The 68,631-nt window shown below is 45.6% G+C and overlaps 9 protein-coding genes across 15 annotated transcripts; 4 read left to right on the top strand and 5 right to left on the bottom strand.

Moving 5' to 3' along the window:
* Positions 1–23,480: 23,480 nt before the first annotated feature.
* Positions 23,481–48,604, bottom strand: LOC117900947 (transmembrane protein KIAA1109 homolog). Of its 4 annotated transcripts, none has more exons than XM_034811515.1 (23): positions 47,970–48,604; positions 44,527–44,806; positions 41,328–44,466; positions 41,069–41,272; positions 40,453–41,008; positions 40,112–40,389; positions 39,912–40,035; positions 39,098–39,196; positions 38,130–38,710; positions 35,650–35,986; positions 34,370–35,590; positions 34,144–34,308; positions 33,829–34,081; positions 32,518–32,629; positions 32,284–32,399; positions 31,438–32,223; positions 30,512–31,370; positions 29,830–30,451; positions 28,841–29,770; positions 25,060–28,780; positions 24,793–24,993; positions 24,597–24,727; positions 23,481–24,529 (listed from the first exon to the last, which is right to left on the bottom strand). In XM_034811515.1, exons 1-23 carry the CDS (start codon positions 48,081–48,083, stop codon positions 23,768–23,770), a joined length of 15,591 nt encoding a protein of 5,196 aa, XP_034667406.1. In that variant the 5' UTR covers positions 48,084–48,604; the 3' UTR covers positions 23,481–23,767. The 4 variants fall into 4 exon arrangements, with proteins under 4 accessions (XP_034667406.1, XP_034667407.1, XP_034667408.1 ...); XM_034811516.1 differs by having other exon boundaries at positions 33,880–34,081; XM_034811517.1 differs by lacking the exon at positions 39,098–39,196 and having other exon boundaries at positions 47,970–48,603.
* On the bottom strand, positions 32,084–65,198 carry LOC117900953 (very-long-chain (3R)-3-hydroxyacyl-CoA dehydratase hpo-8). 2 transcript variants are annotated; one of them, XM_034811527.1, is made up of 3 exons: positions 64,373–65,198; positions 60,646–60,660; positions 32,084–32,110 (listed from the first exon to the last, which is right to left on the bottom strand). In XM_034811527.1, coding segments are annotated over exons 1-3 (729 nt in total). In that variant the 5' UTR covers positions 65,085–65,198; the 3' UTR covers positions 32,084–32,108. The 2 variants fall into 2 exon arrangements, with proteins under 2 accessions (XP_034667418.1, XP_034667417.1); XM_034811526.1 differs by lacking the exons at positions 32,084–32,110; positions 60,646–60,660 and having other exon boundaries at positions 64,137–65,197.
* Positions 36,304–38,038, top strand: LOC117900949. 3 transcript variants are annotated; one of them, XR_004649302.1, is made up of 5 exons: positions 36,304–36,438; positions 36,502–36,667; positions 36,714–37,453; positions 37,545–37,755; positions 37,812–37,940. XR_004649302.1 is itself a non-coding variant. In XM_034811521.1 (5 exons), the coding sequence occupies exons 1-5, from the start codon at positions 36,367–36,369 to the stop codon at positions 37,935–37,937; spliced, it is 1,344 nt and encodes a 447-aa protein (XP_034667412.1). In that variant the 5' UTR covers positions 36,307–36,366; the 3' UTR covers positions 37,938–38,038. The 3 variants fall into 3 exon arrangements, 2 of the variants coding, with proteins under 2 accessions (XP_034667412.1, XP_034667413.1); XM_034811521.1 differs by having other exon boundaries at positions 36,307–36,438; positions 36,714–37,482; positions 37,812–38,038; XM_034811522.1 differs by having other exon boundaries at positions 36,308–36,438; positions 36,729–37,482; positions 37,812–38,038.
* On the bottom strand, positions 49,401–50,721 carry LOC117900952 (zinc finger and BTB domain-containing protein 17-like). The gene is made up of 2 exons (XM_034811525.1): positions 50,641–50,721; positions 49,401–50,583 (listed from the first exon to the last, which is right to left on the bottom strand). Exon 2 carries the CDS (start codon positions 50,577–50,579, stop codon positions 49,659–49,661), a length of 921 nt encoding a protein of 306 aa, XP_034667416.1. The 5' UTR covers positions 50,580–50,583; positions 50,641–50,721; the 3' UTR covers positions 49,401–49,658.
* LOC117900955 (electron transfer flavoprotein regulatory factor 1) lies at positions 51,217–52,081 on the top strand. The gene is made up of 2 exons (XM_034811528.1): positions 51,217–51,375; positions 51,507–52,081. The coding sequence occupies exons 1-2, from the start codon at positions 51,334–51,336 to the stop codon at positions 51,720–51,722; spliced, it is 258 nt and encodes an 85-aa protein (XP_034667419.1). The 5' UTR covers positions 51,217–51,333; the 3' UTR covers positions 51,723–52,081.
* Positions 53,641–59,877, bottom strand: LOC117900951 (carbohydrate sulfotransferase 11). The gene is made up of 3 exons (XM_034811524.1): positions 59,468–59,877; positions 54,326–54,797; positions 53,641–54,261 (listed from the first exon to the last, which is right to left on the bottom strand). Exons 1-3 carry the CDS (start codon positions 59,741–59,743, stop codon positions 54,032–54,034), a joined length of 978 nt encoding a protein of 325 aa, XP_034667415.1. The 5' UTR covers positions 59,744–59,877; the 3' UTR covers positions 53,641–54,031.
* Positions 59,813–62,207, bottom strand: LOC117900950 (protein SON). The gene is made up of 3 exons (XM_034811523.1): positions 61,356–62,207; positions 61,081–61,152; positions 59,813–60,268 (listed from the first exon to the last, which is right to left on the bottom strand). The coding sequence occupies exons 1-3, from the start codon at positions 62,154–62,156 to the stop codon at positions 59,843–59,845; spliced, it is 1,299 nt and encodes a 432-aa protein (XP_034667414.1). The 5' UTR covers positions 62,157–62,207; the 3' UTR covers positions 59,813–59,842.
* On the top strand, positions 62,484–64,144 carry LOC117900948 (cysteine desulfurase, mitochondrial). The gene is made up of 2 exons (XM_034811520.1): positions 62,484–62,711; positions 62,777–64,144. Exons 1-2 carry the CDS (start codon positions 62,573–62,575, stop codon positions 64,033–64,035), a joined length of 1,398 nt encoding a protein of 465 aa, XP_034667411.1. The 5' UTR covers positions 62,484–62,572; the 3' UTR covers positions 64,036–64,144.
* A 223-nt stretch (positions 65,199–65,421) lies between the features above and the next one.
* Positions 65,422–66,941, top strand: LOC117901918 (zinc finger protein 37-like). The gene is made up of 2 exons (XM_034812887.1): positions 65,422–65,555; positions 65,609–66,941. Coding segments are annotated over exons 1-2 (933 nt in total). The 5' UTR covers positions 65,422–65,553; the 3' UTR covers positions 66,540–66,941.
* The last annotated feature ends 1,690 nt before the right edge of the window (positions 66,942–68,631 follow it).

Here is a 68,631-nt window from a genome sequence, read left to right as displayed (position 1 = left end):
TTAGGGAAGGGGAATCAGCGGGTTGACGGGTTTCAGGGTAAAATAACCGCGGCAATCATGAACATTCAGGTGCACCGCAGCAGCAGCAGCAGCAGCAACAGCAGCGGAGGTTACAAAAAAAGCAACAGCTGCAAAAACAATGTAAAGTAATAATAACAACAATGCCCCCCAAAAAAACGAAAGAAAAACAAATGAGAGCAGGAAAAAAAATCGGATATGAAACGAATATTTATACATAGAGAAAAGTGCAAATGGAAAATGGAAAACGGGATACTGAATTGTTTATTGCCACGCTGGGGCACCACCATTTTTTGTAGGTCTGAATTTTGTTGTTGTAGTTATTGGTGTTGGGGATGTGTGGCGTTTTTATGTATGTTTGCACAAATCGATTCATTCAGCCATAAGTAAAATTTTAACTGGAGTTGAAGTAGCCAAATTAATAACAATTATATGGTTTCATTGAAGCGATCAACCATGGGAAAACAATTCGAGTTTACAGGGCAGTTTCTGCAACAGAATTCATCATAATTGCACGACTCTTGACTCTTGACTGAGTAAAATGCCTGCGAAAATCCTGACCCAGATTCAGATAATTTCATTCAAAAAAAACCCATTCAATAGAAGAAATCATTAGTCAAAGTCAATACTAACAAGCTTCGGATACAAGCAAAACCTTTATTAGAACTAAACCATTCATTGCACCATTCACAAATACTTTTATTCAACTTCGATTTTTCCACAGCTGCAACATATTTCGTTCAATTATTTTCTGTTTTAGATATTCCCCTTTTACTTTTCAACCATCGCCATAAGTTTTTGGCCAAAAAAAGTGTAATTAATCCCTAAATATTCCATGAAAATCTTGTTCAAGCAAAAACAAATACTTCACAAAGGCAGTCAATTCATTATATTTCATTTCATTTCATTTCATTTCAATTGTTCCCTCGAAAACCTATACACACATGGCGTATGCGTAGGTTGGCTGGCTAGCGCTAGCTGGCAAAAAGCAAACACAAATGCTACTTGAAAATTAATTAACAGCCAGGGGAGCACACTTACCCGCCCGCCCAATGGGGGAATAGTTTTTAAGCCACAAACGGGAAGGCATTACCCAAAAAAAGAAAAGGAAAACAGTACCCCTGGGAAAGGAAATCAAACCGGAGCATGGACTCAAGTAGATGGCAAAGCAAGTACCCAAAAATTGCATTCAAATGCTGCAGATTGGATTGGATTAACCAGGCGGGCTGAGGTAGGAAAGCTGTGGCAAAACTTTGCTGGAAAACACACACACACACACACGCGCGCACACACCGTTAGAGTTTGGGGTAGTAAATCAGTTTTAATTGATATTTACCAAAGTTCTCGTGTAAGCAAACACTTTCCATTTGGCGTCTCTCTCTCTCTCTCTCTCTGTGTCGGGGAAGTGTTCCACGCTTTTCCCTGTACCGCTTTCCGGGCCAAAAGAATAAAGGGGCAGCTGGAGCGGAAAAAGTATAAAATGATGCAAAAATAATTATTCGTTACTTTGAGTATTGTTATGCGAGGGGATTGCGCTGGCTAAAGGTTTTATTTTATTAGTTCTGTTCAAATACTGTTTAGTGGGCAGAGTCGGAGGGCGTATTAGTTGAGCGTGGAGGAATTTAACAACTATTGGGCTGCTTTATTCTCTTTTCAGCCTTTTCTAAAAGTCAGAAGATTTAAATGGCAGCTACAACTTGGGGAATGTAGCCATACAATTTACCAAAATCATTGATAGATTATTTCTTTCTAGATCAACCAACTTTAAGTACGAATCGGTTGTACATTCAGTTCGTTCTCTTGTCCTAGCTGTCCACATTCTCTTCCACAACTATTCAAGCGCATATTTTAAGCTACATCCAATTACAGGCCATCTTCTAGTCGTTACACCTCTAAGATTGTATGGTCATTGCTCGTTTTCATTGTTGGAATTGGCAAACCAAAGTTGGACGCACTTGGCCAGATTCTGTTGACAAACTGCTGAAAAGTGGTCGCTGGGAAATTAACGTTTCACCGCAAAAATGTTGGCCCGCGTGCCATACCTGCCGGCAGCATCAGTTCGGGTCCACTCCAGCTTCGGCCACAGTTGTCCTGGTCGAGCTCCAGCTGCAGCTTCCAACGAGCTGCAGCGTTCGAGCTGCAATTTCAATTGCAATTGCACTGCACTTCACGCACACACACACACACACACACACACAAGTTGTTAACCGAAAAACTGCAGGCAGTTGAGTGGTTGTCAGTGGTTGTCACCGCCACATGGTTGTGTCTGTGTGTGTGTGTGTGTGTGTGTATGAGTGTGGCTTTTGCGGTATTGCCTTTGCACACACATTCAACGTTAATTGATCCAACAGCAAGCGGCAATAAAGGATTTGATTTTCAGCATCACAAAAGGCATTGCTCCTCGGACTCTATCATTTGCTGGCTCATTCGCAATACCATCCATCCAGCTCTCTCTCTCTCTCTCTCTCTCTTTCGCACTCTTTTTCGCCGTCTCCCTCTTACTCTTTCTCTTTGCATTTTGCTGTCTTTTGCTCTCTCGCTCTCTGTAGCTGGCGGCAATCAACTTGTGAGCCATTGGCTTGTAATTGAATTTTAAACTTTATTTACTGTTTGCTTTTTCTCTCGCTGGGGAAGCATTTGCGTGCCTAAAACTGTAAGAGACAGTAACGCCTACCCGCCGAAATGGGGGAGGACTGTGAAAAAGGAAGAAGATGCGGAGGCAGTAACATAAGGAGAGTGGCAGGAGAGTTGAATCACAATCAGGCAGAACGTAGAAGGAGAATAGATACCCTCAGATATCAATAGTACCAGAAATATGATAAAATATTCACTTTGAATATTAATTTCAACCAATGAGGAACAACTTTAAGCTAAAGTTAATTCATTTGATTAAAAATTTGACTCTGCAAAACTTCTTATTAAAATCAAAGTCCCTCTTCCAAGTGTACAAACAGAATTGGCAGTGCAGAAGTGACGATGCCCGAAGAAATCCGTGCTGCAAATGTACTTACAGTTCAATTACCCAGTGAAAGGAAACACCAGCATGCAGAAGTATGCACCCCTCTTAAGACCTACGCCCCTGTCCAACAGCCGCGTCGCCCTCTTTATCTTAGAAAAATACAAAACTCGGCAATTTTCGACGATTTGGCGCTGTTCAGCCTGTCAATCAGAAGAGCGCGCAGCCAGACAACAGATGAAGGCTCAACGAAACTTCAAGCTCTCGAATGGAGTGTGGGATCCAGGGAGAGCTCTGCTGGATATGCATAGAGGGAAATGGGTGCCATGGGGAGTGCTGGTGGGCAAGGCAGTGCTGGAAACGGAGGCAGTTGGCAGCTGTTGGTCGTGAGTGAGTTATGGCTGTCTACTGATAGAGCTGGGGTGGGGTTCTTCTGCAGCGAAGTTGCTTATCCCTGAAACCCGAATAAAGAAGAGCTGCCCTGAAAGCGCACAGTGGAATAATAAAACAAATCCTTGGTTTAAATATAAAATAAAGCGACAGATTTGTTTCTGTATTCCTTGAATATTTTATATTCGAATTTTGATGATTTATATTCAACTTACTTCTTGCCAACTACTCGTACTATCTATCAAGAATCTGAATCTGCTGCAAACCTACTGGCACATTTGACTACTTTGGTTTGTAACTGTCTCATTTCACAGACTTGATTCGAGACATTTGTTCAACAATGCAGGCAGCCCGAATACAATTGACAGACACTGTAAGCTCTTTTTGACATTATGCCAAAAAAGTAGAAATACACAGAGAGAGCGATACATGGATATTGTGGGAGATGCTCATAAATGTTTCGCCCTCTTTCGACATCGACATCCACGTCGACATAACATCATAATTTTGTGCTGACTTCTTGTTGAAATTTGTAAATTTACGCTGAGCCAGGCCGAAGCTCCATGGAACATGTGTCAGCCAATCAGACAGAATCAGACATTGTCGATAATCGCACAGCCATTGACAGCTCCGATTCAGATTCCGCAACGAACAATAATAATACTCGTAACAATAATGGGGGCAGGGAATGGGAATGGGAATGGGAGTGGCAACGAGCAGACATGGACAAAATTTCATCATACAAAGAATATTTGAATGCTTGTCTGGCCGATTAGAGCACCAAACTAATGCTAAATGGGAAATTATGGGGCATGGGACTTGGGAATGGGAATGGGAGAGTGTGGTTTCCGTTGGTTGGTAGCAAAATGTTTGGCCAAGCGGAGTCAGCGGGAATAATGCATTATTAATAAGTTGTTAAATTTGCCGAGTAAACAGAACATGGCAAATAAATAATTCACCAGGACAGCGGTAGATGGAAAGAGAGAGAGAGAGAGAGAGAGAGAGAGAGCTGGGGGAGAGAGAGAGCAGCAGCAGCAGCAGAATGCACCGAACTGAACCAAAACTGAACTGCAAATTATGCACCATCGACGATGTCGGGACGATGAAAGAGCAACTTGCCTTGGGTTCGGGACTTCAACGGGAGTCGAAAGCACTACGCGCCGCATATCTGCGATTACAATATTTTGAATATTTTATGCCGCTCCGGGGATGTGCCCCTCCGGCAGGGAAGCGCAGGGAGCTCAGTGGAGCGCCTCGGATGGACGACGGCTGGGCGGGACGACGGTCGGGTAACCAAATGTTCGATGGCAATGCTGTGTTCCCCATTTCGTTTTTTAGCTGTCATATCGCTGTGGATGTGCAGGCGGCTGACTCTAATGCAATTTGCCCGGCATACGATGTGTTGCTTGATGTCAACGTGTTGTCCTCCCCTTTCTGGGTATCCTTTTTGGGTACCCTGTAAGCTGCGAAGATTGTGGGGTACATGTACTAGAATTCTTAATCTAATCTAAGACCACTTTTCATATATGTTTCTCCCTGTTTCTATCGTTATTGTGTCTGCAAATTGAATATTACTGAGGAATAATACTACCAGAATACAGAATTACTTCAAGTAGAGCTGCAGGCGGAATCCCCCTTTTAAGCTGCTACCATTCTCTTGTTGGGCTTTGATTTTATCTGTTGTAAATCTTATTATCGGGTATCCTTCAGTCGTACTTCCCCACTTTAGCCGCCTTACATGCATCTTCTCGGAGCGGGGGAGGAGTCGCCGCATCAGGATTCAATGCGCACAGCTGGCGATGGAATAATATCAAACTGTGTTTATGCATTTGCAATGCAGCAGGAAGGAGTGGGCGTGGAACATTCGGATGGCAGGCAGGAAGAACAGCTCTGGCAGCTCCGTGATGTATGCAACTTGCCTCACTGCATGACAAAATCCCCTCTGCAGATCCCGTACTCGAGCACATGGCTGTGCCACGTAACTCTTTATTTCCTCAGGTCTTTATTATCAATTCCCTTTTTTCCTGCGAGCTGTTTTCATATACACATAGGTGACATTTCGTTGGCTAGAATCGTAGAATCTTCTTAGTTTTCGCAACTAATTTTGTGTTGCTCTTAACGAAAGATTTACTTGGCCGCCTGCTAACTTGAACCCCTTGATCTCGGACTGAACAGCTTTCAATAAACCCCCTTAATTTTGATGGCAACTTCCGAAGGAAAACCCGCAGCAGGACAAAGCGAAGAAGCAAGTGTCAATTACGCCTTAATGGTTCCGGGATGACCGAAAAGGCCGCAGCAAAGTGGGGAAAGTGGTCAAAGCTGCTTCTGCCTCCCACTTCTGCTGCAGCGTCATCCGCTTTCTAGTTCGCTTTTCCTCCTCGATATTTTTTTGTGTTGCCACTGCAGCTATCCTCAGGAGTAGAAAGAGTGAAAGTGTTGAGGAGCGTGGGACAATCAACGCTCTGGCCAGACGACGATATTATGTAGCTTTGAAGTGGCCACAGCACCAGCTCACGATGTCGATTCTGACGACGACGACGACGACGATGATGAGGATGAGGATGATGATGACAATGGTGGCAGTGGTTTGGTCTGGTTTGGCTTCTCGATGGAAGTGGCACAAATGAGAGAAGCAACAGAAACAGCGACGGGAGCAAGTGCGAAACGGAAGCCGACAAAAAGCAGGAAACAGGAAATGTCGCAAACACTAAATCAGTGAAGTGCATTAGAACATGCTCATGCACACAGCAGAGGGAATATAAATAGTGTCGGTCGAAAGCAATATAAATCGAGGAACACATAAACGAATACTTCCCAGAGGAATATAAAGAAAGACCCGAGGAAGCCTCGCTTCCATTGATTTAGATTCCCGAAAATTCTGAAGGAGCACCCAGGAGTTGGAGACTGTTTCCTCATTGGTTGACCACAACTGTAACTGTTTCGATGTGTAACAGCATGTGTGTCGGAGAGTGTTGGTCAGGAAGTGCCTTGGGTTTGACTCCTTGGTGACTCTGTTGTGGCTGCTGCTGCAGCTGCTGGCAAATATTGATTCCATTATAACAAATGAAATGAAAAGATCCCGAACGCTTGTCTGACAATTGACATTTTATGGTGACAAGCGATGGTCATAAATCAGACAGAGGGATAGAATGGGTTGCCATTGCCATTGCCACTGCTCTCCAGTGTGTTTCAATTAACTTTCTCATTGTCTTTGAAGTTGAAATTAGCTGCGGTAGAGGGAGTGGCACGAGGATATGCATATGTAGATGCTGCATTGTGCTATGGGAACAAAGCGATGTGTGGGAGTGTATGCAAAATGTCTGATTACGTGCGACCAGCAACTCGTTCGTGCATCAATGCCAGAAGGATGTACCCAGCCAGTCATCCAGCACCATCATCATCATGCGAGGCTCCACGCTCCTCCTCCTCATTCCTCATCAGCCTTGTCTGCGTCGTCACCCAATGTCAAATTACCCGCAGACAACGCGGTTTGCTATTGTTGACAATTTCCTGTCGCCGTTGTCTTCGCTGTTGTTTCTGTTGTTTCTTTTGCCTTCTTCTTGGCATGTGTGTGTTGCCAAAACTGCTCCAGGGTGTGGCAGTTGCTCATTGTCATGCCCCATGCCTCATCAGCGAGTGGCAGAAAACGAACAACGTGGCAAAAATACAGCGAAATCCAACCAACAAAAAAAAAGTTAAAGCAAAACCGCATGCGGCATGCTGCCAAAACAAAGCTGCACTTGACTGTGCGGTTGAGCTGTGTTCGAGGGCAGAATAGAGGCCTGAGTATGTGTAGATAGGCGTCTCTAAAAACTTCTTAACGTTATTCGAAGACTAAAGAATTTTCTCACGAAACTTTGCAAAAATTCCCCGTCTAATAGTGGTGTCTGTTTGTTCAAGTTACAGCAATCCTTCCAAGATTAATCAATGCACTGTACCCCAGAAATAGTTTGTGAATAGCTTGTCAATAAACACACTTTCGACCATTGAATGCATTTCAATTAATTAAGGGCATTTAATTGCTGCTGTCCTTCGGACACAACTGCTCTTTGGCTCCTTCCCAAATTTATCCAAAGCTGATCCAGAATAAAACTGTCAGCGAATAGGCTTATAATTAAGACATAGACAAGCTAAACAGGGGCTTTAAAAAAACCTTACAAAAAGTGAAGGCTCCAACGAAAAATGCACAAAAAATAGAAGGGACAAAAAGTGGGTTGGCGCTGCTGCACTTTCAGTCTGAGATGGAGGCTGCCAAAGCCCACATACACCACTCAGAAGCTTTGGGAGAATGAGAGACGAAAAAATGGAAAGCAAATGACAAAAAAAGAGTAGAGATGGCCACGGTCTGGGCTCTAAGGGCAACAGGATGTGATTTCAAAAGCCAACACGAAAAAATTTAGCCAAATCACCGCCATAAAATTAGGAGAAATCGTATGAAAATTAAGTGTGCGGTCTGAGGGTTTTTCTATGAGCTTGTGTATTTTGGTCACACTTTTTTTGAGTTTATCAGCATCTACAAAACACGCAAAATACAAAATTAAGGTCTGCGGCACGGTCTCATCTCCAGTAGGAAACTGGCAACTTGATTCCCCTTTGTTCTGTGCGCTTCTCTTTGAGTTCAACTGCTGCAGCAGCACGTCCCTTGGGCTCCATGTCTTTTGACACGTTTAATGGACTGCGCCTGCTGTGCTGTGTTGTTGGGTGATGGACCCCCCCTGCTTCTGCTTCTGCTTCTGATCCTGCTTTTGGTCGGTCATTCCTTGTCCTGCCCGTGGTTCTGCTTCTGGTGCTTGTCCTGCTTCTGCTTCTGGTCCTGCCCCCGAGCGCTTCTCGTGTTGCGGCCGCACTGCGGCTTGCAGCGGACAGCTTACAGCTCAGAGCCGAGCCCGGCAGCACCAGCAGCCAGGTAGCTCCATCACACTTTGATTTTGCATTCCCTTTTACCTGCTGCTGCTGCTGCTGACTCTTCTCTTCTCTCTGACTCTAGTTTTTTGTGCTCTGCGTTTTTTAATGGCATTCCCTGCATTCGTCCGAAAATTGCTCAAAGATTCCATCTCCTCTCCTGCTCGAACTTGCTTTTGGTTTTCTGCGTAAGCAAGTGATTACTTAGCGGTTTCTCACGCGGTCAAGAGAGAATGACAAACTAGTCCTAGACGGCTTAAACGGAAGCATACCAGGGATAAAAGCGTCAGAAGGAAACATCAGCGGTTGGAGCTGAAATTTTTGTTAAACACTCAGTGAAAAAGTCTTTCTAGTCGTTCAGGCGAGAAGTAAGATTCATGTAGAATAATTTTATACCTTAACATATGGCCTTTGCCCATGAAAATTTCAACTATTCCTAGCATGAAATAATATATCAATGAGCAGCACTTGGAGGACGCTCACTTCCCCATGTGCTGAGATATTTAATCCCTAGCTGGTCCACAGTCTGTCGGCATCTTACGTGCAGTTGGTTCCGCCTTCGCCAGACACATGGAATGGCCAACAACAGCTAGGACGAGGACGTGGACTACCTTGGACTACCTGCCAAGCGAAATGGGAGTGGGGAGTAGAACCCAGCACAGAACCCAACTAATAATGGCAAACTAGCCGAGCAAATGGCCTGACACATAAAATTCAAGTGTGTGCTGGCATTGGCCGTTTGTTCGTTTATCCGTTTATCCGTTGCTTTGTTGCTTTGTTGGTTACCGTTGTTCCACTGCTACTCCCTTCCATTGTACAGTCGACACATAAAATCAAATAAATGAGCGGCAGTTTAGTAAAGGGCTCCATTTTTATTTTGAACTCTCTGCTCGCTCTCCTGCATAATTGCATTATTCTGTGTGCCCTGGAGTGAGCGGCAGAGCGCGGGAGTGTGTGTGATGATATTGTTTGGTGATTTTTAGTGTTATGCCAACAGTGATTGCCCCACCGACCAGGCCATATGTGTGTGGGCGGTGGCTGTACAGCAAGTTTATTGAGCAACAAAGCAAAAACGACAGAGATGGACATGGCACAACAAAAAGAGATGAATATACACATGTATTCTGTGGACACACTCGTATGTTCTTGCATAGAACAAGCGGACTTGTAGTGTAATGATGTGCGCAAAGAACACGATGGGAAATACAACATTTGAGTATGTTTGTGTGTCAGTTAGGCTGAGTTGATTAGACACAGTGGTACCCATTGAGATGTCTACGCAACTACTGACAAACTCAAATCACTAATCTCAAAATCCTTGCACTCTCGCGATCTCTTTCACCTACTAATTTGAGTAACAGAGTGTCAGTGCTAACGTGCATTTAAATGTGCAACTAAAACTATCTGAAAATAACTTTTCTGTAATGAATTTCATTCCACTAAAATAAACTAAGCCAAACGCTAAAAAACTTTTGTCGTACTTTTCGTAGCTGAAATAAATACCATTACAAATAATCTGAGCTTTATTTATTTAATCTTTTTTTGTACGGTACTTCATTGCAAGTATTAAACAACTATTTAATTCGCGATTATAGCAAACTATATTTATATGATTTAAGCTGCAATTATGTTGTTTAAACTGCACTCCACTTGGCATAATCAAATGTAATCCGAAGAGTTGATTTGCCACTGTCGCTACTGACTTCTGCTATTTTTACCACAGACATTTTCCACGGAGGCAAACTCAACTCAGTAATGTTCAGAATTCACTTCTATCTGCACCAAAACTCTTCACACAGCGGGACAAACCTCACTATTTGCATCATTTGATGGCAAATGGCAGCGAATGTAACAATTGCTACATATGGAGGAGGTGGAAAACAATGTGGAGCAAATGCATAACTAAGATTTCCTATTTCAGTTAACAATTTGATGGCAGCAACTGGCTTTTGTGTCAGCAGAGCGACAAACGACCGTTTTCTCTACATTTTCCAGTGTGTGTGTTCATGTACGAGAATGCCTTCTGAAGCATATAGCGGTCCTTCTCCCTCTCCTGCTCGGCTGCACTCGGGCATGCACTCAGGCATGACGAACAATGGCCCAGCAATATGCCGTAAAAATGAATGAAGAAACAGACGAAACTCCATCCTAACTGTACATTGTTTTTTCGTTTTGCCTTTCTTTGTTTTTGTCTCTGTTTCTGTTTTGTGTGTCGTGCTTTTGCCTTCTGCTCATTCGCCCGGCAAACGATGACAAAAATCAAAGCCCTGAAACGTATTCATTTGAGAAATGGATATTAGCAAGCAATTAGTAGACTTCAACGGGTGTCTGGGAGTTCCACAATTGTCCTACGTGCTGGATATGTATGTGTGAATGTTTATGCCCTTTCCCTGTTCCTACATGCAAATGCAATTAACGCCTGGATGCGAAAATTGATGTGCAAAGTAAATGAAGGATGAGACGCTTGATAAAGTACATCGAAAGTTGAATACTCTTTTTATGTGTAAGTGGACTTGTAGTTACGTTTCCACTGCTTAAGGATGATATAGTATTTATAAATTAACAACAAATATAAAGGTGAATATGAATAAAGGAATATTCAGAGTTATGTTGAATGTATATAATGCTCCTACCGAACACATCCCTCCCGAAAGCTAGCATACCCTCAGACAGTTCCTTAAATGGTGGCACAGGATAGGGTGGAGACCCCGAACTCGTTAAGGTTTAAATTCATTTCCGTACACGCAGTTTACTTCTCTGATTCCCGATGTTGTTCTTTCGACTCCTTCCCCTTTGGTTTCATTTTTTACTTTTCTTCTCTTTGGTTCTTTTTTTTGGCGTACACGCAATTGTCATTTATCACTTTTTATTGATTGCCGTGAATTTATCAATATCCGCTTTTGCCAAGTACAACGACAAGGGCCGCCCGCGGTGACTGGCTTGCTGGCAGTAGGGTTTCCCTTGAAGCCCTCTCAGATACCAGGCTGCAGACCACGACCCCCAGCCATCAGCCACATACCATTGGAATATACCCACGTAACAATTTTTAATGCCTTTCAGTGGGGTTTTTTCTGTATTTTTCTGTGGCTTGGCTGTTTGTTCCTGCTCTTATTCAAGGCATGAAATTGATGCGCTCTATAGTCCGCGTGTGTGGCGGCGCAAAGGAGAGAGAGCGGAGGTAATACTTAATGTGATTATTTGGAACATTTTTATTGGTTAAGCGTAAGCCGGATATCGGTCATGATATGAAGAAATGCCAAATGACATGAACAGGTGCATTTATTTACCTTGACTGGGCCACAGAAATTACGGTCCCTTACGGTTATTTATAGCTCTCTCCTTTTGGCTGTAAAGGAAATTCCAATGTCAGCGAAAAGTGCTAAAAAATGTTTACCAACCTTCCTTCAATGGGAATGAGTGATAGGAGCACCAAGACTAAGGAAAGAAACAAACAAAAAACATGTTGAAAGCGGTTTCAATTATTTATGGCGAGTCTTTTGTAATTTCTATTGGAAAAAACACTTCGATAGCTCTTAAATATTCTGCTTGAATCGGAGAAAAAACATGAATATCCAATTAATTTAAGGTGTACCTAGCAATAGATATCAACCAATATATTTGATGCTTTTTCCAGTACATTTAATAAGCACAGCTAAAGAAAAATCATAGGCTCACTCGTATCCCCACTTTAATCAGTAAATACAAGAAAATCAGCTACCTGTAAAGGCAACCGATACAAAGGGTTCTGCCATTAACCGATTCAACGATCGCCGCTTACAGCTGATGTAGTGGGTGAGGGTACAGCAGTAAAGAGCATTATCGTAATGCCGATTAGCATTATGTACTCGCACATAAGCTTTTTAGCAGGGCGGGGGCTGCTGCTCGTAAAAAACCCAAGCCCAAGCACTGGAAATGGCCACAACATAATCATAAGTATCAACGCTGCTTGTGTTACCCCGTTGACCTTTTTGGGGGTCCAAAAACCCAACACGAACAATCGGGGAATCAGAAAAGAGTCACCATGCTCCCCATCCTTGCGAGCGATGGCAGCTTAAGTCAGTTGGAATCCCAAGGAATTTACGCTAAGACCCGACTCGCATGCAATTTGGGCAAATGTATTACATTCAATTTGAATACTAAGCCGCTTACCAACACTAAAAGTTTGATGTGCACACAATAAACAGGATTTTTGGTTACAATTAGCATGTAAGCTCACCCAGATAGAGCCACGGCCTCGGCCTCCCAGCCCTTCTGCTGCACACAAAGGGTTTTATTTTTGTTGGTGAAAAGGTCAAGTCGGGGTTGACTTGGGCACTGACTTTCCCACTTCGATGCTCGGCTAACCAGCGCAATTAACACAAAGAGAATTTCAAATATACTCGCAAATATATATGTAAATACTCGTATATATGTATGTATATACATTCTCGTATACATATGTATGTAGCTATGTATATACTTAGAGTTCACGGAGGCGTAAAGAGCGGCGAAAAGAAACGAAACGGATACTTATTTAAAATTTATGTAGCGTAATTACAAGCGATTTAACCCGTTGCCAAAGGGCTCCCGGAACTTTTCTCCTTCTCGTGGGTCTCTCCTGCTCTTTTTTCCTGGAGTCGCATCAAATTAAAAAGTGAAAATAAAATAGAAAAAAACTCAGGCATTGGGGCATGAAGTGGATTGTAGGGGACAATTGCGGTCGAACAACTTTCGAGTTGTGTATAATTTTTATCGAAAACAATCTCACACGGAGTGACCCTTAGAGGTAGCTTTAATTAGTTGGATGTGGTCGGCAGGTCCCCTGGGCTAAATGGCGATGAAACAGCTTGACATTTAGGGGGTGTAGCAGTGGGAGATGAAATAGGACAATCCAGAGGACCCACTGATTGCCGCTCTTAACTATTTTGCAAGTTAAGCTTTGCTTAACTTAAATTAGCTGAAATTATATACAAAGAAGTGAACAAATTGTGCGTTGCAGGAGCAAAATGCCTCTTTAATTTGTTAACTAATTAATTTTGAATTAAGATTTGAACAAACTCTTCCATTTGAAAGGTATTTGTGATCCACAATTTCTGCACTTGTGAGTTAATTTCATTCGACAAATGAAAGACCAAGGCTTGCCGTTCATTTGCAAACTCCTTGACCAAATTACCATTGTGAAACGCACTGTATGCGTATGAGCGCAGAGACCAAAGGCAAGTAAATTTATGGCAATAGAAGCTCTTTAATTACACCTGCGGTCGGAACAAGACTAAATCTGTGTTGCCCCTCGGCCTCAACCAGGGAACTGATTGGTGGTGATGGCGGAGCCAGTGGTGCTGTGCCTCTGGTGTCTGTCTGTCTGTTATGTATATAATTTAATTAGTGACACCCACGGATGCAGAAGCAGACCGAGTGGAGCCCTGCTAGAACGGTTTGTCTTCGGCCTAATGATTTTCATGTCTTGGCATACTAATTTCACTCAGGTAGCTCCGCCCTTTCCTTCTCCCAGTTACGAGTTCGAGCACCCACTCCACATCCTTATCGTGGGCTCTGGCTAAGTTATGGTGGCACATTAAACCAGCAACATAAAGAAATTACTCACCATTTGATGCTCGAATTTATTGCGTGCGGTTGTCAAGGGAGGAGGGAGTGGGAGTGGACCGTGGCCCCCAAACAGAATGACTGCTGTAAGACTGGTTGCTGGTTGTTGGATGGATGGAGGAGGACACTGTGTAGCATAGCCAGATAACGAGATTCAAATCGAATGCTGATTAATGCGTCATGCAAATTGAAACTGAAATGGTATCGTATTACCCCAGGACCGAGATGCTTGTTAATGTGGCCTGTCAAATGGTTGACAATTTGCCACATTTTCTGCCACCTTCCATAGAACGTGGTGGGTGGAAGACAATGGAATATGCAAGATGAATGTCCCCCATGGGGCAGGGACTGGGAAATGAACTGATTTGAGCGACACCTACAGACACTCTGGACAACCTTAACTCGTTCAGGCAGTTAGCTAAAGAAGCAGGCTTAGGACTTCTTACCAGCAAAGTCTCGCCCATAAACATTTCGAATATATTTTGTTAGTAATTCTGTAACACAAAATATCTTTGCCATAAAACTCTTAAATGTTTATTATCATCTTGAAGTCCAGAGTTGGGTCCAGCCCTATCGTGTCAATTCCTGGCAGTGCTGCGGCATAAATACTTTTGATTTAATAATTACGCAGCGCATAAATTAATCTGCGAGAGGTCGCGCCCCGACATAAACCATCCCGTAAGCCGAGAGCCGAGAGCCGAGAATTCTCTGGACCGGGTCATGAATAAATTCCTGCGGCCGCCTACAGTTCGCCTTCGGTTATCAGTCACCCGGAGTCGTAAAACCCGTGCGTCCCCAGCCGCAGTCTCAGATTCTTAAACCAAAAAGCTTGTAATCTTAATTATATATTACAAAGTGTTGGGGTCTGTGTGGAGGAGGGGGATTGGGCAGGGAGCCAGGGTTCGTTTTGTCGTGAAAAATAAGCAGGAAATTAATGAATTTTTCAGTGGCATAATCCCGAAATGTGCCAATGTGTTGCCACGCCTCCTCCCCGCCGCGTCGTAACCGCAGCCAACACCACAGCGCCCCATCCTGAAAGCTAAAGTCGCACCAACGCCTCTTAGGACGCACCGCCCCTGCTCCCAGCACTTGTCATAAAATATTGTCTGGTTGGGAAAAGAAAAACTTTTCAATGCCCAGCCCCAAGACGACAAAGAGCTATACCGCCGCCCCCTATAACCGCCCCCTGCACCACCTCCTGCTGTTCGGCAGCAGCCCCACCCCAGGCCCTTCTAGTTCCAAGACATTGAAGTGTATAAGAATAAGTGTTGGGATTAGGCGCTTGACTTGAAAATTTTATAAAACAAAATTTTTGCATAAGCTCTGCTGGCGCTGCTGCTCTCACCAAGAGGTTGTGGGTTTGGCAGGGGGGCGGTGCTTGGGGTTTGGGGTTTGGGGTTTGTCGGTTAGGAGAGTTAAGCGCGTTAGCTGTTCAAGGATTTAATGGAAAATCGCGTTGCCGCTCGCCCGCTGAGGAGCGCGGAGCGAGGAGAGCCAGAGAGAGAGCAGAGAGCACAGCAGAGAAAGCCACTTGGGATGAAGTTGGTAAAAGAAGGACCAGTAGCAAGTGGAGCTGAATGAACAGCACAGAAGCCATAGGAACAAGCGGAGCAGAGCCTGAAGGGCAAATGGAGCCGAGGGAGTCAGCGCCAGCAACGGGGTAAATCACGCATTTAATTCCAAAACATTTAACAGTTTTTTTTTTGTCCCGTTCATGGCTCTTATCTAATATTTTACAAACCATTTATATGATGATTAGCGCTAAGCGTTTTTTGCACAGCAGAATCTGGTCGAGAAATGAGCGGGAAAAAATGCAACAAAACATTTCGAGGAAAATGTAATTTGAAGCATGTACAAAAAGTAAAGAAATAAACTCAATGAGCAAATAGCAAAGAGCATAAAAACAGCAGAAACTGTTTTTTGAAAATAAAAGGAAACAATGCCATAAATGTTTAATGATTCCATGATTTAATTTTAACTTGAAAAGTTCCAAGCAAAAATGATTTAAGGTGCAAGCTAATGCATTCTCTTCATTTTATTAGTTGGGGTAAACCAATGATTAGATTAAAGCGTTTTCTGTGATGAGTTGAAGGTCACGTGATAAGCATGGATAATGTGCAAGAAAATGCTGAAAAGTACCTTCTAATGGGAATTTTTGCAGTGTTAAGTAAATGCATAACTTTCCTTTCCTTTTGCTTGGAAAAGATGAAAAATAATTGCACACTTTTGGAGCAGCAGAAAACGGATGTCACGCCCCGGACCATGGAAATTAAGTGAAAAATTACAAGGCAACAAATAATTATACACTTCTTTCCCCCACTGCACTCGAGGCTGTCCCCACGTATATATAGTCAGAGTATATACTATATGTATGTATGTGTGTATGTGGTGGTGGAGAGGTCAAACAATGGCATTTGTGCCTGCATAATTATGAAATTACTCTGCCACAGCCGAGTGGCGAAACTGTTCTCTCTGTGTGTGCACTTCCTCAGCCATTCCTGCATTCTGTGCTGTTCTTTCCTCCTCCTTGTCCTTTCTTTTGTGCTCTGCTTTGTGCAATTTTATATAATTCAAGACGAGCTTCGAGGTTATGGCTAGATGTACAGAAATAGGATTTTGGTAAACGACATTGGAGGGAGAATGAAAGTGCTTAAATTTCTACATGAAAATGGCAACGCTCATCGCTACTGCATAAATCGGTATATCGATTGAAGTTCATACCATCCATACATACCAACACTTTTTCCCTCACTCTAAACTGCAGTACTAAATCTTTGCCAAAACTTTATGCATCTTTAATCTACGCGAAGAAGTTGCCTTTCCTTTTTGGGACACCATTCCAGTCCATTCTGTTGCCTTGCATAGAATTCCGGCGGCAAGTTAATGCTCACTTTTAATTCCCCCCGTTTCGCCCCGAACCACTCATTAGTCTTACAAACTATGCACATGCGAGAGAGTTGCCCTGCCATTGTCCTGCCTTAGTTCTCAGCCGCCCCTTCGGGATTCCACGCCGTGCAAACTCCCATCGTGATCGCCATGAATGGCCGCCACATCCTGTTGCCAGAGCCCAGACGACGACATTCAAGGACTGCGCTACGCTATGGAAAAATCCCTTTTTATGAATGAGTCGCGGTGCCATTTGCATATTAACGGCTTGTAGCCCTAATATGTGCACACTCCCAGTCCACACCTCTCCACCATCCACCATCCTCCTCCGTACTGCTCTGTGTATTTGCATAATAATTTTATGGTCCGCTGCAGTGGAATGGGACTAGGAAAAGCCAAGACCAAGAGCCATTGTTGCCGGCCAAGGACCCAGGGAACATATAAATGGAAGGACTTGAACCTCTCGCATTCCTCCAAATGGTTCTTGGATGGCACGGGATACTGCTGCACTCTCCAAATTGCCCCAAAACGGAGCAGAGAGTTGTTTATGGTAGTAGGATATTACTTTCGAATGGTTTAGGACATTACATTAGATGGCTAAAGGATATTACTTGTTATTCTTTTATTACCGATGAAGTACGGCATTGAATCCATGCTGTTTTGGTGTATCCGAAGGCCTACCCTTTACATGTCCAACCTACTGCAGGCATCCAGCTAGCCATCATAGTAAGAAGTAATTACACAAAATTCTTAAATCGAAATCAAATGAAATCAAATGTATTCCAATTTAATATACTTCAACGGCAGACACTTTTCCAAGCTATTCCCAATGGATTGACGCCAGGAACCTCATTATATTTGACAATTTTTCCCGACTGCTCGGACATCAGTCTTTCTTCATGCACATCCCCATAGAAAATTCTGCTAACAGGAAATGCTGCGACGGACAATGGATGGACCCAGTCGCGACAGAAGCTGAGTGTGGGAGGCAGCAGCAGCAGGGCCACTGGTACATGCCACAAAAGTGCCGCATCAAGTGACAGACATTTACATAATTATTAGAAACAGTTAAATGTCCACAAATTGTACTTCAGCCCCGGACACGGGGGAGTCATTACTTACTGGGCCATGGCTTAAAAGAGGGTGTTGGTAATGGGAGTGGGAATGGGAATGGGAATGTGAATGGAGGAGGATGTGCCCACGCTATCTGGTAACCAAATATCTTGGCTGTAATTTAGAGACTCCCGGCAGGCGGATCCGAAAAGGACCTCGGAGACTCAGGGCCAAGCCGCCTGGTCCTCCGGTCCTCCTGTTGACGTGCGTGCCTTTGACTATTTAAAATTGTTGCAGGACAAACACTGGGAGGCAGGAAATAAAATAAAATGTAATTTTTATTAGGCTTCGTGGTTTTAATTGTCTGCTTTATCGTTCTTACAAGTTCTTCGCCTTGCGCCTTGCGCCTCTCCCTTGTCTTGTCTTGTCTTGCCTTGTCTTGTCTGATATTTGTCTATGGCATGTCCTGGTCGTGCCACAAGTCACAGATACACGCACACACACACACACACACACACACACACACACATAGATAAATAGACTTGGCCACAGGACAAGGCCCTTTGTGAAATTTTCGGTTCGGCTTTCGGTTCTATTTTTTTATGACTTTTTTATTGACTTGATTATTATGTTGTTTGTTGTTCTCGGCCCGACGCAAGCCGAAAGTTTCCTCAGGCCTAGGACTAGGACTGGGGGCTGGCAGAAATTAAAAAATAATTTAGAGCCCCTGGTTCAAGGGTTGCCGCATAAATTGTTGGCCTGTGTCTGGCCCGCGCAGCCTGTGTCGGATTGCCTTGCCTTCTTCTGCGCTCATAGATATCACAGGAGGAATGCACCTCACACACTGGAGGGTAACGAATTTTTGATACCTTAAACGGCAGTGAAAAGTACAGATGGAAGTTGGATTTTATTGTATAAATAATGAATAGATTTTTAATCTTTTCTCAGTATGATTTATTTACAACAACTTTTACACAATTTGTGACTGTCCATACCCATTATTGAGGTACATCTATCGAGTCCCTACCGCTCCAGAATCAATATACCCACGCCAAAACAAAGATACCCATCATCTAGCAACTGCCACTGCCAATGCCACATCAAATACAAGCCCATATGCTTGTGTACAATATATTTCTGTGTGATTGTTATGACAGCTCGACTCATATTTCACTGGACAGAACCCCGGACGCGAGAGCAGATCACAAATTTGCCAAAGAGTGTAATTCGAACCTGTGCTGCCCAATAAATTGTCAACTGAAAAAGTAAATAAGAACAAAAAGAAAATGGGAATTTCAAGTTTTAGCCATTTAATTGGAAAATGTGTCCAAGACACCTTGACAACAGGCGTTGACAATTTATGGAATCCATTCCCAAAGTGAAAACTTTCAGGGGAAAAACTAATAATGAAAAGTGTATCGAATGTCCATACTTAGGTGGACATACCGAGAAAGAGAGATCAACTTATTTGGGATTATCTTTCCTTAAAGCTAATGTTTAAGACCCCATTTTAAGAGGCCATTATGCTGACGGCGGTTTAAAAGAAATGCGCGCAAAGCGTCAAGGGCGAAGCGACCCACAAAAATGGAAAGGAATTCAAAACAAACTGAACCCAAAGCCAAAGACAAAGACACAGAGGATGGGGAGAGCAGCGAAGAGAGGAAACCACAAAAGAAGAGCAAGTCTCATAATTAAAAATTAAGCCATTCGCCTATTAGTTTTAACCCTCATTAACTTTAGATAAACTAATCTCCAAAGTAAACCACTCGCATTCAGAAAAGACCCGAACGGAGCTAAACTGACACGACCCTTGCCACAGGGCCTCATCCACAGCATCCCCCATCAGGCGCTGAGTCTTTATTCCGCGCGCGCCTACAATGCGTGAAAAGCTCATCAACTTTCGTGGCAACTGTTTCGGGGATGTGCAGCGGAGAGGGCCACACAAAATGATGTAGAAACAGAAAGAGCCTGAACCTAATATGCTAAAAAAAAGAAAAGAAAAGAGAGAAGCCGAAGGAACCCATCACATCGAGAGCAACCAGAGAAAGAAAAGATAATTAAAAACGCAACCTTGATGGAAAATGAAATGTTTACAAAGAGACACAGGCCCAGCCTCAGTCGCAGTCTCAGTCTCAGCTCAGGCTCAGCCTCAGCCTCCGAAAAAAATGCAAAGCACAGTGACAAGAGAAAAAGAAAATGTTGAAAGGCCCCAAGAAAGGACGAGAGCAGAGCGAGGCGAAGCGAAGCGAAGCGAGGAAAACATTTGCACTGCCGCTCAGGCAGCATCAGAGAAGGAAAACAAAAAACGGATACACGCAGCGGATCCAAAGTTTACTCAAGCAACACACAAAAACATCACAAAAACGGAGCAAAGTAGTGGGCGTGGAAGGGTCTAAGGAGCAGGATCCGGCGAGGCCAGAAAGGAAGCGGATTGGTGGAGCACTGAAGCAGTCAAAGTCAAGCGAAAATTAACTGGAACATTTTTTTGTTCCTATGTACATATGTACATACATACATATACATATCTGCTGCACAAGGGCATGGTGTACTCGTGGAATAATTAGGCAGTGACTAGTTCCGTTCCTCAGAAGTTCAGGAGTAGTTATGGAGTATACAAAAACGTAGAGGTTATTGCTTGGACTGTTGCACAGCGATCGTTTATTAGATGACATCGTTCATTGGTCTTTATATGTAGAATTTAAATACTTGCAGAGAGATAATTTCCGCATCATTGATCTGTATTCCCTTTGTAGCTTTTAATGTTCAATCAAGGGAGGAACGCCATCATTATGAATAATAATGAATAATTGGAATAATACGATTACAGTCTGCGAATCAACAGTTAACTGGCCATGAATCCAAGTTCTTTCTTAAGTTCCAGAAAACAATGAACTTTTTAAAGCATTTAAAGTAAAGCTGAATTGCCAACTGAAATAAACTGGGAAACCAATACCAAATATTGCAAATATCTTTATTTTTCCTCACATAGACTCTTTGTTCTAGCGATTATTGATATGGACGCTAAGACATGACTTTGTTATCCCGTATTTCTATCCTGAGGGAAGATTGGTAAAGGGATAATAGGCGGAGGGTACGGAAGTATTAAGGCTTGGTTTAACCCGAACAAAGCGAGGAAGAGCAGCTGCAACAGTACCAACTTCATGATCGAGCGATTGATGAATGATCAATTCTGTACATGCCACAACTATAAGTGAGCTAAATGCTGACAGAAAAAACTGGATTTTGCTTAAAGTAAAAGCAGAACGAGTAGGAACGTGTGATACGCTTAGCTTAGATACGCTTAGCTAACGCTTATACCCCCTCCCCTAGGTACGCAGAGTGTGGAATGAGAGAATGTGCAAACAATAAAAAAGCTGCAAATTATTTTTTTCATTCTGGCTATAATAATGATTCAATCTGATCCCAATTCGGTGATCTGATAGATATGGTCATTACCTACGGAATGGCATTTTAAGTTTTCTCTTATCCTCAAAATTGTGGACACAGCAGATTTCCGTCTTTGGTAATTTTGAAATACACTTGTAGCAGTGTGAGCATACTGAAGTTTGGATGCAAAACTTGGTTGCCCTTTTTCTTATGGTCTCGGAGACCTAGGCGCTCATAAGGACGGACAGACGGACAGTCGTACAGACGAACGGACAGACACGCATGGCTATATCGACACGGCTATTGATGCTGATCAAGAATATATGTGTGTATATACAATATGGGGCCGGAAACGATTCCTTCTGTGCGTTACATATGTACATCCACTTTTCCCCACTCCCACTTTTCCAAAGCATGAAAGAGCAACTGAAACAAGACCAACTTTATGTTCGTTCACCAAATATTTCACATATCTTTATTTTTCCTCACATAGACTCTTTGTTCTAGCGATTATTGATATGGACGCTAAAACATGACTTTGTTATCCCGTATTTCTATCCTGAGGGAAGATTGGTAAGGGGATAATAGGCGGAGGGTACGGAAGTATTAAGGCTTGGTTTAACCCGAACAAAGCGAGGAAGAGCAGCTGCAACAGTACCAACTTCATGATCGAGCGATTGATGAATGATCAATTCTGTACATACCACAACTATAAGTAAGCTAAATGCTGCCAGAAAAAAATGTATTTTGCTTAAAGTAAAAGCAGAACGAGTAGGAACGTGTGATACGCTTAGCTTAGATACGCTTCTCTTAGAAACGCTTATATAACGCTTATGCCCCCTCCCCTAGGTACGCAGAGTGTGGAATGAGAGAATGTGCAAACAATAAAAAAGCTGCAAATTATTTTTTTCATTCTGGCTATAATAATGATTCAATCTGATCCCAATTCGGTGATCTGATAGATATGGTCATTACCTACGGAATGGCATTTTAAGTTTTCTCTTATCCTCAAAATTGTGGACACAGCAGATTTCCGTCTTTGGTAATTTTGAAATACACTTGTAGCAGTGTGAGCATACTGAAGTTTGGATGCAAAACTTGGTTGCCCTTTTTCTTATGGTCTCGGAGACCTAGGCGCTCATAAGGACGGACAGACGGACAGTCGTACAGACGAACGGACAGACACGCATGGCTATATCGACACGGCTATTGATGCTGATCAAGAATATATGTGTGTATATACAATATGGGGCCGGAAACGATTCCTTCTGTGCGTTACATATGTACATCCACTTTTCCCCACTCCCACTTTTCCAAAGCATGAAAGAGCAACTGAAACAAGACCAACTTTATGTTCGTTCACCAAATATTTCACATATCTTTATTTTTCCTCACATAGACTCTTTGTTCTAGCGATTATTGATATGGACGCTAAAACATGACTTTGTTATCCCGTATTTCTATCCTGAGGGAAGATTGGTAAGGGGATAATAGGCGGAGGGTACGGAAGTATTAAGGCTTGGTTTAACCCGAACAAAGCGAGGAAGAGCAGCTGCAACAGTACCAACTTCATGATCGAGCGATTGATGAATGATCAATTCTGTACATACCACAACTTTAAGTAAGCTAAATGCTGCCAGAAAAAAATGTATTTTGCTTAAAGTAAAAGCAGAACGAGTAGGAACGTGTGATACGCTTAGCTTAGATACGCTTCTCTTAGAAACGCTTATATAACGCTTATGCCCCCTCCCCTAGGTACGCAGAGTGTGGAATGAGAGAATGTGCAAACAATAAAAAAGCTGCTGGACGGGGTGGGGGTAGCCACTGCAAATTAATTTCTTCATTCTGGCTATAATAATGATCCGATCTGATCCCAATTCGGTAATCTAATAGATGTGGTCATTCCCTATGGAATGGCATTTTTAGTTTCCTCTTATCCTAAAAATTGTGGACACAGCAGACTTGGGTTTTGCTTCAAAATATATCCTTTCAGATAACGAATTGGCATTCTCAATAGGAAAACTAAGACACATCGCCCCCCTATCGTTACATAAATCACTTGGATCTGGTTGATGCATCATCCAAATAAAAACCATCAGTTTTTTGTTCGCATTGTATATTTCTGTATAATCAATTAGAGCTACTTATAGTTTAAACACAATTGCTTTGCTCATTGTTGCATGATATATGTATCTGTATGTATTTATGTACGAGTATCTATGTAGGTAAATCCTAAAAACAACAAAAAGCCTGTAATGATAATTACAAAGCGCAAAGATTGAGCAAATTACACAAAGCACTTGACTTTACACATCTATAAAATGATTATATTAGTACGCTTAAAAAAAAGAGAGTTGGGGAAACGAGAGCAAACCATTTACAATACAAGGAAGGATATACATGTGTAGGAAGTAGTAGAAGAAGCTGCCTTATTGGCTTAATAATACCGCGAGGAGAGAGCATGCAAGCAGGCCACGAGACGAGGGGACATAATAATAAATTACATACATTACATCTATACATTGCTACTTAAACTTAAACGAACGAACGACTTGGATAATTGTCAATTGTCATATATAGATGCCATGGATGCTAGTTCGTTGATGGTCGATGATTTTGCTGCTGCTTGCCATTGGCACTGCCGCTGCCGCTGGCGCTACCATTGTCACGGTCCCGGTCGCGGTCCCGTTCCCGATCCCTCTCCACCTTGTTCTCTCGCACCATCAGCAGCAGCTGAAGCATCATGAGTGCTTGCACCTTGTCCAGGGGGTCCATGAAGCCGCGCTGCAACCATTTGGGTATGGTGGTGCGGGCGTGACTGAAGCCCAGCTTGTTCAGTATGTAGTCGACGCCGTAGGGCTCGATGGACTTGCCCGCCCAGGAGAGCAGGCGAACTGTTGGCTCCAGATGCCATGTCTGACATTCAAAGTGCCGCCAGTCACGCACAAACGATTCGAGATCAAAGCTCGGCGGTGATGCCTCCAAGCCACCAGCTGCTGCTGCATTTGCCTGCTGCTGCTGTGGCTGCTGTGTGCCTCCTCCATCTTTGACATCGTTTGTAGCTCCTGTCGCTGTCGTTGTTGTGGTCGTCGTCGATGATGCTGCTGCTGTTGCTGCGGCTGCGGCCGTTTTCGCCGTCGCTGACACATTGGTCGTTGAGTTCGCTAGGTTCGTGTGGCTGCCCTGCAGTGGCTCCAGGCTGCTCTTGCTGGCGCTCATTTGCTTGCCCTGGGCAGTTAGGTTCGTATTGGAATTACTACGCTTCTCTTTGAGTATCTCCTCCGTCAGATATGGCTTCAGGTTGGTCTTCTGCGAAAGATTGGGCGAGGCAGCTCGCGCCGATTGAGCTCCAATCTGGCAAGGAAATGAAAATTAATAAAATGCTACAACCAGAGAATGTGTTGCCTTAGGAAAGACTTACCACCTTCTCTTTTTCCGTCACATAGGAGGTGACGAGATCGTGCAGAAAGAAGAAGGCATCCGCATCGACAGTCACAAAGATGTGATCATCGAACTCGGTGATGAAGCTGCACAAAACCTCGGGCTTCGTTTCTGTAAGAAAGGATCGTGTTTCCAGTTAGCATTTGCCTTTAGAATATGGATGAATGTTTGCTTACCACTTGGCTCTGGTGTGGTTGGTCCCTGTTTGTGCTCAGTCTTGAAGTGCAGCTGCAGGCTGGGCAATGCAAAGATAACCTCACGATTGTGATTGTGTTCCTGTGCCTTGGCGGTGCTGGTGCTGCCAGAGGCACGCGTTCGCTCAATCGAATTGGATGCTATCTCCCGCTCGCACTCCATAATAGGGAAGCGATCCACAGCTACGAAGGGAAGATAAAAGTTAATCAATCATCAATAAGGGATACACTCTAGGGGCAGGCACTCACCATCAATCTCACTGTTGGCAAACGCATAGTGGAACCACTCGTTGAGCGTCTTGAACTGTGGCGGGAAGATAATGTTGCGCGTAATGCGACTGACAATGGCCATCGAGTGATTCTGCTGCTGCTGCACCTCGGTGCTCTGGCCCAGGCAGGAGGTGAGTGTTTGCGTGACCAGCACCTCATGGGAGCCCGACTCCTCCATCTGTCGCGCTTCAGTGGCAAAGTTAATCGAGGGCGATCTCAGGCTGAACAGCGCCCATGACTTGGACTTGAAGTTGATGCCATGGAAGCAGGCCAACGAGATGTTCTGCCCACGCAGCTCCACTGTGCCGCCCAAGACGTTGCCATGACGGGGCAAACGTGTGACCAGGGAGGGCACAACGAGACCAACAGCCTGCGCCAGGGGTTTCTGCCAGTGGCGGTGGTGTCGGGCATCCGTGTTGTCACCAATCATGCCCGTGGGCACGCCCTGTGGCGCCGCCAGCTCTCCGTTGGGCTTCTTCTTGAACTGCTGCCGACGCTTGATGCTGGCCGTGCGATCCTGCAGGCGCGGCTCAAGGCTGGAGAACACCCGCTTCGAGGACTTGAATTGCTGTGTGAAGAATTCCTCCAGCTTGAAGTACATCTTCAACATATCCGCCGTAGTCGACTTGGAGATCATAATCTGCAGCTGATCCCAGCTGAGATCGCCATGGATAAAGATCAACGCACGCGGCTGATCCTTGCCATGAGCGGGCGCTGCTGCTGCCTGGGAGGCGGTGCGCCACTCGTCCTTCATGGCCGCGGAGAAGCTGCTGATGCGCGTCATCAGCACCGAGGTGGCCATGTAGTCCAGTCGCAACTCCAGGGCCATGAAGCTCAGTCCCAGCGTATGGTAGGGCTCCATGCCAGCCTCCTCCTTGATGTGGAATCGCTTGTTGATCTTGTTCACCTCAAAGCTACCGCCCACAATGCCACCCTTGGCATCCAGCGCGGATCCCCCGAGGTAGATGCCCGCGTACATGTTCTTGTAGCCGGTGCTGCCAATGGACAGGCGTCCATCCGACTGGAAGTCCTTTGTTAGCCACACCACATTGCCGCACACATTACCGATGTTCATTTGGACATTCAGCTTCGTGAAGTTCACGGCAAACAGCACGAGCGTCTCCCAGGATGTGATTTGGTTCTTCTCGGAGGGTGGCGTGCCCGAAGACTCGGCACTGGACGATTTCCCCAGATTCTTGAGCTTGCGCACAGCTCCAAAGTGTCCCAACTGCTGCTGCTGCTGTGTCGGCTGTGCCTCAAAGTCGAGACGCATCTTATCCTTCGCCCGCCCTGCATCCTCGCTGGGGGTTGGCGTTGCCGGGGCACAGCCTGTGGGTGTCTCCGCACCACCTGCGCTCGCCTGCTGCTGCTGTTGCTGCTGCTGCTGGTGGACACTGAGATCGCCCAGGAAGAGGCGTCGCACAATGCGTCGCCTGTACCATGCCTTGGGAAAGGCCAGGATCTCCGTCAGCCGTCGCATGTCATACTTGAAGCTGGCACTGCCAATGTCCACGATGGTGGAGAAGCGAATGACAGCGCGCGAGTGGTCGAGGCCTCGCTTGGAGCTGGGCAACGGCTCGATGTAGACCTTGCGGCAGCGCGTGATATGAAACTTGACAAACTCCACATTGATGCTGAGCGAATCCTTGCGCTCGCTGTCGCTCAAGGGCGAGAACTGTGTCTCCTTGGAGGTCTTCTTGCCGCCATACGGATGGAAGATGAACACATTGAAGTCGGCCAGACACCCGGTGACACTCAGTCCTCCCGTTGGCAGTGGCTCTGGGTGCGTGTGGTTGCTGGAGTGGTTGCCGGAGCTGTTCTCCTCCTCGCTGCTGCGCTTCGAGCTGAACACAATGTCCAGGCTGGGCAGTTGCAGCATGCACTCCACGCGGGACACAGGCAGGCAGCTGAAGCGGAACGTCGACGGTTGCATGTGGAAGTAGACGATGACATCCACAGGGAATGAGGCATAAGTCACATAATTGGCGGGCAGAATGTCCAAATTAACAGCCGCATTCAGGTTGGGCGTCTGAGGCACACTGCTGGCCTGCCGCGCGGGTATCGGCTCCAGTGTCTGCTCCAGGAACTCGAGAATATGCGGCGAGATGATGGTCTCCTCGGGTATGCTCTGCAGGGTCATCCAGGCGCAGAGTGTGGCTCGCTTGCTGCCTATCCGTCGGGGTCCGTGCGGTGTGGCTGCTATCGATGGATCCGGCTGATGATTCACCTGCTCCGCCAGCGTCTTGGACTGATAGTGCAGCTTCACGTCCAGCCCGGGTATGTGGAAGATGGTGAGATCCGCCAGCAGGGCATTGGCATTGTAGCGCAGCTTGCTCTTGTCACGCTGTCTACGCGATGGCGTGGGACTGCCCCAATCGTTGCCAATGCTGCGCTCCCTCTTGTGCGACTTGACGCTCGAGGCAGCCGCACCAGCAGCTCCGGCAGCACCTGCCGCCGCATAGCCCTGCCCCTGGCGCTCCTCTCCCGTGTCTTTGGTGTGCAGCACACATTTGCCAGAGTTCACCAGCACCTTGACGTCCAGCTCAAAGTCAATGTTCGGCTCGGCCTGCTTCTGGGCATGTCCGTGCTTGCGTCGCATCTCCACGGATATGCCATCCACATCCATCTCGCTGGGCGTGCAGTCGCCGCGCCAATCCAACTCGTTGTCCCCCGTCTCCGTGTCCGTGTCCGCATTGGGCAGCGATGTCTGGCGCATGGCCTCTGTGAAGGTTACCCTACCCAAAGCATTGACAATGCCGACTCCTGCTACTCCTCCACCGCCGGCAGTCTTGAGGGAAGCGCTGCGCGAGTGACAGGAAGCGGGAGTGCTCTGCAGGCTAGAGATCTCATCGTTGGAGGCAATGGTGTCCAGTCTGCGGCCCGCATAACTGTGGCTGCCATTCTCCAGCGATGGAGGCACTCCGCCTACTCCGGGCAGTCCCACTCCCCCGCCAATATACGAATGCGAGCGACTGTAGTTCTTGAGGGATCGCCGCAGCGAGGGTCGCTTCCACTTCTGGATCATGTCGCGCCGGAAGTACTTGTAGCAGATGGCCTGCAGCTCCTGCAGCCTCCGCTCTTCATGCGCCACCGTATTGTGGGATGCGCCCAGCGTTCTCAGATCATTAATGATCTTCAGCTGCTCGGCCATTTCCTTCTCCATCATGAACGAACGTTTCTTCGAGTCGATGGTGGGATCGAAGACGAAAGCGGGCAGATTGTCGAACTCTCCGCGGCGCCGCACATAAGTGTCACGGCAGCTCTGATCACCCTCATCGCTGTCCGGCGACTCCATCTGCGTGTCCTCCTCCTCGAAGCCCGTCAGCATCGTCAGCGTGTGCCCCAACGAGCTCAACTGCTTGCCAATGTTGACGTCCAGATGGATATCCACGCCCTCCATCTGCCACTTGACATTCAGCAGCCACTTGGCATTCTCGCCCTTTTTCGCGGCGGTGGTGCGTGAGCAGACCTCGAAGGTGCCCTCAGACACCACGCACACATTCATTATGGGCTCGCCGCTGGTGGGCTTCCAGTCATCCAGATTTGTCTCGAAATCATCTGCAAATCGAAGGCACAGACCCTGGAACTTGCCCTTGGACACCAGTGCGCCCGAATTGCAGGCCGAAATAATGGTATTCTCCAGCGTGATGACAACAGCTCCCTTGGCATCGAAATCCTGATACGAACGGGAGCCAAAGGACTACAAAGAGTTAAGTTAAATGAGTAAGTTCTTGTAATGAAGTGTGTAAGGTGCACCTACCACAGTATTCACTTGTTTCAGGGGCAAACATATGCCCATATCCTCGACAGTTAGCTGCAGGAAGAGTGTGGACAAGTTCGAGCCTGCTATTTGGCCAAAGGCCACACGATCAAAGACTTGCTGCTGCTGCTGTGCCGTCGCCTGGCTGTGCTCGTAGCAGAGATTGGCCCGCTTCTCGGCCCAGTATTCGTAGGCATTCTTGTAGTTCAGCCACACCAATATGGCCTTGTCCACGGCTATCGGCTGGACGTAGACCAGGGGTCGCTTCAACGTGAGCAGAATCAGCTCCTTGTCCTCGTTGAGCAGCTCATCCTGGAAGGCATTGCGCAGGCCGATGGTCGTGTGGAAGAAGGCATATTGCTGGAACTCTGGCTCCGCCTCGTCAAAGATCACATTCCTTATGATCTGCCCCAGCGACAGATTAAAGTCAATGTGCGCCTTGAAGAACAGCTTCCGATTGCTCATGTCCCCCAGATTCTTCACGCGATTCGACAGCTGCAGCTCCAGAGTGCCCGTCTCAAAGCGCACCGCCGAGGAGCAGGGCGTGGTGGCCGTCAACTGAATCCTCTTCATCGAAATGTTAATGGAGAAGAGAATCCGCTTCAGCGTAGATTCCTGCACGCTGGAACTGTCGCCACTCTCCTCGGTCCACAACGGCACGGGCTTCTCCCCGCCGTACACCTTCTGCAGCACCTCGTTGATCTCGCGCATGAAAACCTTCTGCACAAACACCAAATGGTTCAGCAGATCTGTGGTCAGGCAGCGCTCGAACTCGCCAATCTCCGCACTGGCATTCACATAGCCACCCTGTCGCAGCACAATTCCCTCAATGCTCTCCGTCTGCTCCTGGCGATTGTCTGGAATGTACTCGGCCAACACGTGTACGGGCGGCAGGCCAATGCAAGCCTCCGATGGCAGATTCATTTCGTTCTTTAAGGAATGCAAAATAGTTATTCAAAGGAAAGATCTGAGAGCAGAGCTCCACTCACCTGAATCTTTGTGTTGAAACTCAGCGTGTGGGTGGGCAAATCAATGACAAATTTCGCCCTTTGGCCCGTGACGCCCATGGAACTGACATGATTCATTCGGTACTGAGCCTGCAGCGAGGGCAGCAGAGCTGCATTGATGGACAAACTCTGGAGGAGTATATTGAACTGCATGACCAGCGGCTGGAGCAATCCATTTTGATGCTGTGCCGCCGCTCCGCCCAACTTCGAATGGGCCATGTGAGCGGCTCTGCGAGCCGCCTGCTGCGGCTGCTGTTGTGCCCCACCGCCGCCGGAGACGGTTCGCTCTCGCATTTCGCTGGCCGCACCGGCGGCACTGCTGGCACCGCCCGAGTTACGGGCATGGAATGGAGACTCTGGCTCTTCGGCTGTAAACGAACGCAGTGTGGAGCGACCCGAATTGCGTTTTACTCTGAGCTCTTGGATGGTGGATGATAGCTGCTTGGAGCTGCGCGTCATCATGCCGTGCAGGGCCACCGGATGCTGCGGTATGTCTATGTTAACAGCACCGATCGAGAGCAGGCCGCTGTTCTTGTCCTTGCCACGCTTGGAGAGGCTCGAGTAGAGCGTCTGGCTCTTGCCAACGGTTACCTTCACGACGGTTCTGCAAGCGAAACACAAGAGTTAGCCCACAACAGTCAAGAGGAGGATTTGCTATACTTACTGCTGACTGGGAGCCACTCCTTCCAGCAGTACAATCATGGCTCGTCCCACTTGTCCGGTGAGCGAGCATTCCAGGGAGACGGGACGCGCCTTCTTACGCCACGTGGCCGTGCTGTTCAGAGTGGTGATCTCTGACTCGAGCTTGAGCCCGGAGAGGGTGGCCAGCAGTCGGGTCTTGTGAATCTTGGCCACACCAAAGACAATCAGGCGAGTTCGCTCCTGGGACGGCCCATCAATGATAAGCATCTCGCGATGCTGCGGCAATGGAGTGGGAGCACTGGCCAAATCATCTTCATCATTGACAAATGCCGACGGCTTCTTGTGCTCATTGAGGGAGCTCCTCTGGACCACCGTCTTGGTCTCTGGCATCGTGCCGTACAGCTCCAGCAGATGGTAGATGGTCTTCCAGCAGTTGGGCGTCTCCAGCAGTGGGGCCATCGAAGACATACCCTTGGTCAGAGTGTTCTGGTAGTCGCCGCTCATGCTGGTGGCACAGCCGCCGTTCAGCGAAGCCTTCGATTCGGTGGCCAGCTTGAGGATATTCTGCTCATGCAGCGACATGGTGGGACTGTCCCGCAGAGGCGACGAACTCGACTCATTGAGATTGGTGTAGCCCAGCTTGCCCTTCACCGACTTGCCAGTGGAACGCAGCTTCTGGGCAAAGCTCTGTGGACGATTCTTTGCATTTGGTGATGGTGTCAGCTGTATGATGGGCGCCAGGCCACCTGGACGCGTACGAGATGCCGGCATTGTTGGCATCGTCTCGTTGAACTTGTCGTAACGCTCATCCGAATAGCTCTCGCCATGGCCAAACCGTTCAGAGACTGAATTAAAACCTAGGATATCTGTGGGCTCCGAAGCTGCAGAAGATAAAGGAAAACTTGTAAATTAATCCAGAAATGGATCTTTCATCTAAGTAGAACTTACCCAAACTACATTCATCTTTGGTCTGACTCTTTTTGCTCAGCTCTGGATGATCGTGGAACTCATTCTGGGCATCCTTCACATTCTGATACATGTTGCAGATCTGATGGAGCAGTCGCAGCAGCGGCATATTCACCTGCTGCGAAATGAACCTCACATTGAGGCTGAAATTGATCACAGTACTCGTGTGCTTCTTCAGCTGTCGCCGCGACATGTAGATGACATTCTGTCGGGCCTGATCCACTGCCCCATCTGACATTTTCAGCACCTCCAGCTCAACGCCGACGCGCTCGCACAGGAACAGCGGAGTATCCATCATAATGGAGGCCCTGCCATTCGATTTCTTGTTCATTTTGGCCGGCTTCTGGGCTGGATTCTTCTTGTCGCCTGCCTCGCTCACGACAATGTCCACGCGTATGGAATCGAAAGTGCCGATGAGCGATAGATTAGTGCCGAAATTCTCCAGCGAAGAAATGTCTGCATTGGAGAACTTGTTGATCATTTGCTGGGGCATCACACCCAAGCAAGTGAGCAACGGTTCAAAGATCAAATGAGCATCCAACAGCTTGATCGAATCCTGCATAATGCCACTGCGCGTTTGGGTATGTCCAGGGATCTTCGGAGGAGCAGGACGAGCATGTTCTTTCTCGGCAAAGTGCTCTTTCTTCTTGTTGTCCTGCTGCTTGGCCATCCAGAAGTAAAGATCCTCCTTGTGACTCTCAGCACCCAGCCAGAATTTGTTGACCGAATTGGTTGAACTGAGAGAACCCTCCTGAAGGGCTCCATACTCTGCATAGGGAATAAGAATTTTAGCAAGGAATCCCTTGGAAAATGTTTTTGAATACATACCAAATTCTGGCACTTGCTTCTCCACCAACCCCGAGATAATGGGCAACATTTGTATGCTGGAACGAGATGAATTTCCATGTGAATAATTCGAGGCTTTGCTGTGCACTTTGTTCAGCCTAAAGCGTAGAGCGGGGATGCAGCAGGAATGCAAGGTGCGGATTAGAACAACAAATGACAAGCAATGAGAAGCAATTGTGAGTAAGCCCGAGTACTGGGTGAAAGAGTGAAACTTACCCACGACGCGGGTTATGGATATTCGGTGATGTCGAAGTCGAACGCTGAGAGGCAGCTCCATGATGGCCTGCCGCTTCATGGCTATAAGATAGTCCGCCATACTGATTGTTTTCTATGAATGTGAAGGATATAGGGAATTTGATGAGTAATAATTTGGAAAACTTTTCTAATATTTTTCTTCATTTTTGTGTTGCAAGGTTGTACAGTAAACGAAAGTGTTAAGAGAGCAACACATACATAGATCACATGTATACGATCATATAATCAGTGGACTATACAATGATTTCATACAACGAAAAAGTACCAACAGAATTAGCTGAGAGGCTTTAGGCACGGGCAGTTTCGGCTTTGAATAGCTCTTGCAGTACTTCTGGTTAATTAACTTGAATATTTTGTCAGTCAAAGCTCGAAAACATAAGGTTGCGGCGCTGCCGCTTACGTGCACATGTTTTACAGTTACTCGTACCAATGCATTGCAATGTTCCGTTTTACATTCTACTGGAGCTACTTCTTTGCACACGAACGGCGCTTGAATGAATGTATGCGTGCCGAGCCCTGCTTGAGGGTTGATCAATGACAGAGCTTTCAGCTGAGCTAAGCAGCAATGTGCACTTGCACTGATGCAGTGTTTTTGTATTTTTCGTCTGCGCTTTCAACTAAGCTTTCAACGAAGCTCTCAACTCCGCTTTCAGCTACAGTTTGCGCGTTGCTTTGCAGTTATTTCGCAATGACAATTTCTTTGCTCTGACTTCGTTTGTGAACTTTAAGCTTTTGTCTCATTTCAAAGTCTGTTTACGACAGTTTAGTTCTACGATTTGTTTTTGGGTCCACTGAGTAGTTCCGTTTAGTGTACAACGCATTTAGTTATAAATTTAGTTCTATATAGAGGATAGATAATAGCCAGAAAGGATAGAATAGAGAATAGTTTGTATTGTAGTACGAGTATAATGCAAACGCAAAAGCATCAAACAATATGAATGTGTGAACACTTAAAGCATTTAACAAAACGTATGTGTGTGTGTGTGTGTGTGCGAGAGGAGGAGTGTACAAGAAGAGAGAGGCCCCCGAAAGTGGGGGGAAAATAGTGGATAGATCAAAGCTAAACAAAGGAGAGATAGACAAAAAGGGACTATAGAACACACATTCAACAAAAACGTGCAAGAAAGAGTGGAAAGAGTGGAAATAGGAAATAGGAAAAGGAGGGATAGAGGCTGTTTAAGAGAACTATACATATATAACTAGGTTAAGAGGAAAGAGAGAGGGGAGGTAGACCAGAGAGAAAGAGAGAGAGAGCGTTAATCAAAAAAATACCAATGTGAGTTCGATGATGCTGTGTTTGCCCAAGTAATAAAGCATTCTCACTCTCTTCCGGATTCTCGCCGACGCCCGCATAGGCGCCCATTTCAACATCACCTTCGCACTCATCATTCTCCGCCTCCTCCTCGTTCTGCGGAAACGAGAATGTCACATTGATAGGCCGTGCCAGCTTGTTCTTGTACTGATGCTCGAAGAGTATCGGATTGTAAAGAGTATTCTTCCACTGGCGACTCAGCACAATGATGCCCTACAAAGGAATTGGGTTATAAAGTGGCTTGGAAAAGATGTAACCTCTTGAGGGCAGCTCACCTGTCGCAGCGTATTCAGATGTGGTACATCCCCCTGCTTGAAGATGGGCTCAATGCGTTGCACACCCTCATCCAGGACTAGTTTCTGCATAATGTAGCACAGCTGGCAGCTGGGATCTTCCTGCAGCGTCTTCGACAGCAGCGTGTAGTTGTTGGCATAGCGACTCTACAGAGGAATTGTTACAGATTGAACAGTCTCAGGAATACAAACAAAAATGTTAACTCACCTTCTTGATCTTTGGATTCCGTTGGATCTTCTCATTGTCCATGGCCTCTGCCATCAGACAGGCGGCCACTGCCGTTTGTCGCGTGTGCAACGCCTTCAGCAGCGCAACCACTTTGATGGCCAGCCGATTGCTGGGATTCATCCACGCGGTGATGGCTGGCGAGGCAGTGCTAAGCAGATTCCAGTCGAGACGCGTCAGATCGATCTTTCGGGTGATGGGCACACAGGGCGGTGCTGCAAAGTTTAACCACACGGCCTTCAGTTCGATCACACAAGAGGAGGTTTTGTCGGTTTCCTTGACATTGGAGAGCACCTTGTCGTAGGCATCCTTGGAATTGCTGCCACCGGCTGCCCCGCTCTTCGGAGCTCCTTGATTGCCTGTCGCCGTGGGTCCCTTTTCCACATCCTCGTCTGGCGGTTTGGGTGTGGATTTCCTCTGGTCAGCCCCAGAGGTGGAGCTCTCGCTCACTATGACGCTGTCCAGGGCGTGGTGGAACTTCTCCTTGGGTGTCTTTGGTGTTGGTGGCTTTTTGGTGATCATGCGCCAGGCGGCCTCCGCCTTGGATGTGGCACCAGCATCTGAGGAAGGTGCTGCTGCTCCTCCCTCGTTGCCTGCCCCACCCTGACCCACAAGATCGTTGAGGTTGAAGCCACCGCTGGCGGACACACCCTCGCCTCCTGCACCCGCCATCTCGGCCAGCTCTTCCTTGCTGTTCTCGGACTTTTCAAAGTGCGAGCGCTTCACGATTTTCACGCCGACGCCCTCCAGGCCGCACTCGAACATGATGTAGCCGATGCTCTCGATGCCCGTGCTCTCCGGCATCTTCAGGCACTCGAAGAGCACCTTGCTCTTGTGCTCCGGAATGGCAGTGACAATAATGGGTGAGTCCTGGGCACAGGACTGTCCCTCCGTCTTCAGGCGTCGCAGCTGTGCATGCGCCCGTCCAATGTCCAAAGTGATGACGAGCTCCTCAAGCTGCTTCTCCGATGTCTCTATGAGAATGGGCTCCCCCTGCACATTGTCCGGCCGCGTCTGTGAGGAAAGATGCGCCAGCAGGGCACGCGTTCCCTTCATAATGCCACCCTTCTTGTGGCTGTTGCCCGACTGCACTGTCTGCTGGATGTACACGTTGTGCATGGAGGCACGCGTCGTTTTGCCCAAATGGAACTTGGTGGAGATTCCCTCCATGTAGAAGGTCAGCAGCGATACGCAGCTGAGATCCTGCCAAGCAAACGGACAACGTTAATTATGTTTTTGATTAGAGATCGCAAAACTCTTACCTGAACATTGTCCAGTGCTGCCACGGATATCACTTCCTCCACAATGGAGGACTGCAGCATCGTGATGCTGACTTTTGGCAGCACAATCAGCCCCTGCGTCTTGGTCGAAATGCTCTCCTCGTACACATCGCTGAGGAACGAGTCTCCGGGCCCCTGCAGATGTCGCTCTGTGGTGGATCGCTTCGAGTTGGAGTGCACCTGCGACCAGTAGCTGAGGCTCTGGTCTCTCTTCAGTATATTGTCGTTGTTCACTTTGGCAATGCACGACGTGTGAATGAAGTTAACGACCGAGAGCAGGTGCATTGACTGTATGGTGGGTATGGCAGCCTCAACCATTCTGGAAAGGGATAAAGAAACATTTTAATAGGTAATCATTGCTAAGTTGCGAAATAATAAGTAAATAATTCTCTCTGCACTGCCCACTGCAGCGAAATTTTGTTACAAATTCTAACATTTGACAGCATTTGAAGCTGAATCCTTCTTTCCTTCTTTATGTCTTCTAATTGGGCTAGCAGCAGTATCAGCGCTGTATCTCAAGCGCCTTGAATCCATCTATAACAAGTCTCGTACATAGTACAGAACACTACAAAAAACTGTACATACAAATATTCAACTAAACTAAAATCGAACTCCAACAGCAACAGTTTCAATGCCACCCAAATAAAATCCGTAGTTGGCTTTGCAATTATTCACAAGATAAAATTTAGGTTTGATAAAATGAAAATGCTTTTAACGCAGCTTTGTTTACTATATTCGATAGTCCCTTTATTACTACACGCGTATCCCCTGGTGAGTATCCATTCTACCTTTACAGGGATTCCACCTCAAACTAATTCATTGACTCAAACACAGGCACAACATGCAGATCCACACAATTATCCTGATCTAACAGCTGGCCTAAGCGATGGCGAGGTTCGCTCGGCCCTGGATGGTCTATCCCTGGAAGATCTGACCAGGCTGGACAGGCTGTTGGATGAGCACAGCAATCACGGTGATGATGCCAACTCGGACTCGAACGGTGAGTGTTTGTAGTTGAGAATACGATTTTATGACCAGTTGGAGAGGATTTTCAAAGCAAGCAAGTCAAAGAAACCAGTTGAGGCAAGCTAAGGGCACGGATGAGCAGGTCTTTGAGGATCTGCTGGCCTCGGATGACCAACTCAACGATAACTGCAAGGACGAGGATGATGTTGAGGAGAAGAAACCCAAAAATCTGTGCACCAAGCGGCCGCATTCCCAAATTTCCACACGAATCTTACCGAAAACTGCGGGAACCACCTGTGATCCTCCCGATACAACTTCAGAGTGTACCAAGAAGAAAATTTCCAAGAACAAGCCAGACGACGACCACATGGATCCCCCCGTCGACCTATCCAAGTGCCAGAAGAAAAAGAAAAACAAGAGCAAGCCCAAGCCGACAGTCAAGAGCGATGAAGACTGCAACGCCGACGACTTTGAGTGCCTGGAGAGATTCCGCGCAAGAGAATCCACCAAAATGTGGAAGCAGTCACCACTCGATTACGATGAGGAGAAGGCCGATGACTCTTCGGTTTACGTTCCACCCAAGGAGCTGGCTGGCATTGAGCAACTAGATGAGGGTAGTTTCAGGCCCTTTTTGGATGAAGAATTCAAGGAAGATCAGGTCGAGCAGCGCGAAGGGAAGCTACTTGCTGAGGATGGGGAGGAAACTCCCTTGGATCACACAGAAACCTACGAACGCCATCATCTCTCGCGAATGGCACATCGAAGGCGAAATAAAGCCAAAGCACATAAGGAGAAGCCGCTACCATACAATGCCATTAATGTGAGACCACAGCTTAGTGCTGTCGACAGGTTGGCAGCATAATTACTTCCGCTCGACACGCTTTTCTTTTCCATTACACAATTTTTTGCAGTTTTCTTGCCAGCAACGAGCGCGAACCGACGCGTTACCTTATCCAGATGGAGAACGGCAACATCGAGAGCCCGATCGGTCTTGGCGAGCATCACAGCCAGAGCGAAAATACACAGAAAATGGGCGGTGCCAGCCAGGGACAGATTCCCAATGAATATTTCGATTTCAGTCGAACGAAGCGAGAGAACAAGCGAACGGACGATGCCCCAGACGTGAGTTTTTATCAATTATATTCCCTACTTTATCTGAGTATTGATCCACTCTTTAGAACTCTAAGGAGACCTATATGAAAAAGCTAATGGACTCCTTCCCACGCGATCAGGACGGTCCGAGTAATGACGATATGGCTGCACTACAGGAATCGGTTTCCCCACATTTGCGCGTGAAGCGCTGAGTTTTTGTTGTTGTTGTTAAAACGTGAAGCGTAATTGTTTTTATCAGAATAACTAAATAAATGTAATTATATTTTTTAGCCCACGAATTGATAAGGCAGAAGGTTTGATACTCATAAAGCGTTTGCCTGTACGATTAATGAACCAAATGATTGATAAATGATTTATGTGTATAACATTTTTCATATACGAACCTTTGTAGTCCCTCCAGCAGAAGCGGCGTGAGGAAGACATTTAGTTGGCCCTTCAGCCTGGCCACCACAGATGTGCAGGCAGCTCCTCCTTCCGCCTGGAGGCTCATAAACTCGCCATCATCGAAGCCATTTGTGGTCTTGTCCGCTTCCTCTTCCTTCAGCAAAACACTTGGATCCCAGGGATGGGACTTGGGTCCGCCCATGAATGTGGCCGAACTGTTGCTGCCCGTGGCATTCTCGTAACGTGGCACCACCTTGATCTCACGCCAGCATGAATACAAATCGAAATGGGGCAACATTTTGCTGCCAATGTAGGTTAGACCACCATCCTCGTTCTCGCTGAAGAGCGGCGTGGAGAAGACATCCGGGCCGAGGGGAAAGGAGCAGCCATTCCAATTGAAGCACTTGACTTGCGACAAATGATTCAAATAGCTGGCCATCAGCAGCGGCGAGTCAATGATGGGTCGATTAACCTGCTGATGGAGATTCACCAGAGCCACATCTTCCTGCGATGACATGGCAGAGATGAAGGAGTTCGACGACAGCGATGGCGTGCCCGACGATGAGCCACGAGAGTCCGCCTGTGAAACATTTAGTGGAGAAGAGAACGTAGAGATTAATTAAAGAGTTCGCTTTCGGTTTAGCTACAACTAAATAGGCACAAGCCAGAAAGTGGCGCAAGCACAAGAATTATGGAAAGAAAAGATGCTATAAAACTTAACTTAGAACTAGGATTAGAGATTAGATTAAAATACCAATAGAATCATGCTCTAAATACTGTCTGACAGACAGTCCATGCAACTGTCCATTCACCTGAATCGTGTGTAAATTTTGGAAAATCTAGAGATGTGAAAATCTATAAACAAATTAATGAAATTCTACAGGTACATCGAGAATTTGTGTTTCTACTTTTTAATAGGATTTTTTGTTGATTTTGTTTTTGCGGTTGGAAACTAAGAACTACTCACATCATGAACAAAATGTCGGTACTCAGGTCGTGATGAGATATTTGTTATTTGTTTTCTTATTGGTGTGGCAAGACCGTGAATGCGTCTCGCGTCTTCGTTCTGGATGAGTATTTTGTTTTTGTTTTGGTTTTATTTTTTGTTTGTTGGTTATTTAAATTGATTTATGATGAAGATCGAGGAGTTTTGAGGAGAGGAATAGAATTTAGGTGTGTTTTATAGTTACAGATTTATGGCAAGGCTACTCAATGTTTAGTTAAGAGAGAGATCATGGGTTTTAAATATTAACTTAACATTGAGAAAACGTCACTTAAGAGTTATATACCACGGTTCCACATTTGTTGTACAAAATTGTTTCGCTGTACAAATTTAACCATAAGCGGAAGGACTGAGATTCTGATATTTTTTGCAATAAAATAATTAAATTTCATCGAAATAATACAAGTTATCGATTGCCGGTAAATTAAACAAGTACAGCCAATAAATTAAACCATTCATCCACGAATATCCAATGTTCTGCTAATGGAACTGTGGTATAACATATTTATAATAATATTAATAGACAGATGATTCAGTTAGATCTTAAGTTTAAAGTTTAAACAAAGCATGCATTGGACAGAGTTTTTCAGAATCTCTTCTTAAGCAGCTTTTTTCGCCGAGTGAGAGCTTTGTGATACAGAAAGTGAGATAGATATAAACTTGGCTTCAAAAGCAGCAAAGCGAAACGCGGTTCGTGTATAAATGTGGACGTATATATTTTAATTAATGAATAAATATCCCTAGCATATGAGAAGCTTAAAAGGTTCTTTAGTTTTACCAGTTCTGTGGTGCTCTGCGGCCGCTTGGGCAGTGTTTTATTGCCATCGGGTGGGGCATGGATCTCCAGATCGCTGCGATATGTGGGTAGCGTGTGGCTGCCATTCTCGTTTTGGGCACCAATGCTGCAAACACAAAAAAGAAAGGAAGAATGATTTTATTTATACTCAAAATTCTTAAGTCATTTTCGAAATAAACAACCTCAAATCCGAAGAGAAACGCTTTCTGCCAGAGAGCACGACGGATCCGCTGTTGGCACTATTCCGCTGCTTCATGGATCCACGCTGCGACATCACATTCGATATGTCCTCCTCGGCAGAGAAGAACATCTCCGAGGGATTCTCCGATGTCAAAGAGATGGTGCGCTGCACCTCTCGCGGCAGCTGCTCGCCCAGTGCCTGACAGTGCAGCGCAATGTCGGCAATCTCAAACTCCAGTGGATGCGAATGCGGTGCCGAATGCGACATTTCATCGGGCATCTGCAGGGGAACAAATTCAAGCTTTAGTTTACTTTCTTTGAGAAGTGATGACATTGACTCTACCTCATGCTCATCATCCAGCGCCTCGCCCGTCAGGCGGGAGTCCGAGATGCTTGTCTTGGGCGGCGACACTCGCAGTCTGTTCGAATCGGAGCCGCGTCGCTTGATGTTTGTGCCTGAATCGCCTGCCGCTGCCTCATGCTGTTGCAGCTGTAGCTTCTTGGAGGGGCTGTCCAGCAGGCGGGCATAGGGCACCTCCACGGAGGTCTGACGCGTGCAGGGATACCGCTTGCTGCGCCTCTCCAGTGTGTTGGGTGACCCAATGCTCTCCCTTGACTTATGGCGGCTGCTCAGCTCTGGTTTCTCCACAGCGGCATTGGCACTGCCGCCGATCTTGAACTTTGTGCCGTCTGGCAGGGAGCAGTGCTCCGATTTCTTGAGACTGCCGCCATTACGCAAATCCCCACCAGCGGGCCTATACAGCCGACCCTTGCCGTTGAAGTCGGCCGCATCGTAGAGTGAGACACAGTTCAGGCTATAGGGTGGCGTGTGGAATACAAGTTGTCCTTGATGGAGTATGCTCTCGCCGAAGCCAAAGTCCTTGTTGTTATTGATGATGCTGTTGGGGCAAAAAGAATCATTTCTGTCTCATTTTTTCCATATTTTCAGGCACACTCACAAGTAACGCGCAATATTGTAGTTATCAAGGACATCTTGTGCTGTAGGCTTGAAGAACTTCTGGCCATTCCGATTGCTGCCAAAGAAAACGCAGCCTCCGATGCAGCCACAGCGTGAGATCTCTGTGCTGGAGGACAGTGCACTGCCATTGTTGGACCACAAGAACCACAAACGCTTGAATTTGGCATCGTGTTCGCGCAGGAAACTAAACGGAAGAGAGGCTTAAAAAGAAGACCAATTAATGCACATTTTCTACCCACTTGTGCTGCACCAGATGCAGTTCGTGATCGGGTATGGGCAGAGCCGATGCTCCCTCCAGCAGTATGGGTCCCAACGAGGTGCAGCCCACTTCCACCCAGTTCTCGGACAGATCAACCGTCTCTGGGGTGCGCTTGGCCTGCGGCTCCGAGAAGCTATCCCGCAGCCGCCGTGTGGCTTCATCTCGCGAATCGCGACGAGAAAACGAATTGGAGCTCCTTTTACCGCCAGCCTTTGCGTGCGGCGGCGCATGATCCTGAGATTTTAGCGAGTCCTGATCGGCGCGACGCAGCTTGCCCGAGCGATTGCTGCCCGTTGTGTTGGTGTTGTACGATGGCGTGGTGGCATGCAGCATGAACAAGCGCAGCAGAATGGAGGGCAGCAGACCAGAGATGCCCGACTTGACCCGCTGTCCGTGCAGATTGCAGTTGGCAAGGCGAATGGGCGATATCCAGGCATGCAGTGCCGTGCCGCTCTCTATCAGATAGACATCGACGGCATCCACCGACACGCGCGTCATCTTGTACTTGATGTCCTCCGAGGAGGGGCACTTGTACTTCTTCTCCTCTTTGGTCTGGGGACACAGATTGCTCGGCACTCCGTGATGGCAATTCCGCACCGTTTTCGGCGACTTGAGGCAGTTCTCGGGATCGATGGCGAGCAAAATGAGCGTCTCCAGTCCCGTCACAACATTCACGAGCTGCGGCAGCGTTAGCTTACCCGTGAGCTTGCCCAGCTGCACTTCGACCAGCCAAGAATATTCGAGTGTGTCCTCATCCAGTGCGCATCCCTCGTTGCTGAACATCGCATGGCCACGCACCTGAACGGCCGAGAGCAACAGGTGTCCCTGATTGATGTGCTGCTCCCGCTGCGGCCGCTGCAGGCTATCGGAGGCCAGTAGATAGGAGGGACTGACGAGCACCTGGAGCGTGGTCTCGTGGTAGCGTTTGTTCATCTCGAAGCCGAATCGCTCGATCAGCACCACCGGACAGGGGGGATCGTCCTCGTTGCAGTTCTTCATCACATGCGCCTGAATGTCGTGTATAATGACGGAGACCATCACCTCCAGCGGCCGATAGAGACGCGGATCGAAGGGTTTGCGCTTCTCCTCGGGCACCTGCACCTCCGAGATGGACTTGTTAGCCAGCTCCTTCTCTTTGGCCAGCAGCTGATCCTTGGGATTGAGTGCTGGTGGCTCCTTGAGATTCACATTCGACTGCTCCATGTCCGTGAAGCTCTGATCCTCCCCGAAAATGTTCTCCTTCAGGCTGATAAAATTCCGCAGCACATTCCCGTAGGCCATCAGCACAGAGCTGCCGATCTCCAGCTCCACGGTGACATGATCCGCCGCCAGGGTGCCCGGATCGAATTTACTAAACTGCTCCGGTGGCTGCTGCCAGCTGCTGACTGGCGACTTTCGCACCTTGGGTATGCGCATGGGACTGAGGAGTATCTCCTCCTTCTCGGGCGTCGTGATGTCCGCCTGTGGATCGGGGCCCAGCGGCGGCACCGGATGATACACATACTGAATGGACAGCGCCAGAATGGGCACCGCCCAGCAGTCGATCCAACCAGCGGAGCGCTGACAAATCTTGCGCCACTTTTTCGTATAGAGCTCCGGCCGGCGGCAGAGCTTACCCTCGCGGGTCAACAGTCTTGCATTCTCGTCTATGGCTAAAACTATGGGACGCACCGAGGACACCTCGGGCACGTACATACTGAGGTCGAGGCCCTCGCCGTGGATCCAGAACTTCAGCGTCACCGTCTTGGGCAGGAAATCGTCAAAAGGCAGAGCGAAGCTCATCTCAAAGACATCGCCGCAGAAGGCCAAATGGTTGTTCTCCTGATTGGCACTGCTGCAGTCGATCCAATTGTACTCGTTGCACAGCATCAGAATCTCGAACTCGTGCAGGCGGATATTGAAATTGCACGTGTAGGGCACAAAGCTGAGGATATCCGGCCGGGCCTTGTTCGCCCAGTCCTCGATGAGGTCCTGGAAAAAGCACTTGTGCTTGTACACAATAAAAGCGCTCGTCTTGCACCCGGCCAGGGACACGCTCCAGTCCTGTGGGGCATTCCATTTGGTGGGATAATGGATGCGCACCTTGTACTCCAGGGACTCAAACTCCGCGAGACTGCGGTACTGCAGCGAGGTGGTGGCCTCCACATGGAAGAGCTGTCCCTGGATCTTGGATGTATAACCGTCGGGCAGCGTGATCCAGGGTATTGTCACCTCCACATAGGAGGCCGGTCCCACAGTGATGTGCATGGCATTCGTCTCCTTTTCCTTCGAGAAGAGTATGTCAATGGTGGCCTCGTTGAGGACACACAGCGTCACATCGAACGACTGATAGCTGCGCAGCTCGCCCGGCTGCGGTGTGGGTGTGACCTCTCCCTCCTTCCAATCGGATGGATAAAAGTACTTGTACAGATGATCCCGCTGTCGATCGGCCCAGGGGCCGTAGCTGAAGTCCGTGCCCTTCAGGCAGTGTGCATTGATGCCCCAAACAGGGGGCGAGGGCTCCGACTCATCGCCATTGGGCAGCACAATTTGCACGGGCTGTTCGGGCACAACGCCCGGCTCGTCCATGTAGAAATAGAGATCCATTTGGTTGGACATCATCACCACAAAGCCCTCGCCCATGTAACGCGGCGGTTCGTCAATCAATCCCGTGTACTTGGGACTCGGACAGAAGAGCACCTTGGCATTCTCCACCTTGGCCTTGACGAAATGCATGAAATGATCCAGAGGACACACCGCCGGCTTGGTGCTGTACGTGCAGTGCGCCTCCTCCACGGATATGGACAGTGTGGTGGGCGTCAGACGATTGCCAAACACAAAGCGACCCGAGCAGATATCGATCTTGATGACCGGTATCAGATCTCGCCACGTGGTGGCCTGCATGGCCTCCGAATTCTTAACACTGTTCACCCGCTGACTCTGACGCGCGTTCTCCAGGTTCATGTTGTGCTCCTTCAGCTTATTCCGCTCCTCGTTGCTCAGCAGATCCGTGGGTATCAGCAGCGACGGCTCCAGCCCAAAGGTCTTCTCCAGCTTATCGTACAGATCCGATCGATTGTAGATATGCAGCTCGTAGCCATTCAACTGTACGGACAAACGCGTATCCGAATGCGAAAGATCTGTGGGGGAAAGTGGAGACATTTTAGATAGAATTCCTTTGGCTTGAATTATTCGCTTACCCTCGGACACATCCTTGGGCACATAGGAGCGCCACCAGCGGAATATAAAGTATCCATCCTGCGCCCGCACCGTGTAGTCGTATGTGATGTACACAAAGTCCCGGAACATGATCTTCCCCGCCAGCGGATTCAGTGACACCGATCCGATCTTAAAGTATGCACCCTTGATGAACCATCGATTGGCTATCTTTGTGATGAGCATCCCGATCACACGATGGTTGTAAAACGTGATGTACGTCACCCAGGTGATGGTCGTCAGCAGCGAGCAGAGTAGCCATATCTAAAGAAAAAAGAGCAAAGGATGGATTGTGTTTATATAAATAAAGTTAAATAGATATTCCTGAAAGAATCCTGAAAGAATGCCTGAGAATTTAAGCTGTGCGACGGACGCATTATGACTCATGCGGAAGGTGAATTTTAATTATAAAAAAAAAGATAGCTACAGCGTAAACTATTGGTAGTTCCGCTTTATCGTTGCTGTTCGTAAGACCTCTAAGAACGTGAACGTAAGTAAGTCAATGGACACGTGAGAATTCGCCAAAAAACTTATTTATAAATCGTAACTCGATAAATAATAAATCGTTGAAATATTTATCTCTCCAATAGTTAAAATTTATTTAATTTCCTCTAATTAAACCCAAACATGATTGAGTCCGTGGTTGCGTTCGATTTCAAAGATAATGGGCCCGAACAGTATGAGGGGTACTGAGAATGTCATCCATGAGCCGTCACACACTTTCTGGAAGGCTGTCACTGTTACTTGAGCAACTGTGGCAATCGCATTACGAAGCGACTCCGGAAAGAATTCTGTCAATCCGTTGGGCTCGTCGTCGTGGTACTTCCGGTCGGACATTTTACTTAGATTTTTGAATTTGATTTTCCGTTTGGTAAAATAATTCTCAGTATTATGAGAAAAACAATTGAGAATTTTTGTCAGAGGTCTGTGAAAACGATTACACAAATATGTACATGAATATGATTTGAAAGTTAAAGGCAACTCTTTATGGGGAAGTTTCCAAAAACAAAATTCACCAGCTCCAAGGCAGGCTGATTCGAATCTGACTGAAGGAAAGACTCGATAACGAGTGGAACTGTGATTTTATGAATGCAGTGAATGCAGGGCTCTAGCACGCACTCTCGACGGTCTCACAGCGAGAGAGTAGGTTTCAGTTCGTTGTCGAATTGGTTCTGCAGGCAAATAAGCAATATTTGTAAAGTGTGGGAAATTTTTACTTAAATCATGACAACAGAAAATATTTCAAATACATTTGGGTCTTCGACAATCAATTATGAGGATCAGGTTAGCAAAACGTTTACAGATCTTTCAGCTCAAAGTTCACCCTCAGAGCAACACCACTGCTTTATGATTTGTACGGGGGCATCGGTGTAAATGGTGCCCGTAAATTCTTTTTCGAAGCCGTCCTTGACGATGGTGCAGCCATTGACATTCTCGTAGTTCCAGTGCTGGCCTGCAGTTCCAAAGTCTTGACAGTTTGAGAGTTCCGCAGCTGCTGGTGCATAATGAGCGCGACCCGTATGCGGGTTCACAAAGTCTACCCAGTAATTGGCCTCTGCGATGCTGTGCGCCTCTCTGATTGCCACCTCCAAAAAGGTATTGATGGCTAGGTCTACGTCGCAATTGAACTTCAGGCTGATAGTGGTGAATTCCATGGAGTCCCTGAAGCCCTGAAAGCCCTCGCAGTTGCGGTAGAAGATGGACTTCAAGTAAGAGATCAACAGCTTGGGCATCGGTTGCACCTTCAACTCAAAGTCACTGCATAGCCGCTGACCATTGTTGGACATCACAGCGTTCCCCTTTTGAAGGAGCTGCTCATCCATCAGCTCGTAGTCATGGTGAGCCGGCGCCACAAATTGTGGGAAAAAAAACAATTCGGGACACTGAAGCGACGGAAAATTGGGAACAAATTGGCCTGATTTCTCTTCATCCGACAGCTCAATATCCCGTGGATCGTCCACCACAAAGGTGGGCTCCGGTATGCTCCATTTGCTGCTGGCCAAGCGGCAAAGATTTGTCGTAGACACAGCGCGGCCCAGCACTCCCTGGCTTTGCATTGCACAGCCCACGAGGACCCTCAGTGAATTCATAATTTACAAAGATTTTAGCAAACAAACAAAAAAACGTTTAAAGAAGGAAAGAAAAGTAGAAACCAGAAATTTGGGCTCGCGCTTGAATGAAATATAAATCGGAATGAGAAGCGTTCGTTCTAATATTTGTCACTCGCTTTTGACATTAGAACTTTACGTTTTTTTTTTGCAAGTAAGGAAAATAATTTTGACGAGTTATATGTACGTGAAGTTGATGTACAATGAAGTATAAGTACATGAGCATCAGATGGGGGTACATTTTTAGAACTGAGACTGTTTCAGCTCTACATATTTCGGGGTGGGGCAGGCTGCCATTTGACAGTGCTAAGTCCAAAAGTTGGAAAAGCAAATGTGTATTACAGTAGTGAATCTGCAAAGTGTGCTAACTTCGTCATCTATTTTCTTCATCTGTAAACTATGACACTTAGCTTGCTAATTAAGTGTTTAAGAAGAGAGGCGAAGGGATTCTTTTATGGGAAACTTGTACAGCAATCCAAACGAATCTCCCCTAGAGTAACATGGATTTTAGTCAGATATCTTTAAAAGTAAGGCACTAAAAGCAATCCTCAACTAAATTCAAAAACTGCTTTATTTTGTATGCATAAATATGCATTGAGCTTATATACAAAGGCAACTACTTCGTTTTACAGTTATAGCAGAAGATCATGACGGCGGGGAATGTAGGAAATAATAATACAAATAACTGTGTACATATGTATGTACATATGTAAGTATATGCTGAATGACTTATCAGCGGTTCTGGGTCTTCTGTGTTCTGTTCAGCCAGTGGGGATAGTACGAACAGAGAGCCCTGTGGGTGTGTGTCAATGACCAAACCACAATGATTGATAAGCCCACTCGGCGGGACACAAAAGTTAGAGCTCCAACGGGCAACAGGGACTAGCCGATTGCGGCGGGGAATGGAAGTGCTGGAAAGTGCGACTCTGACGGGGTCTGGGACTATTAAACGGCAGCAATCAGTCCATTCGCCGTGCAGATAAAGCCATTCGTCGGTTGATTCATATACCCATACCATCGTGTATTAATCAGATTACATTCATATATGTATGTATATGTATATGTACATATTATTATGTTTTGAGGTGTGTGCGTGTGCACTTCGACCTAATTGAGATGTACATATGAACATGTACATATGTATGTATTGTGCCCTCCCCCTGATTCTGTGAGTGATAGTGGCACCACCTTATCCTCTTCGATAGATTGCTGAACTGCACTGAATCTTACATGGTATGGGAGCTATCAATTCTGAATCCCTTGTTCTGTTAAGACTCCCCACACATTGTATGCTTTTATGTATATTCGTAGTCACATACCATTCGCGCATCCAGATTCATGTCATTGAAGGCTACATTGTGGGTGTTGTTCCAGGTGCCGACTTCCAGAAATCCCAGCGGGAAGACGTCGTCGCTTGTTTCCTCCACTTCCATGTTGTGTGTGTGTGTGTGTGTGTGCTCGGATGGATCGAATGACGGCCTTTGTCGTTGTTGTTGTTGTGTTAATGGAATTTTGCACTTATCGCTATTGATTGCTCATCATCATTGTTGCACATTATCGACTCACACTGTACATATAAACATTTATACACAACACTATTTCATATTTGGGGGCTACTTTAGCATTAACGGTGTGCTGCAGTGCCGTGCTTTTGATTATAAATTAAATTTAATATTTCTATGGGAGCACAAATTCACAAACACACACACGAACATATACTGTTCGATTTTTCCCACTTTGTATTTGTGTTGGAGGTCGTTGTCGCAAGTGTCTCAAATTTTCCTTTGACTTTTTGGTGCGCTTTCATTGATTCAGCGGTGCTGCCATTATGTTTGGGATGTGCTTTAACTACTTAGATCACGTTTTAAACTATATTTAGTAATAAATGGCCAGCTATTTAGCGCGAAACTAACACCAAAAAATATTTGTTTTGGTTTTGTTGATGTATTTTTTTTTCCTGGACTTTTGCACGGTTGCATTTTTGGGTGTATTCTTCAGTATTTATTTTTGTTTGGTATTTGTCTTCAGTATGTAAATGTATTTAATATAACAAGCTGGTTAGGATTCTCAGCGCTAAACCTATAATTTTAGCAGATCTAACAATAAATTATCCACAAAATTGGCTAGTTTTCACTCCTTCCTTCCTTCTTTCTTGGAACAGCTGTTTACCAGGGCTGTCAAACAGTGTGAGTGCGTTGTTCTCGATCAAATAGACCATCAAAAATATACAAAATAAATACTGAAAATCACATCCAAAATACTGATGACAATCGTATTCCTCGATTGTCATATACGATTTAATATAGATAGTACCAATGGAATATTGATAGAACCCTAAGTATATCCTACCTCTTGCTTTAAAAATGCTCCTAGAGGTTTAAAATTGTATACATTTGATTGACAAGAATGACTGCCTTATTATTTCTGTCTCATTGTTTCTTCCTCTGTAAACACTTTGTACAATTATGTATATGTTAATTTCAGGCGGTTTCAACTATTGTTATGAATTTTGTACATTCTATATGTTTCCTTTGATATATTGTTCTTAGCTACTTATTTTATATATAAATTACAATTTGGTTTCATCTAAAATAGCAAAATGTCAAAATAAGCAATATTAAATCATGAAATCTCCATTTCTTATGTGTTTACATAGTCTTTTAGCTAATAAGTTAAATAATAAAATAAAACGCAAATTTCAAAATAAACAATCAGTCAATCAATTTTGAAAATGTATTTATGAATTGTATGTACATATGTTTACTGTAATTCTGTATTCTGTAATAAACATTTGAAAAATACATTTGGCTAGAAGCTCATATTAGAGCGTACAAATCTCGTAAAAGTACGGTATGTAATTTGATTTATGTTCTATCTATAACTTCTTAGTGGAACTAACATCTAAAACTGTTTATCAGGGCAGCATTTAACTCAAACACAGAATGTTGACATTGGCCAACATTTTCTTAATCATATGTTTCGCTCTATTATAATTTTATCAATATTCATCAAATATACGATTCAAGATATTGTTCTGGAGTAAAATAATTTGATTTCGATTCAAGACATGGTTCTGGGATAAGATAATTCGTATCTTTCATTGTTCTTTCGGATATGATCTCTGAATGGACTGCCGGAATGGCGCACTTTTCATTGGCCGTGTGAGTTTCTAAGTGTCTTTGGTACACTTTACGTTTTGATCTAAATGTCTCTGGACAGTAGGGGCACTTAAAAGGAAGTTCCCCAGAGAGAGAAAGAATGTGTGCTTTGAGACGCGCTTTAGAACCAAATGCTCTCGAGCAGTGGGAAGTACATGGGTAGGATCGTGTTTCACCCGTGTGTATAAGATAGTGGGTTTTAAGAGTTCCAAGTGTTGAGTATGACTTTTGGCAAATATCGCATTTTAAGAGTTGTGGATCCATGTGCGAACGAGCGTGGGCTTTAAGTTTGGTACTGGTAGCAAAGGCCCTTGAGCAGTCGGTGCACTTGTGTTCTAGTAACACCTGAGTGTGATCCCGTATGTGTGCAGCGAGATGTTTAAGCTCTGAAAAGTTCTTTGAGCATTGGGCGCATTGGTATGGTCCTTCTCGATCATCTGCTTTATCGGTATCACTTTGATGTATATCAACAGGTTCAAAATATGTCACTTCCCAGACCTCACTCCAGATGCCTTCTTCGTTATCTTTCTCCATATATGAGAAATGAAGATGGTGGCTCTGCTCGCAGGTTTTCTTAAGATCGAATGCACTGACTGCATCCTCAAGGCAGGGGGGACATATGTTTTCTGGAAATGAATCCCCTCGCTCTACCACGAATCCTGTGCACTCTGAAATCATGTCAGCAATGCGAGTATCCCATTTTTTTGTCTCATCAAAAATGCTTGTGAATTCTCCGGTCGTTCCGAGGCAAACTCTGCACCGTTCCTCCATTGTTCTGCAAGTAAATGAAACTTAATGAATATGAGCACATGTGAAATGAGTGGAAACCAACTCAAGTATCCAAAATGTGCAGTTTCTAAAATGATTCCTTGGCGTAAATGGTTGTTTGTATAAAAATAGTGATGTGAAACAATCGATTGGCAAGGGGGTACTTTACTTCATTCGATAGCTATCGAGGTTATCGATGGCGACAGAAGTGAAACACCGTTTCACACTGCGATTTTGTGCGGCGGAATATTTGTTTACTTGTGACAAAAAATATGAATTTTAATAGATTATACATTAATACATTAATAGGAACATCCCAGAAGAATGATGGAATAACTGGAACAATTTCGGAACCAGTTCCTAAATTTATCGAAATTCACTGCATACTCCAAACTTATTATATCATTGGAGATGACAAGCCTCAGCAGCTCTCTTTCAACCATTTTTCTGTTTTAATAATTTTAATAACTATTACAAAACTTAGCTTGCTTTCCTCTTCATAAACCTTACAAATGGGCTATTTAATTTTCAATAGCCTGCGTCTGTCAGTGCGCACGCCTATTCTGCGTAGTTGCGTCAACTTCGGCAGTGGAAACTTTTCCACTTCATAAACCATCGCTGCTATCGGTATTGAAATGCGTCACATCTCTGTTTGATTCTGGTCACACTAGTCTTGAAAGCTGCACTAAAGCTACGGAAATATAAGTTAATATTTTCTTGCATTTAACAAACAAACACATCTCGCCGAGCTCTGGTGATGTCACAGCTGCGCTCCAAAGTTATCAGCCTCTACAAGCACGTAAGTTCGCTGCAGCAACCGCCCATGCCGGCCACGTGCATTCCGCCGCATTCCATTGAGAAAACAGCGCAGCACCAGCACCACCCCCCACCTCCTAAAAAAACATTGCGTAAACTCTATTTTTTCTCCAGTTGCAGTATCTGGGACGTGAGTACCCCGGTCAAAATGGGCCTCAAAAGTTCCGCAAGCAAATCCATGACGCATTCATGAACAACAAGGATGAGAGCGATCCAAAGAAGATTGTGGCTCTGTTGGCGCAGGGACGCTACCTGGCCAAAGAGGTGGAGGCGCTCTATTCTTTGAAGAAGTATCGGACCGTGAAGCAGCGCTATAGCTACAATGAATAGATCTGCGAGACGACGGTGACGTTGGCGGTGTTTATGTTTATGCGGATGTTGAAATTCAAGGACTGACGAGGAGAGAGAGGAATATGATATGCCTTTTGCTTTCAATAATATACACTTACACACTTATAATGCATATTCTTTTGCCAAAGCAAATGAACGCAACTCCCAACACACCGCACACCCTATAAAATGTTAGCAAACTTCCTATCCCCTATACAAAAACCAATAATTCATAATTTCGAATGTCTTGTCAATGTCTAACTTCAAGTTTGTGATTGATGCAAAACCCAACAAAAACAAAAAAATCGAAAAAACGGACGTAGCGAATAAAAGAAGCAGTCATTGAATAACCAAAAAAACCAAATCAAAGCCGAAAACGAAAATTACTGTATGGGGCCGACCTTGAACTGCTGGTGCTCTTTTGTCGGGGGCGGGTAAGAGGGCTGGTCGCTCATGTGATATCGTTATTGTTGTACCCTCTGCAGAGGGTAATGCGATGTTTGCGACAAAGACAAGACCAGTCGATCTTCCCACAGTTGAGAAATGGCCTTTTCATATGTTTCTCATTGCTCCAATCTACTCTGCATTTTCTCCACATATGTTCCTGGGAAAAACTTAGCTTTAAAACTTTCTTTATGGCTTTGGCCACTTGTGGCCAAATAAAATAACAAAATCATCCGCACACACAGGGTATCAAAAGCTTCGGCTTTACAGCTACCTTTCTTTCGTGTTTATATGCCGCCCGGATAAAAATACACACAAAATAATACCACGAATGCGTTTGGGCGCCGTCCACGTCTCTCTTATTGACAATATTGCGTATTTAAATTCATCAGACGGTGGCTGATCATGGGGTCGCCCCTCCAAGGCGATAAACAACTTCCGACGCCATCCATTGGGTTGATTGAGCTTTTATTTTACGCTGATGAAAACATGAAAGCTTGTGCGCAATCAAGGGGCAAAAGCATTTGCGATTTTCCACGATCAATGCACGGGTAGAGAATGATAACGGTAAAATGTACTTGTGTTATCAGGAAATTTACAACTGATAAGTGTGGCCGGGGTTCAGGTGATGTCAATGTGGAAATCGTGCAAACTCATTCAAATGTGATCGTCATTTGCATTAGATTACGTGATTCAATTCGAGGGAATTTTTAGACTTACGTACTAACTATTTATGGGCTTTAAGCTAAATTTACATAAAGCGCTGATGCGGTGGATTGACTCAACTATGGGATGACTCTGTTTCTTTATACACTTTCTATTCATTCTTCCTTTTCGACAATTAAAATCAATAAAGAATCGTTTAATAAGCTTATATGTTTTACTGACATATGTACATATATATGTTTTAGTAGAACTGACATTTAAACTCGAATCTGTTATTCATAAAGCACGCTGTAGAATTGGGACACAATAAATACAGCTAGGAAGTCCAAGAAAGCAATATAATAAGTAAGGGAAACACTTATATTTACTCAAAAGAAAATTTCTCTTTGCTCATTCTCAAAAGTAATGGATTCAAATATTTACAGAACTGTCCAATACATGAGGATTGAACAATTGTAATAACAATCATATTTGACAGCAGCAGTTACGCTACGAAGTATAATAATTATTATAATTTAAGGGTCGTTTTTCCCCCAGAAATAAATGGCTAACATGACAGTTCTTGCAGGCAAAATTAAGCTTTAAGCATGTCTGGGGTCCACAAGTAAAATAATATAATAAATTACCTACCCCAGGGTAATGCCAAGGGATTGCCATATTTACATCGTAATAAACACAGTTCAGCTTCAAAGATACCAGTGATTACAATTTTAAACAGATAGTGAGAAGCTCTACGAAATCCATGGAGTTCATGGAATCTTATTGCTCTGATAGTTTCTTCTTATTGTAATTTAAACACTCATTTCGATTGATTTTTAAACATAACCGAATACATTTAATAGGATTATACTACATTTGGCGTACAATTAAAATCAAATAAAATACTTTAGATTTTACAATATATAAACTTGTGATTAAAATATTATTTCCCTAACAAGTTAACACTTTGATTGCTACAATAATCTCTTAAACAAACCAAACACAACAACTACAAATAATAATCGATGAATTTTGGGGGATATTTGTGTGGAGAGAGGTGAATGTAAAATAATATTCGCATGGCGCTTCACTAAACATTAACTAAACCAATATTTGCTAATACGAATCCTATGATAAAATCACAATCTTTTCCAGTGGAAAGCGTTATGGTAGTGACTCGGAAATAGCAGAGAGAGCATTCACATTACAAATTCATTCATTCAGCCAAATTCGAAGCCCAGAACATCGTCCATGCCGTAGTCGAAGAAGCGAAAGTCCTCTTCATAGATCTCATACAGCTGTCGTATGGCACCTATGGGCAGGGGATCAAAGTATTTCCGGAGATTGGCTCTCGTGCTGGATGGCTTGTGGCCGGTGGGGAATGTCAGATTTGTGGCACCGGCCAGATACAAAGCCAATGCGGAATCATCCAGCAAGGTGTCGTACTTGCCTAGAAGAAAAGAAACTAAATTAGAAACGGATTTCAAATGATGATGCGGGAACCCTATACGCACCCACAACATTGTATTTCATTATGCAGGGATTGCACAGCTTGGCTATCACCTCCCAGTGCTCATTGTACGCCGACTGATTGCTCCTGCTGAGCTCTGGAGTAAGCAGATATTCTACGAATTCACCAAACGTTACGTCGTCTCCATGTTCCAGTGACTTATTGCTGGCCTCCGGGCGTAGTTCTCGCACAATCTGCCGGCCCACACGCGACTGAAAGTATCGGGCACTTGGGGAATCACCCTCCAGTTTGTTGCGATAGGCGGAAAGCAGACGCTCGAACGGATGCCGCACCAGGATGAAGCGCGTATAATCTTCGCTGAGCACCTGCTGTTTCTCCTGATCACTCAGGTCGTAGAACTTGGTGAACATGCCCACCGAATGGGCCAGAGAGCCGGGTATCTGCAGGGGATCGGTGCCATTGTGCCACTTCCCCGTAAGCAGCATTAGCACTCGCTTCCAGTTCGTGCAGGCAACCTGGAAAATGGCATGGAGGAAAGTGGCATTAGAATTTGTTTAGTCTCAAGAGGTATTCCGAAATTTAAACCAAATAAACAACAAATATAAATCCGATTGGGGCCACAAGAAAAATACAATTCTTCGTTTACATTTTCCTTATGAGATACTCCCCCACAAGGCCGTGGGGTGATCTTTATATTTCTAATGAAATATTTCATGGGAATGAATCATGGACTTCTCATACATTTCACAAGCTCACATAATTCAAAGGAAAACTTTGATAAGCCTTCAGCATATCTGCCATTCCTTCGCGGGGAGTACCCACACCCATGAGTGATAGATAAAGGTCGAAGTAATCTAGAAATCATTTTGCACACTCATTGGGTGAATTTTGGAAAAAGAAGACCAACGAAAGGGCAAACATTATCATTGTCATCATTATCTTTGATTTTGGGTAAATATTTGTTGTTCAATTGGCTTTGAGTCACTTTGTTGAGTAATTTGTCTAATTCATTTAAGGTTCAAAATATTTAGTTTATTTATTTTGCGTGGGATCTATTGGTAATTAACTAAAGTCGTGGATTTTAATGCGATTGCAAGTACATCCTTTTATGGCATAAAGCTCTATTGTTGAGCAAAAATTGATATCTTTGATTGTAATTCTTATATAAAGTGTTTGAAGTAGTGCCAATTTTCGATGGACTTCGCTTGATAAAAAATTGAAATTGCTCGACCGTGATAAGGGTTGTTTTCTGATATTAATTATGGATTGTTCTCAAATTCAATAACTCAATTAGATCACAAAATGTATCTTTAATCAAAGTTAAGTAGCTTTACCTTAGATACTTTTGTTTTTTTTTAAGCAACTCCCATTTCCCATAAACAAAATGAACTTTGAACAGTAAATCCGACACCTTGCTGTCTGTTCACCTTAGTCATAACATCAATATCTAAATGTATGAACAGTCGCCAGCCAAATTCAACAGAACTCCCAAATAAATAGTCCCGTCAGCGATTTTCGGCAAGGAATACTCGAACTGTTGCTGGCTTGAAATATGAGCGAGTGGACTGGTAAAAAAGATATCATATTCTTAGCATCGAAATTCAGAAAAGTGAACACTTAACTTTCTGTCTGTGCTTTTTTGTTTGTCATTCTGTTGCAATTCTGCGAATGTTAATCGTCAAATGAAATCTCTCTGGCGACCTCTGGGCAGTCAAGTACTTTCATTTTAATTGCCAACTGCAATAAATTATAATTTTCGCAAAGATGGAAAGAGATCTGCTGGGGGATAGCCACACATTGGGCAATAAGTCAAGTTGTTGAAGTCAACTAACGAAAACTATGCACAGCCTTAAGCAGCACATGAACACACACAACAAATACATCCATAACTAGAGGTAAGCGAGTACTCGCGTATAGCTCGAAAAAAACAATTGTATATAAACATTTTGGCTGGGCGGACAGATAATGCCGACAGCAATTAAACACCGCAAAACCATTTTACATTACAAAAGCAAACAAGACAGTGGAACTACTATCCAAAATAAAATGCCGGCTGGGGGCTCAAAGAGCTCAGATCGGTGGGAAAACTGGCATGTGCCAAGCTGTCTGATGAAAGTCTTGACAGCTTTTAACCAAACACATCAGATACTTTTTCAATCAGCATTGCTTCAGTGTGCCTGTTTCAGTGACCCCCGCGAATGGTCCAAGTCCAAGTTTTGTACTGGAATTACTGTCAGTGCAAAGGGAATACGTCAGAAGTGTCGAATGAAAGAATGTTTACTCAGTAGTTGCCAGAATACGAGTAGCTAAAAGTTTAAACATTCAACACCATTTGCTCCCATCACCCGGAGGATCTGCCTCGAACTCTCTAGAAAGCAACATTTGAATGTTACCCATCCGCCATTCCTTTCGTGCCTTTCTAAGGCCTTTCTTTCCACAACGCTCACAGAGTGAGTGTTTCTTCAGCACGTAAGCAGTAAAATGTTGGCATTTTTTGTCATGTTTGCAATCAAACTCGTTCCACTGTCATGTGCGCACTCAACCTCTGGTGGATTCAAGGGGCCAAAGTTCGGAGTAATGCTGAAAAATACTCTCAATACGTAAGCAATCATAAACACAACTATGCGAACTGAACGCAATTTCTTTATAGCCATTAAAGTAACACGCGATGGACGCAAACTCGTACTGAGTAGACGCCTCTCCGGTCGAGCCTCCACTCCAGCCACAGCAATAACAGCAACAGGGGAGGCGGAGCATTGGGGGGTGTTTGAGTATATGCATGTGGAGAGGGTTTATTGGCCAAGGGTAAACATAAACAATTTACGACTTCATGGAAGAACGAGCTGGGAAAATGCTTGACCAGCGCGCGCGTGTGGCAAAAATTGTGAGAAAGAGGAGTCGAGTAGCTTGTAATTATATGATTTAAGAGTTCCCCCTCCTGTTGTACGCCCCTGCCAGATGATAGACATGGAGTGGAGGCAATACCTTGATAAGGGAAACGTGTGTCTCGGCATTCAGGTGGCATGTTCGATGACACGACGCCTACTCCACCACATTCTTCAATCACTAACTAAATGCCATTATTCAACAATGATTATTATTCTGTGAGATCGGATAATGATCGGATAATGCCATCTGTGAACTATCAGTAGAAAATAATTTATTTTAAATACTCCAATATTTTACAGGAAAAATTACTATAAATATTACTAAATATTTTTGATTCTTTATCTCTCACACACCTAAATTATATCTTGTAGAACAAATAACATAAATCGAATTTAGACAACATTTTGAAGTGTGCATTCGAGATGACATTTCCTCCACTACCCCAATAAGCTGATAGTGGTAAAAGCAGAGTCCACAATCAGGGTTTGTATCGCATTGATAAGTCGCGTAGAATTCCCGCTCTCGTTATGCGGCATCATTCATTGGCCATTACTCAATTGCCGAAATGAGTTTGTTTGCAGAACTTGGAAGAGGTTCAAAGGTTCAACGGCAACATGAAACACAAATCTATTTATACATATGTCAAGAACCTCACACCATCACACCACACATCTCACTGTTTCCAAAGCAACCGGCAGCGTGTGGACACCTCCGACAATCTAATCTTATGGTTTTGGTTTTAATGTTTTCCAATAACTTACTGGCCTGATAAGCAGGTGGTGGTATTGTAAAGGCCATTTCCTTTAGTTAATTTCCTCTATAGGTAATTTCCTAATCCAATTAGTTAAAGGCAATCAAAGGTGCACAGAGTTTAAGTTAATTAATTTTTATTATAAATATTAATAGATTGGATTATCTGTGGGGGAAAAGACGTCACAGAATTATGGCCTCATGGGGACCATTCCACAGCTAATCCAAATATATTTGCAAATATTTGCAAATTAATCTCTAAGCTGAGGCCTTATCAACGACGGAATGAGGACAGTGGCACTGAGCCAGCGGTTGGCCAGACCCATTAAGACATTGACTTTTGACTCCCTATCTAAACAGATTATTACAGTGCGAGTGGTTTTTGCAATTGAATGCCAATTTGGCTGGCAATTGCATTGAGGCTCAGATCACAGATTACAAAAGTTGTAGATTATTAACTATAATTACAGGCCATTTAGCGGAGCAACTGAGGGTCGCATGTTGTTCGAGAACACACTCGTAATAGAGCATTTCATTCCAGTTTAATCAGCATTTTATTAAAGGAATATATATACTACATATATGCGAATATTTGTACATATAAATAGTTATGGATGAATGTGGAATAATGGTGATATGAGTTCGCAAACCCCTTTCGATAAGGCATGCACTCGTAAGCCTCTAGAGCACGCTGAAGCGTGGATACATTTCAGATTCTTTAGTATTAAAGGAGTATACAATCTGCATATACGAGTATGTATATAAAAATGCTGATATGAACGTGTTTAAAAAGAAATTCCACTTGCTCAAAAAGTACCATTTAATAGTACTTTTCTGCATTGAACTAAATGGTACAAAAGGCGACTCAAAGCTGCTTAATGGTGGATTAATTTCAATTATTATATTTAATAATTCAAACAACTCCCTTAAGCAGATAAATTGGCAAAAGAAATAATCCTTAAATTGCGTTTTTCATTCAAAAATAAACTCTTAAAGAGAATGATGAATGCTATTATGAGTGCTTAACCCTTTGCCGTAATCAAAAAGTGCCTAACAAGTGCTCCATGGAAACAAGTCTAATTTTCAAGAGCACTCAAAGCTGCTTTAAGGTGCACCCCAATCCATTTGGAGAACAACATCACTCAACTATAGCTTCAAATTATGGTCTGAGCAAACAGACACACACTGATTGAATGGATCTTCTTGACTTGTCACTGCCACAAGCTGCAAGATCAACAAAACAAAAATCTCAACACATGCTCTGGAGTCGCTGAGTTTCAAACCAAAACGAGAACACGTGAGGCAGCCAGCAGCAGCGAAGAGGAAACAAGTTTTGTTTTTTTATAAACAAAGCAGGGCAGGAAAAGAGAACGCGATATATGTGTATGCCGATTTTTGACTAATGCCGACGCCTTTTTTGGGACAGCACATGGCAACCGCAAAAAGAAATACATCATTCATGGCCCCCCCGGGTTCGTCTTTCGATCGTTTTGCTGAGCCAGCAGGAAGCCAGCGGTTGACATATGTATGTATACAGAGTACATACCTTTGGCACATAGCAGTAGAGGAGCTTGTGCTGCTTGTCCACAATCATATGATCCATTTGCAGCTCCGTGAGATCCTCCTGGGTTTGGGTGTGCTCGCCGAGTAGCTCGCATTGCCGCTGCATGTACTCCTGCCGCTGGATATTTATGGTCTGTGTCAGCTCCAGGCTGCGTTTGGTGATCTTGACATTGTTGTTGTTGCCATCCTCGAACGGTGTGCAGCGGGCGAGAGTGAAGACGAGTGAAATGCAAAACCAAAGCGAAACCAGTCGATGCATAATGCAGTGCAGGTGGCCTCCTTACGACTGCTGACTTTCCAATCAGATTGTTTATGTTACAAGAGATTACTACTGTCATTGGCTGTCTGTGGATGCTCGCTATCTCTGCCTCTGGCAACCAAAGTACTTGACGCGATGGACAAACTTGAGGGTGGCAGCGTTCTCAATGCCCAGCTCTTTGAGGGTGGCCCGTCCGTTGGAGCGGTCGTCGATCGGCTGATTCGTTTCCACGTTGAAGAGGCCAAAGCAGCGCCATAGAAAGCGCCAAGAAACGAACGCGCGATGATCGTGCCCGTTGCGCACAGCGGAATAAACTAACTCGCCGGTGGAGCTCGGCATGGCTCCAACCGCAACTTGTTGCTGCCTCTGCCGCTGCTGCCGATCTTCGTGTCCGCCGTCTTCGGCCAATCCACGACGCCTGAGACTCTCTTCGTGCCGCTCGCGCTGTCTTCGCTTGTGCTCGGCGCGGGAGATCACAGCAATTGCCTTCTTGAGCTGCGCGATGGTCGGTACGGGTTGATGGAGCTGCAGAGAAAGAAAACTTTAGAGAGAGAAGGCCTCAAGAAACAGAGATAGAGTGGGAGAGATTTGTTTGGAGTTGCATCAAACTCAAACATTCCTTGCCTAAACACTCGAAATTCCATGTCGAAAAATAGAATAGGATATGAAATTCTTCTCCCTGCTATATAGCATCGTTGTCAGGAATGTAGACAAGCGAGTGCCTGCCCTGCTGAGACCCTTCTGGACCTCACTCACGGGTATGCTAACAGTTCCCCATTTTTCCCCATTTTCAATATATCTGTTAAGGTCCGCAGACAGTCTTCTTCTGGTGTCCTGCCGTCAAGTGGGTATGGATCTTTTAAGGTTTTTTACTCCCTAATTTACTTCTTTTGTTCTCCCACAGAGTGTAGCGTTGGCTGGACTGTGCGATGTGCTTAACCGACAGCCGCAAATAATATCAAAAAATCAGACTCTTGCCCTGGCGCTGAGTGGTGTCGTATGGGCCCGCTGGTCCGTGGTTATCAGGCCCAGAAACTATAACTATATGGCCTGCAATGCTGTAATGTCTGCTACTCAGGCCCTGCAGCTGTGCAGAAGCATTACCAGTGATCTGGTCAAGGTGTGGGAGGACTTGCAGTCAGCACGAGGAGTGTAACACACTGGCACTGTCCCACTTTCTAAACAAATAAAACTATTGAGGCTGTTCTGGACTGTCAATGCGGCGCCAACATTTCACTCGTCAAATGTTGATCGATTAGTTAATTGAATCAAGGCAATAGATAATTGAAAGGCCGCCTAAAGTGAGTGCAAACAGCTGCGTTTTCCCTGCTACTAACCACGATTGTCAGGGTGCTGAGTCCGTCCCGTTCCACGTAGATCGTTGTGGCGTTTCCCTCCGCGATGGCAATCTGAAATTATGAAACAAATATTCAATATGAGAGCACGCTGGCTGCGCATAACGGTGGCCGTTGCTCACAATAAAGCCAATCAATTAGCATCTCTGGAGTAGGTCAGTCACTGAGAGTGACGACATCAATGAAGGTAGAACCAACCTAATGCATTGGTGTGCTAATTGGTTGCCTCAACTGTGCGAAATCGGGGGCATTCTTACCTCGCCCAGCAGCTCCGTGGCCGTACTGTCGTAGGGGATGTCCGATAGTTCCCCGAAATCGTCCAAGATCTGACGCAGTTCCTGCTCTGTGCTGTCCACAAGGTCATTGTGCTCGGCGCGTTCGGCGGCGTTGCACTGGCGTCGAGCGGTGATCCATGCTTTGCTTTTTCTCTTCTTTCTCTTGCGATTGCTCAGAATCTTCTCGTTTCGATTGCGTGCTTCTCGGATTGCTTTCTTTCGCAGATTTACGGGCATCTGCAGCAATTTTTTGTAGGTTGGGACGCCGGTTTCAAGGCGCTCCTTGTGTGGGAAGTATTTTCCTCTGTGTGGAGAGCGTTCCTTTCTGCGAGGAGATCGTTCCCTTCTGTTTGGAGAGCGTTCCCTTCTATTTGGAGAGCGTTCCCTTCTAGTTGGAGAGCTTTTCCCTCTGTTTGGAGAGCGTTCCCTTCTTTGTGTAGAGGAGAGGGAGGACTCTTCCCTTCTGTGTGGGGAGTACACTTTTTTTCCATGCGGTGAGCGATCCCGTCTGGATGTCGCGCCTTCCTTTCGTTCTGGCCATCGTTCAGTTCCATGTGACGAGCGTTTCCTTTTATGCGTAGATCGATCACGAGAGCGAGAACGATCTTTGTGGCGAGAGGAGTGCTTTTTTTTGTGTGACGAAGTTTCCTTGCGGTGAGATGAGCGCTCCCTTTCATGCGAACGCGAGCGGTTCCTTCTCTTTGAAGAAGAGTGTTCCTTTTTATGTGAAGAACGTTTTCTTCTGTGTGGAGAGTGTTCTTTTTTGTATTCCCCTCTATCCATTGTTTTGACTTAGTTTACAAAGTTACAGAACTGTTTGCAAAATGAACAATATTTGTGCGGCGCCATAACAGCTGTTTTGCAATACAATCGATTGCACAACAGCAACTATCGATGCATTTAAATTTACAAAGAATCGGGTTTCCATACTGCAATAAAGTGGAAAAATTATATAGGTAGTGAATAAAATTACCTTTTATTACATTATATAGATAATTTCAACGCTCAAGTATCGATTCCGTACGAACTAACGTTACGTTACTCGACGCTTTGCGTTGCAATAGACTACGTTACGTTGATTGTTATCGATAGCACTGTCGATTACCATCAGCTGATAAGAGAAAATAAATCTTGTGAAATTATTTAATTATAACTTAATTATTACGAATACAAACGAATTTTAGAGTACAAATTACATTATGCAGAAAGTGCTGGGACACGTGCAAGCGCACGTTCTGCGCACCAGAGCCACAAATGTAGCCGCGTGTGTTGTGCGGCATGAAGCCACAACGGCTGCGGCCGCACAACCAGCAGTAAAATTCGCTGCAACATCCAAAGGTAAATAATTCTGTAGGAAGATCATTAGTAGTTATGCATGCTGTAAACCGGTAAACCATTTGCAGAGTTCCGCGAGCGCCAGGTGCGTTTCAACATCAAAAACGAGCAGACAAAGGGTCGGCCCTTGTATCTGGATGCGCAGGCCACAACACCGATGGACCCACGTGTGCTGGATGCCATGTTGCCCTATCTGACCAACTACTATGGCAATCCCCACTCTCGCACGCACGCCTATGGCTGGGAATCGGAGACAGCTGTGGAGAAGGCACGCGAGCAAATTGCCAACCTGATTGGTGCCGAGGCAAAGGAGATTATATTCACATCAGGTGCCACAGAGTCCAATAACATTGCCGTCAAGGGTGTGGCGCGGTTCTATGGCACCAAGAAGAAGCATGTCATCACCACACAGACGGAGCACAAGTGCGTCCTGGACTCCTGTCGCGCACTCGAAAACGAGGGCTTCACAGTCACCTACCTGCCGGTGCAGACCAATGGCATCATCGATCTGAAGCAGCTGGAGGAGGCCTTCACGCCAGAGACATCCCTGGTGTCGATTATGACTGTGAACAATGAGATTGGCGTGAGGCAACCCGTCGAGGAAATTGGCAGGCTCTGCAAGTCCCGCAAAATATTTTTCCACACAGATGCGGCCCAGGCAGTGGGCAAGATTCCGCTGGACGTGAATGCCATGAACATTGACCTGATGTCCATATCGGGCCACAAGATATACGGTCCCAAGGGTGTGGGTGCCCTGTACGTGCGTCGCAGGCCGCGAGTGCGTTTGGAGCCCATTCAGAGTGGCGGCGGACAGGAGCGTGGCCTTAGGAGCGGCACTGTGCCAGCACCCTTGGCCGTGGGCCTGGGAGCAGCTGCCGAGTTGTCACAGCAGGAGATGGAATATGACAAGAAATGGATAGACTTTCTATCCAACCGTTTGGTGGAACGAATTTCCAGTACCCTAAGCCATGTCATCCGCAACGGGGATCCGGTGGCCACATACAATGGCTGCTTGAATTTATCGTTTGCCTACGTTGAGGGAGAGTCTCTGCTGATGGCCCTGAAAGATGTGGCATTGAGCAGTGGCTCTGCTTGCACATCGGCCTCCCTGGAGCCATCGTATGTGCTGCGTGCCATTGGCACCGATGAGGATTTGGCCCACAGCTCCATTCGGTTTGGCATTGGCCGCTTCACGACCGTCGAAGAGGTCGACTACACAGCGGACAAGTGCATCAAGCATGTGGAGAGGCTGCGCGAGATGTCGCCGCTCTGGGAAATGGTCCAAGAGGGCATAGATCTGAAGACCATACAATGGTCCCAGCACTAAGCTGGAGCGAAAACGATATCCAATATTTTAGCCGTTACTGTTACAATACCCAATACAATAATTATAAAACCACAAAAAATAAATTAGTTGCAGCGCCTTTGGGGAAAAAAGTATCTAGTTTATTTGTACACACAAAAACCACTTAATAGCTAAAGCTTATGCGTCAAAAATCGAATGTGTTTGTGCAAGAGGTGAGGTAAGAGAGCGACCCCAAAACAATCGGGCGACGACCGACTCCAAAGTGCGATGGCGAGCGTTATGCAAATTGAATCCGGAATTCGTTTCGTGCTGGTGCTGCTGGTGGGCAAGGTTCAATGCGCTTTCTTCTTCTCGGCACTGGCGGCGCTGCTGCCTCCGCCAAGGATCTTGCGGCGCTGGGCAAACATATGCAGATACAGCTGGGGGAAAATGGGAATGTAGCCGAGCATCACAATCCACAGGAAGGCAAAGTAGGAGAAGGTGGCATTCAATTTATTGGGCATCACAGTGCTCCACACACTGTGCTCCCGGGCATAGCTCTGAGCGTACCAGAAGCACAGGAGCTCACCGGTGACGCCAATCGGGTACAGGGCAATGAAGGTGGTGTAGCGCAGAAAGACCACAAAGTGTGGCACCACTTTGACAATGTTCAGCGCATAGTAGCCATAGCGGATGATCTCTGTGATGGCCCAGGCAAAGAGGGCAATGGGCAGACCTGGCGATACCTTGCCCGTGGGCGTGGCCATGACAACTCCAACGACGACCATCATGCGGCTGAAGACTTGGAACCCGGTGACCACCGGATTAGATTTCACCAGGCCAAAGGCTGCGTTGAGGATTTCCACAAAGGCTGCATTCTGGAAGATGATGACAGCCACTCGTGTGTAGTCCCAGAGCGTTATCTGGGCTCGGAACTCGGGGCCCTGCAGCAGATAGTAGTTGACCAACTGATACAGGATGTAGCTCCAGCCGCCCACCTGCACGGCATTGTACGCTATCAGGTATATTTTGGCCAGCGCCGACGGCTCTTTGGAGGCGGGCTTGCTTGACTTGGCTACTTTTGCGGACATTTTCAACGTGAACTTTCACCTCACCCCACCACTTCGTTAATGATTAGTTAATCAAAGTCGTCAAAACTTATCGCCCGATGAGTCGCTTTCACCTGTTGACCGCACAAAAGCGCCGATATGGGCTCCAAGACCATCGATAAGTGGATGTTTGTGCCCCACCGATATATCGTTGGAGCGCTCTAAAAAATCAAACTGCCAAAGAATTATTTTATAGTATTGTTTACATTAGTTTTAGTTGATTAAATAATAAATAAAGATTTCAAAATTTGCATGTATTGCTAGAAAGTATTATTACAATTTAATGAGTTTGGAACTCAAATTAAAATACTAAATACCCATTTTATTACATTCGATAGCACAACAATATTTACATTCGATTGAATGTTTTCTGCGCCTAACAGCACTTTTCATTTATTCAATTTTCATAACAAAAAACAACGCCACGGAAATCATTACAAAACTTTGCTGCATGTGGGTTCAATTCCATCCAGCTTTAGTGAATCCTGTACATGATTTAATTTCAGGAAAATGGAGAAGATATGCAGAGTTTGCATGGGAACGTCCAGAGCATTCACGAACATTTTTGACCAAAAGAGGGACTCTTGCATCGCTGACATGATATCGGAGTGCACAGGGTATGTGGTAGAGCGAGGAGATTCACTACCAGAAAACATCTGTCTACCCTGTCTTGACGATGCAGTGGGTGCATTCAACCTCAAGAAAGCCTGCGAACGGAGCTATCGATTCCATCTCACAGGGATGGATGAGGAAAGTGAAGAAGATATGGGTGATAAAACGAATGACGAAGACTGGGATCCGTCAGAAAGTGACAGTGAGCAATTGAACCGTTTTGAAACCGTTCCAATGAAACCAGTAAATGATACGGATAACAGGAATCATCTGGAACAACCCTACAAATGCCCAAAGTGCCCAAAATCCTTTCAACATAAAAACCAACACACCCTTCACATTCGCACTCATTTGGGTGCGGACACTGCCGACCGACCCTTCAAATGCACCGATTGCCCGAAGGCATTTTCTATATTGTACTGCCTCAAAATTCATGCCCGGGAACACTCAGCTGCACGACCCTTGCAATGTTCTCTCTGCTCGAAGTCATTTAAAGGAAGGGCGGATCTTCAAGCACACAACCGTACGCATAAAGCTACATCTAAATTTGATGGAGGCACCACTCCTCACATTCGTGGTACACCCTATGAATGCCCTCACTGCTTAAAGCTATTCAAAATTAAACAAAGTCTTCAGGTGCATATGCGCTCTCACACTGGGGAGCGACCGTACAAGTGCACCCAGTGCCCAAAAACATTTAGATACAAAGACAAAACCTACCAAACCCACATAATTTCTCACGCGAACGATGAAAAGCATGCGATCCGGCACTCTTCGAGATTACATTCGAAATTGCTGGTGGAGTCCCTTCCCAAAGAAATGTAACATACAACATTTCGGACAACAATAAACATTATTTATTTGATGACTTCTATTGAATTCAATAGCGATTCCACAACACACCTGCACTCCCAGCGAGGAACGACTGCATAGGTGTTCTTACTGCATACAATCTATCAGTGATAAATCTAAATATGTATTACACACCCGTACTCACAAAGGTGAACGACCATGCGACTACTGTCAAAGTCATTCAGAGGAAATTCGAATCTCCAGGTGCACAAGCGTTGTCACACCGGGGAGCGACCTTACAAGTGCACCCACTGCTCAAAAACATTTAGATACAGAAACAAAAGCTACCACAGCCACATACTTACACACATGAGCAATGGAAAAGTGTCAAAATATTAAATTTGATTAAATATGCCCATAGTTGTTAGATTCCTACACTTTACACTCTATTTGATAAAGGATGGGTTCCGCTTTAGCTGCAAGAAATTTTACCAACATATTTTTCCGCCTGGCCCCATAGTACTCGTTCCGAGTGATGTTTCTGCCGATGCCAGCGGGTTTGTATGGCCAGGTTTTCACCTGCTGTTATTTCTGTTCGCCTGGTGGAAACCGAACCGAAAACCGAACGTGTCTGAAAAAGTCCGCCACCACCACGGGGCGCGGACACGTCCGCACATGCTGGCGCGCGTGTGGTGGGGTAATTTCTTTCCCCAGCTTTGGAGCAGCGATTCGTTTCGTTTCTGTGGCGCTTTGTCGCCGTTGTCGAATTTCATGCCCAGACGGTTTAAAAAGCCGGTGGGAATTGGAGAACTTTTGTTCCGATTCGGTATCGACGGCACGTGTCCGTGTCGGCCTTTTTGCTATGTACGGGTATGTGGGCGGAGGCCTACAACCACGCCTACCGTGCAAATTAATTTGCTGGGCTGCACATTTAACGCAAATTACTAACTACTCCCCTAAAAATGGAAAAGAGACAGCAGCAGCAGACAGTCACACAGAACGTTATGGTATATGTATTTTCAAGAGAGAGAATCCAGCCAGTCAGACGGACACGACCAGGGGAGGCAAACCGACGCCCGTCGACGCCTTGTTATCAGCTTATCAAGAATATGCCATCATTGCCTGGACTGGGACTGGCGGAGGGCGAGGGTGCGACAACGTGTGTGTGTTTTGTTGGACGGGCGGAGCGGCAATTTCAGACAGCAGCGCCCACAAAAGGCCGATTGGACAAACCAGGAAAAACAAGACCCCGCCAAAAGTGAATTCCCTCTTTTTCACCAGGCGCCCAGAAAGTACAGCAGGCGGCAATCGAAGCAAATTCAAGCGTCGATGGAGAGCGCAAATGCTGGTGCGCTCATGCCGTGTGCTAGAGCGGGATGCCAGTAGTGACACAGTGGCAGGGGTTTTTAACGGATTGCCATGTGACGACTGGTCGTTGGTGTGTGTGTGTATGCGCTGTATGGGAGATACCCAGGGGTGTATGTGTTCGTGGGCTGGCAAAGAAATTCTCACATACAAAAACCTGACAAATTGCAGCAGTTTAAAGCCACAAACTAACGGTTATTAGAATGAAATCTGTAAATTGAACAGAACAAACTCTTGTCCTCTCACTCTATCTAGCTCCGTCTCTATTAAATGGAGGGAGGGTAATTTTGAGCACAGTCCCCACGGGGGCATGGCATTCCCCCTCCCTTCAACTCAAATGGGTAATAAAAAGGGCAATTGAATCCAAATATACGACTAGTTCAGGGTTTGCCCGACAGGTGGTGTCACATCAGATTGGCGAATATAAGCTCTGGGGGCCAAAGGCAAAAACTCAATGCTACACGCCCACAAAGTCGCGCTCTCTCTCACTCTCACTCCCACTCTCTCGCGTTTATACTTTGCAACAGAAAACATTGTTTGTTTGAACAAAAATTTCTAATGCAAACACATGGAGAACGAACGTCCCTCCCCACACTCTGCCCACCTACCACACTCACTGCAATCGCTCGAACATTTTGCTCAATTTTGAGTAGTCATTTTGTTTGCTCACATCACAGGCCAACAGAAAATTGCCCCAACGTCAGGGTTTGGTCTATGTACCTCTACGGGCCATGCCATCCATTCGAATGTGACTATGAGC

The sequence above is a fragment of the Drosophila subobscura genome, chromosome U (genome assembly GCF_008121235.1).
Source record: "Drosophila subobscura isolate 14011-0131.10 chromosome U, UCBerk_Dsub_1.0, whole genome shotgun sequence".
In the NCBI taxonomy this organism is placed as follows: Eukaryota; Metazoa; Arthropoda; class Insecta; order Diptera; family Drosophilidae; genus Drosophila; species Drosophila subobscura.
Note: the sequence above shows the minus strand (reverse complement) of the source record. Positions and strands in the feature narration are given on the sequence as shown.

Bases quoted from the DNA above. Each gene is read 5' to 3' on its own strand.
- LOC117900949 (XM_034811521.1), top strand. From the start codon at position 36,367: ATGAAAATGCTTTTAACGCAGCTTTGTTTACTATATTCGATAGTCCCT. The intron at 36,439-36,501 runs GTGAGTATCCAT...ACTCAAACACAG, and splicing joins TACTACACGCGTATCCCCTG to GCACAACATGCAGATCCACA. The intron at 36,668-36,713 runs GTGAGTGTTTGT...CCAGTTGGAGAG, and splicing joins TGCCAACTCGGACTCGAACG to GATTTTCAAAGCAAGCAAGT.
- LOC117900947 (XM_034811515.1), bottom strand. From the start codon at position 48,083: ATGGAAGTGGAGGAAACAAGCGACGACGTCTTCCCGCTGGGATTTCTG. The intron at 38,711-39,097 runs GTGAGTAGTTCT...AATGTTTCACAG, and splicing joins ACCGACATTTTGTTCATGAT to GCGGACTCTCGTGGCTCATC. The intron at 31,371-31,437 runs GTAAGTTCTACT...TATCTTCTGCAG, and splicing joins CAAAGATGAATGTAGTTTGG to CTTCGGAGCCCACAGATATC.
- LOC117900952 (XM_034811525.1), bottom strand. From the start codon at position 50,579: ATGGAGGAACGGTGCAGAGTTTGCCTCGGAACGACCGGAGAATTCACA.
- LOC117900955 (XM_034811528.1), top strand. From the start codon at position 51,334: ATGTCACAGCTGCGCTCCAAAGTTATCAGCCTCTACAAGCAC. The intron at 51,376-51,506 runs GTAAGTTCGCTG...TTTTTTCTCCAG, and splicing joins TTATCAGCCTCTACAAGCAC to TTGCAGTATCTGGGACGTGA.
- LOC117900951 (XM_034811524.1), bottom strand. From the start codon at position 59,743: ATGCATCGACTGGTTTCGCTTTGGTTTTGCATTTCACTCGTCTTCACT. The intron at 54,798-59,467 runs GTATGTACTCTG...GCCATTTTCCAG, and splicing joins TCTACTGCTATGTGCCAAAG to GTTGCCTGCACGAACTGGAA. The intron at 54,262-54,325 runs GTGCGTATAGGG...CTTTTCTTCTAG, and splicing joins AATGAAATACAATGTTGTGG to GCAAGTACGACACCTTGCTG.
- LOC117900950 (XM_034811523.1), bottom strand. From the start codon at position 62,156: ATGGATAGAGGGGAATACAAAAAAGAACACTCTCCACACAGAAGAAAA. The intron at 61,153-61,355 runs GTAAGAATGCCC...TCATAATTTCAG, and splicing joins CCACGGAGCTGCTGGGCGAG to ATTGCCATCGCGGAGGGAAA. The intron at 60,269-61,080 runs GTTAGTAGCAGG...CTTTCTCTGCAG, and splicing joins TCAGCACCCTGACAATCGTG to CTCCATCAACCCGTACCGAC.
- LOC117900948 (XM_034811520.1), top strand. From the start codon at position 62,573: ATGCAGAAAGTGCTGGGACACGTGCAAGCGCACGTTCTGCGCACCAGA. The intron at 62,712-62,776 runs GTAAATAATTCT...AACCATTTGCAG, and splicing joins ATTCGCTGCAACATCCAAAG to AGTTCCGCGAGCGCCAGGTG.
- LOC117900953 (XM_034811526.1), bottom strand. From the start codon at position 65,084: ATGTCCGCAAAAGTAGCCAAGTCAAGCAAGCCCGCCTCCAAAGAGCCG.